Raw genomic sequence first — 72,089 nt, 5'->3', positions numbered from 1 at the left:
AATGGTAAGAACCCTCTACCAATAATGGATATTTGAGGGTTTAATACAATAAAGGGACATGATAATTGTAAACTAAACATATGTTTATTGTGTATATATCATATAAACAATGATTCATTTGCATCCAAAAACTAATCTATAACGCAAAATACATGAAAAGAAGTACCCTATTTGCTCGATTATAAGATGACCCCCAAAATCTGAATATTAATTTAGGAAAAAAATAAAAAGCCTGAATATAAGAAGACCCTATAGGAAAAAAAGTTTTACTAGTAAATGTTAATCTATGTATGTAATCTATTTTTTAAAAAATAAAAACCTATGATTGAGAAACATATTTTTTTGTTTATATTTCCTTTTATTTTCCAACCTGCCCCCCCCAGTTATGCACATCTGCCCCCAGGCTTGCCTTATACCCCCTATATGCCACTGTGTCCCATGATATGCCTTTTAACCCGCTAAATGCTACTGTGCCCCATGATATACCTTTTAACCGTCTATATGCCACTGTGCCCCATGATATGCCTTTTGAGCCCCTATGTGCATCTCTGCCTCCAGATATGCCTTATACCCCTATATGCCACTCTGGCATTTAGGGGGTTAAAAGGCATATTATGGGGCAGAGTGGCATATAGGAAGGTATAAGGCATTTCAGGAGGCAGAGTGGCGTATAGAAGGTTAAAAGGCATTTCTGGAGGCAGAGTGGCATAAGGGGGGCTAAAACGCATATCTGGAGGCAGAGTAGCATTAAGGGGGTTAAAAGGCATATCATAGAGCACTCTGCCTATAGAAATGCCTTATGCCATATATATATGGATATCTTTTTAATTATCTTTATGATAAAATAATTTATTTATTATGCATATATTTATTAAGTTATTTATTTATTATTATTTTTGTATTTTTTGAGTGTAAAATAATTACTTATTATTATATATGGCACATAGTAAGAAAATCCTAAATTATTATTATATTTTATACATGAAAAGATCCTTTGTATATGTAACACAATATTTTATACAATTGCACAATTGGCACTTTAACATGTATATTACAATAGTATCAATTTACTATAATCAGAGTAGTAAGTAGAACTATTTATAAGATGTGCACTTTAAACTGGTACTTTCACACATTAATATTAGAATAATTTAATATATTTATTTATTTATATCTGCTTGTTTATTCATTCAATGAAATTTTTTTTTTTTTTTTTTTTTTTTTTTTCCCCCCACAATTATGTGCACACTAATAGTAGTAATATTTATTACATATTTATTTATATGCTCGTACGTGCACTTTAAATTTGTATTTTTGCACGTTAATATTAGTATAATTTAATATATTTATTTATATATATGCATATTTGCTTGTTTATTTATTTAATGATTTTTTCTTTTTTTTAAATTTATTTATTATTATTTTTTTTTTTTTTTTTTTTTTTTTTTTTCATAAATACATGATTGTGATGCATCCATCTACCGGCACTTACGCTTGATTTAGCCCGATACATTAAATGGGGCAACAAACACATGAATTGTTTTCATGTGTAAACAGTATGAATGCAAATGTAATGTTTTTGATTGTTAGTGTATGTTTATGTCTTGACGGTAGACCAGATCTAGGGGGGGAGAAGGAGAGAGTAATTGTATTTAATATAAATGACACTTAAATTAGCATCTATTAATTGCCAAGGATTAAATTCTCCATATAAAAGGGGCTTTTTATATGATATGTTAACACGAGACCAAGTGGATATATGCTTAGTGCAAGAAACCCATTGGAAGAAGGGTGCTTCCCACTGTTGGAAATATAAGAGATTCCCTATTATTGCTCAAGCTAGTCTAAGTGGGACAAAAAAAAGGGGCGTCGCAATTTTGATTAATCAAAAAATTAAATTCGAACAGCTATATTTGGAAACCGATCATGAGGCAAGATATATTATTCTTCTCTGTAAATTGAATGATGTGTTATATACACTTGTTAATTTATACGCACCCAATGTATTTACAGTAAAATTTTTGGAAAAAATTTTTGATAGAGTTCAAAATATCTCAAAAGGCCTTCTATTGATAGGTGGAGATATGAACTGTATTTCGGACGTCAAATTAGATAAAAGTTTTTCTTTTGGCTCACATCCAAATACAAAATTGAAATCTTTGGCTAGATCTTTCTCTCTTTGTTTTGTTCGCAATAAACTATATGATATCTGGAGGACACAAAATCCATCTGCGAAGGAGTTTACCTATTATTCTGCTGTACATCACTCTTATTCTAGAATTGACATGTTTTTGTCTGATATTAAATCTATTGAATCTTGTGTATCGTCTAGTATAGGAAATTTGTCCTGGTCCGATCATGCTCCTATTTTCATAATAATTAAAAATAATGAGGAATTTAACATAAGATCTAACTGGAGGTTAAATGAATCTCTTTTGTTTTCTCAAGACTTTAAAGAACATCTTCGAAAGTTAGCCATAGACTTTATGGAGACGAATGATAACGGTATGGTTTCAGACGCGACTTTGTGGTGTGCCTTTAAAAGTAATATGAGGGGTCATCTTATAAAACGGGGTGCATATGTTAAGAAATTGAAAGGGGCTACTCTTACTGACCTTTATATTAAATTAGCAAAATTAGAGGCTACCAATAAATTAAACCCTTTAATTCAGACTTATGACGATATTAAAGAAATCCAACTTAAGATTAAAGAAAAATTAATGGAGAAGATAAATAGAAATGTGATATCTTTGAAACAAGGGTGGTACTATAGTAGTAACAGAGCTAGTAAACAATTAACGAATAAAATTAAAAACAAAAATGTTAAAAATAGAATAAATAAGATTGTGTTAAACGGCAAAACATATTTAACTCCAAAATTAATTAGTGAGGCCTTTAGAGAGTACTATAGTACACTTTACAATTTACCAGTAGTTGCGAAAGATAAAACGCAAACGATTGGTTTTCTTAATACTCTAAACCTACCGAAAATTTCTGAGACAAAATTACAAGAATTAAATCTTCCGATTAAACTATCTGAGATAAATACTACTATAAAGAACTTACCTTTGCATAAAGCTCCGGGTCCAGATGGATTTTCATCTCCCTTTTTTCAAATTTTAGAATCTATTGTTTCTCCCTTATTATTAAGATTATTTAATGGAATATCTTCCGGGAACAACTTTCCATCTGAGATGTTACAGACTATAATAACTCCTATTCCGAAAGGGGGGAAAGATCTAACTAAAGTCACAAATTACCGTCCGATATCACTGATAAATCTAGACATCAAAATATATTCTAAAATTTTAGCTGACAGACTTAGTTCTGTTATGGGTGAGTTAGTTCATCCAGATCAAACAGGATTTTTACTGGGTAGAAGCGGTGAGGACAATACACGCAAAATACTAAACTTAATTTACGAATTACATCTAAGTAAAACGCCAGCTATCTTTCTCGCGCTTGACGCCGAAAAGGCGTTTGACCGCGTGAGTTGGTCATTTTTAGAACAGACTTTAACTGCCTTCGGTTTGACGGGTCAATTTCTAACTCTTACTATGGCGTTATATAAGAATTTGCAAGCGAAAATTATAGGGCCTAATTTAAACTCTACTAGTTTCTTTATTAATAATGGAACAAGACAAGGGTGTCCTCTAGCTCCTCTATTATACGTTCTCTCAATTGAGCCTCTTGCGACATTAATACGCCGGTCGAATAAAATCATTGGCATAAGTACTGGTCCATATGAGCATAAGATCTCTTTATATGCTGACGATATTTTACTCACCTTGGCTTCCCCTGAAAACTCACTCTCAGAGGTTTTGGAATGTATTAATAAATATAAATTATATTCTAACTATAAATTAAATTTAGACAAATCACAAATTATTGATTTCAATATGGAACATTCCTGGTTTGAGTATATTAAAAATAAGTCTGCAATACATTGGAACCAAAAATATATCGATTATTTGGGAATTAAAATATATCAAAGTCTCACAGCCATTATAACCAACAACTATTCGATTCTTTTAGATTTTTTTAAAACTCAATTTATCCAATGGAAGAACTTGGAAATTTCTTGGATGGGCAGACTAAATACCTTAAAGTCATATGTTTTGCCAAAATTGATTTATTTATTCAGAACTATACCTTTATTAACTCCAGTGAAAATTCTAAATCAGTTTGAAAAAACCTTTTCCTCATATGTATGGATGGGTAAAAAATCTAGAATTTCACGTTCCACTCTTACTAGAAATCTCTCGAGATTGGGGCTTAATTTTCCCAGTTTGTGCACTCTACAACAAATTTGTCTATTTAATCACTTTCTAGCTTGGGACATAAAACGGAAATCGGAACTACCTTGGTACAACTATGAGCGGTGGAAATGCCAAAATTTAGACCCATTTCTTTTTTATTGGATTAATGTAAATGATATAAATAGATTAAATATTCTTAATCCAATTGTTTCTAACGTTTTAAGTAATATGATTACTTTTAAAAAAAAGTTCGGTAACACGGAACTTTGTTCATTATCTTCTCCATTGATAACAATACAATATACGATAAAAGATCTTGATTTAAAATCTTGGATTCTTCATGGTATAGATAAAATATCAGATATTTGTACTCTTTCTGACTTGTCTTCATTCAATGAAATTCAAACTAAGTATAATCTTCCAAGTAAAGAACTTTTTTCTTATTTAAGAATTAGAAACTATATTAATAGTAATCCACTAGTTTCTCCGTCCAATTTAGACAGGTTTATAAATAGTCATCATAAAAAAAATTTAATTACGCGATTAAGGAACATTTTGGATCAAGAGAATATGTTAGATAAACCAAATTCTATTCTGAAATGGGAAAGAGATTTGGGTGTTTCTTACCCTTTTGATATATGGTGTGAATCCTGGAATAAACTCAGAAAAGCGATACACTGCATAAATCTCCATGAACAGTACTACAAACTTCTTCATAGATGGTATTATGTCCCATCCTCATTGCACAAAATGTACAATACTACCTCCAACAAGTGCTGGAGATGTAAATTAGAACTGGGCTCAATGTTACACATTTGGTGGGAGTGTGATAAACTTTTAAATGTAAGATCTGAAATTATTATTTTATTTAAGAGTTTATTTGATATTGATATGGTATTGAACCCGCAATCCTTTCTTTTTCATATTGACTTGCCCTGGGAAAATAAATCGAAATCGTATTTGGCTATTAACATTTTAGCTGCCGCCAAAATATGCATAGCGCGATCTTGGAAAACGGAACAAGCTCCACTTTGGTCTCAAATTATAGCTCAAATAAATTATCAATATACAATGGAGAAATATTTTTACCGTCTTCATAATAATATAAAGAATTATGATGCAATTTGGTCTCCATGGCAAAGATGGTTCTCCGGGAATGGTTAAACATACCAAATATTATATAATCCTGGCAATTGCTAAGTTAAATTATTATTACTATAGAAATATTATCAATATCTCTCTCCTCTCCCCTCCCTAGTTGACTTGGGAAGTAATCTGGTCTTGATATCGTTTTGTATTTGAATGTCATAAATGTAATTTGTTAATGTTACTTTGTACATTCTAAGAATGAAAGGTTTTTTTGTAACTGTCTATTTTACAATATAATAAAAAAAATAATAAATAAAGAAATGCCTTATGCCCCCCATTTTACACAGCCCCCGCTGCTAACGGCACCTCCTTCCGGCTGCAGCGGAAGTTGCCTACGCAAATCACGTAGACGTCTACCCGCTGCCCTGACTACACACCAGGGAGTCAGAAGCACCAGCAGCTGAGGTTACCAGACAGGAGGATCCAGGTCCCCTGCAGCGCTGCGGGGAATCTGGATCTTAGTCTCATAGTCAGACCTCTATTTGAGGTCTGATTATAAGACGACCCCGATTATAAGACAGGGGTTATTTTTCAGAGCATTTGCGCTGAAAAAAACCTTGTCTTATAATCGAGCAAATACGATATAATGCTTGCCTGATCAGTGACACTCTAACTCTAAACTAACCCTAACATCTAAACATCCCTAACATTATAACTTTCCACTAACTGTACCCCGAAGCTACTCTTTACGCTATCCCCTAACCCTTAACCTAGCCGCTGGAAATAATGACTAAGCTAAGACACCAAAACTAAATTGCCCAAAACCCAGGGAAAGCAAAAATACAGTTAAAAAATTGTCCCCAAACTCTGGACAGGAACTCTAGCACAAACCATGCCATGTGCCATACCAAGACACGGAAATACTCAAACATGTAGCATTTCTCCTGAACTCAATATCCTATTCATGTTACATTTGTGATTGTGGCTATAATTGGGTAGTCTTTGAGGTTCACAAGCAAGTTGCTTTTAGAAATTTGGGGGGAATGCTGCCTCTAATTTTTAATAGTTGGTGTAACTACCAAAACTGTATTACAATTGTTTAATGAAATACAACTCTAAATGCAAACTATGAAGTTATTTATTTTGTTAAGATTTTATTCTATACTTTTACAGTTGAACTACTTTGTTTAGTTTGTTGTTCCACTGAATAAACGATCAATGAGTATATTTTATGTGTTACAGCAACAATAACACCCATAAATCCACAGGTTATTTGGAAATGGGAAAATCAAAACTCATTCAATTATTCTTAGCATTGCAGGTATGCAGCAATTGAATAACACACAAACCCATCTTTGCAGGTATAGATCAATTGAAAAATCACATGCAAACTCTGTACTTAATGTTTAGCTCAAATACATGATGCATGGAAACCCTAATTTGCAGGCATAGATTACAGGTTACACACCCGAAAGACCAGCCCTGGCACCCAGATTGCATCCATAGGACTTGCCTCAGCACCCAGATTGCACCAGCAGAGATTTGCCCCAGCACTCAGATTCTCCCTACCATGCCCCTTACTCTTTTAGATCTCCTCTTTTTCTTTGATTCTCCCTTAATTTTTTTTCTCCTTTTTCTCTTTACCCCTACCATTTTTCTTTATCGAATCTCTCACCCTATTTATGGCTCTAGTTTATCTTTATCTCTTCTTCTTCTCTCCCCTTTGTCCCTATCTCCCCCTTCTCATTATCTCTTTGGTATCTCTCCCCCCTTTTTCATTTCTCCTTGTCTCCCAAACTCTCCCTTTTCTCTCACCTCATTATTTATCACCTATATCTTTGTCCTTATCTCTCAATTTTCTTACTATCTCTCCCCTTTTCCCTCATTTCTTATCTTTCTGAAGTCCTGTGGTGGGAGCATGAGGTCTGCATGAACAGACCTCACGCTCCCTTTATTTTAGGCATTTCAGGCATGTAAGAGGGAGAGCCATTGTGAGGAAGCAGTGAAACAGGTCTGCATGAACAGACTTCGCACTCACTTTGTTTTGGGCTGGTTAGAGGGACATCCATTATCTCGACTGTCCGGACCTGCCTGTCCAGTGGTGGGCAGTCCAGTGGAGAAGCTGGCAGAGGAGGCACTGACACTGTGTGCATGGTCCACATTGTTATATGTATTTTGATGTTTTGATCTTGTGAGTGGCGGCAACGTCATTTACATGATGGCGCTTGTGGTTGCTCTTCAGAATAATCACAAGGCGATCCGGGTAGGGGGGTTGTGTTGCTACATGCCTCGATATCGAGGCATGTCAGCAACACCGATTATGCTTAGGAAGCGATTGCCGATTGCTTTCTAAGCTGTTTTAGCTGGCTGTTTTTTTTTTGTGGGGAGGGCTTTCTTCCCCCGGATCCACGGTCAGCCTCACTTGGCGATTGTGGCGATGCAGCTGTTTAACAGCATTGTACATGTACGGGCTTTGTCGTTAAGGGGTTAAAATAGGTGATGATATTTTGGGTAAAGTGAATGCGGATTTTTCAATAATTGATATCATACAACACTACATTTAAAACAAATACAGTTAAAGATTACATTTAAACAGCAAATACATGTATTTTCCACAACCACATGCAAATTGTCTTGTTTTTCTAACTTATGTTACCACACTTACAGTTGGTTAGATACACTATAGCTGTTGTGCAGCAATCAATTGATTATATGACCTCACATTTTTTTAAAAATTCCCACGTTGTTACTGAGCCAATTGATTGAAGGTAATGTAAGGCTTACAAAGGGGATTTTTTGTCAATCTATTTGCTGTCTTTATAACACATTATCCACCAAAATAAAGCACAGAAACAAAGCACTCTGCTACTCAAAAAGTATATTCATCCAAAAATAGAGGTTTTGTCAGGGTCCTACCTCAATCTCCCAGCGGCAGAAGAGGTCTCCGCCCGATGGCGGAGTCGCGGGATGTCCGGGACTTCGTCCGCGTACCGCGCGGCCCCGTTGTCCGCCGCATCCCCGGCGAATGCTGCACAGGAAGAACGCTACACGTGGAGTGATGGCGGGGAGGCGTGCCCTGCGCCTCCAATGATTAAAAGGTCCTGGCTAGGGGCGGGATGAGTAGTGATTGACAATCACTACTCCATTGGACATATTGAGGAGGGATGGGTCTCTGTTATTGGTGGGGAGGAGCTGGTTCCTAGAGGGCTATTTAAACCCACAGCACCTATGCCTCATTACTTGATTGTTCAAGTCCCTACATACCTGTTTGCTGATACCTGTTTGCTGATACCTGTTTGCTTGTTTATGGACTTTGATATACTTCTCCTACCCTTGACCTCCGGATTGCTACACAGTACTGTTTATGCCTTTTACTACTCAGTGGAATAAACCTTGCTGATATTCCTTATATTGCCGTTTTGCCTCTATTGCACATCTGGTGTCTCACTGCGCTACGCTTCAAACCCTGCATACCCTACAAAACAATCAAGTCAATATGGAGCCTGCAGGAGTCACTGACGCCATACTAACCCTCACACAACAGATAGTCGTCTTGGCCTATACTGTGCAAGGGATGCAAGAGAACCAACAGACGCTAAGGGCTCAAGTGCAAGCCTTACAAGCAGGACCACCCGCAGAAGTACCTGCACCCCTACCAGCTGTCGTCCCTCCTGTGGTAGAAGCCATGGCCGTACAAGCACCTGAACCCCAAGTACCTTTACCTGAACGCTTCTCAGGAGACCGCTCTAAGTATAGAACCTTCATCACGTCATGTGAGTTACTGTTTGTTCTCAAATCAAGAACATATGCTACTGACTTTATTAAAGTAAGGAATGTTATCTCCCTACTCACGGGAGCCCCTATGACCTGGGCTCATCAGCTCCTACAGGTGAATCACCCGTCTCTACATGATTGGAATGATTTTCGTCAGGCTTTGAATACGCTATATGATGATCCCCACAGAACCTCCACAGCAGAGACCACATTAAGGTCCCTAAGACAAGGAAGGAGACCAGTTGAGGACTATATATCTGATTTTCGAGGAGTAGCTTTAGAGACCCAGTGGAATGAACCCGCTCTCGTTAATCAGTTTCTTCTGGGTCCGTCAGAACACCTGAAGGACGAACTAGCGAGAGTAGGCGTACCAGAGACCATGGAAGACTTGATTACCCTGGTTACTCTGGTGGACCGGCGATTCCGTGAACAAAGCCTAGAACGCTCTAATACTACAGGTCCTTCACCTCGTTACAATCCATCTAGTACCTCCACCAATGCTCTGGTTCCTGATACCGCTGTGGAACCAATGCAGATCGGACTTGCCCATGGCCCCTTATCATCCGCTGAAAAAGAGAGAAGGAGGAGCGCTAACCTATGCCTCTATTGTGCTGGTCCGGGTCATACTGCTTACACCTGTCCCGTGCTTCCAGAAGTAAGCCAACTCCACCTCCGTCTCCTTGTCTATCTTACGTGTTCCTAGGAAACCTGACAACTCAACTGTCTCTCCCTGTTTTACAGTGGGGAGGAAAAAGGATTCATCATAATGCCTTCATAGACTCCGGAGCAAGTGAAAGCTTCATGGATCTCTCCCTGACTCAAGCCTTGAACATCCCTACGCAAACCAAGAAGCAACCTTTAACCATTCGCCTCATGGATGGAAGTCCCATCCAATCAGGACCAGTCACCAAAGAAACCAAACCCATCTCCACCATGGTCGGGACCGGACATCAAAAACACCTTTGTTTCAATCTGGTACAATCACCCATGTTCCCTATCATAGAAGTCCACAGACTCCTCCACCTCCTATCACCGTGCAGGGTTCTGAGGAATACGAGGTAGACAGCATCCTGGACTCTCATATAAGCTACGGAAAGCTGGAATACTTAGTGAGCTGGAAAGGATACAATCCTGAGGAACGTACCCGGGAACCTGCTACACATGTGCACGCCCCCTTCAAGGTGCGTGCGTTTCATATGACACACCCTAGCAAACCATCACCGGCCTGTCAGGGTTCTACCTCAATCCCCCGGCGGCAGAAGAGGTCTCCGTCCGATGGCGGAGTCGCGGGACGTCCGGGACTTCGTCCACGTACCACGCGGCTCCGTTGTACAGTAGGCCGCATCCCCCTCTCCCTCCCTTACACATTTTCTACTCTCTACCCCTCTTTCTATCTACCCCGACTGCCTCCCTTATCACTTTCTACTCCCTCTCCTTCCCCTACCCACTATCTACCCTGCGGTGGCAGCACAAGGCTTCATATTCCGGCGCTCAACATAAAATGCCGCACCGCGACGGAGGTAGAGGCCTCGTGGAGGAGACTGAGGGGCGCCACGTCAAAAAAAAAAGAGCATTTCTATTCACGTTACAGCCCAATTACAGCTAGACTACCCTATGGCCAGTCCGGGCCTGGCGCTTACTCTTAGGCAGTAAATCACCATACATACCATTGGTCTTTATATACCCTTTGAACATCTATCTCAGGACAGATTAACCCTAATGTGTATGACCAAACACCACAAAGGATAAAATATAACAAAAAAGGAGACCTAAAGGAGCTAAAGGAATATAGGAGAGTGTTAATGTGCAATGTTGTAAGCGTCCATAAAGAAGTGGGTCTTGAGGGATTTTTTGAAGGAATAAAGGCACGGAGAAAGATGGATAGGCCGGGCGAGAGCATTCCAGAAGATAGGGGCAGCCCTTGAGAAATCTTGTAAGCGTGCATGAGAGCTAGAAACCAAAGGATAGGATAGAAGGAGATCATTGGATGAGCGGAGAGACCTGTGTGGAGTGTATTTAGAGATGAGTGATGAGATGTAGGTAGGGGAACCGTTGTGGAGGACTTTGAAAGTAAGAATAAGGATTTTGAAATGAATCCTGAAATGCACAGGCAGCCAGTAAAGAGACTGACAGAGGGGACAGGTGTTAGTGAAGCGATGGGAGAGGAGGTCTGGCAGCAGCATCCATGGTGGATTGTAGAGGGGTGAGACGGTTAAGAGGGAGACCAGCTAAGACAGAATTACAATAATCAAGGCGGGAGATAATAAGGGCATGAACGAGAGCCTTAGTGGCATGCTGTGTTAGGAAGGGACGGATGTGGGCAATGTTTTAAAGATGGAGACAGCGTTTTTTAGAGACAGACACTTATTACCTCTTCCTTTTCCTGTCTACAAGATTTCACTTGTGCTGCCCCATACCTCTGAAACCTACTTCCACCAAACTTTCAGCTTTCACCCTCCCAACATTCAAGAAAAATCTCAAAACCCACTTCTTCAGAGAAGGACTTAGTTGCTAGAACTTCCCTGTCACTGAAACAACCACTACACTACCTCTCACCTTTCTTTGGTCTTTATGTTTGTCCTCACCCCATATACTCAAGATTGCAAGCTTGCAAGCAGGGCTCTCTCCTAATGTATCAGTTTGTCTTAGTCTGTCAATTTTAGTCGTGTCATACTCCTTGAATATATCTATTGTAAGAAGTGCTGCGCAAATTATTGGCGCTATATAAATAAAAGAAAATAATAATATAAAAATAAACATATACAAATATATATACAGGCCCGGACTGGCCATCGGGCACACCGGGCATTTGCCCGGTGGGCCGCGGCCGGGCCAGCCCAGGCCACGGCAGGGCCAGATTGATTTAGGGGCTAATGGAGCGGCAGCTCCAGGCCCCTACCTTAAAATAGGCCCAGTCAGGACAGGACTGACTGGGCCTATTCGGCCGTCCTTAATGCAGGGCAAAAGGGGCACCTGCCCCTTAAGCCCGCAGCAACTGCGACCGGGCCCACAACTCTAGCAGCGGGCCCACAACTTACCTGGCAGGCGCGCGAGCAGCGTCTCTTCTACCGCCAGGGGGACGCAGGACTCCAACAGAACCATGTGACGTACGCCACGTACGTCACATGACCCTGCTGCGCGCCTGCTTCCCCTGTGTAGATCTGCCGGCGTCTGCGAGCGGCGCGTACAGACAGTTCAGGTAAGGGGGTGAGGGAGGTTGTATGGAGTATGTGAGATTGAATGAAAGAATTAATTAATGAGTGTATGTGAAGGAGTGAGTGAATGAATGTTTGTGAATGAGTATATGCAAATGAGTATCTGAATGAGGGAATTAATGAGTATCTGAATGAGGGAATTAATGAGTATCAATGTATGAATGAATATCTGAATGAGTGAATGATTATCTTTGAATTAGTGAAAAAATATTTGTGAACGAGTGAATGAATATGTGTGTGTGATAGCATCAGGGCCGGCCCAAGACTTAATGCCGCCTGGGGCGAAGTTTAAAATGCCAAGATGGCATTTTAAACTTCGCCGACGCCATTATCTACCCTAACCCCCCCCCCCGGTACTTACCTTTTAACAGTCCTGCGGCGAGTCTCCCTGCTCTGCCACGGTGCCGGCTTGTAATGCTGAGCGCCGTAAATTGACGTCACTTCCGGCGCTCAGCATTACAAGCCAGCACCGTGGCAGAGCACGGAGACTCGCCACAGAGGAGAGAGGGGCGCCGAGCGGGTAAGCGAAAACCACTCGGCGCCCCTCTCTCTCCTCCGTTTAAAAAAAAAGCGCTTGGGGCGGCAAAGTGCCGCCCCTTCAAAAGTGCCGCCTGGGGCAATTGCCCCAGTCGGCTCCATTGTAGGGCCGGCCCTGGATAGCATGGATGTGTAAGGGGGGGCAAAGATGCAACAGGCAGGCTGTTTTGGTGGCAAAGATGCCACAGGCAGGCTGTTTTGGTGGCAAAGATGCCACGGGCAGGCGGAGGGTGCGGGTGTCAGCGTGGCAAAGCCTGTCCTGGTGTTTGTGATTGGGTGTCAGTGTGGCAAAGCCTGTCCTGGTGTTTGTGATTGGGTGTCAGTGTGGCAGAGCCTGTCCTGTTGTGTGTGTGTGTTTTTGGGTGTCGGTGTGGCAGAGCCTGTCCTGGTGTGTGTGTGTGTGTTTTTGGGTGTCGGTGTGGCAGAGCCTGTCCTGGTGTGTGTGTGTCGGTGTGGCAGAGCCTGTCCTGGTGTGTGTGTGGGTGTCAGTGTAGCAGATCCTGTCCTTGTGTGTGTTTGTGTATGGGTGTTGGTGTGACAGAGCCTGTCCTGGTGTGTGTGTTTGGGTGTCGGTGTGACAGAGCCTGTCCTGGTGTGTTTGGGTGTTGGTGTGCCTGTCCAGAGCCTGTCCTGGTGTGTGTGTCTGGGTGTCAGTGTGGCAGAGCATGTCCTGATGTGTGTGTGTGTTCAGGTGTCAGTGTGGCAGAGCCTGTCCTGGGGTGTGTGTTTGGGTGTTGGTGTGGCAGAGCCTGCCCTGGTGTGTGTAGGAACACAGAAAAGAACCCCAGCACTCCAATCAGCTTCCAATCCTTAGGTCACTTTTTTCAAAGAAAGCAAAAGAAAAAAGCAACGTTTCGGCCAAACGTTGCTATTTTTGTTATGCTTTCTGTTTTTGTTTTGCCCTTTTTTCCTGCTAGCTCCCAGCTTCCTGGGAGTTGAGTGCTGAACCATTTCTTCTTTTTTTAACTGTCCTGGTGTGTGTGTTTGGATGTCGGTGTGGCAGAGCCTGTCCTGGTGTGTGTTTTGATGTCGGTGTGGCAGAGCCTGTCCTGGTGTGTGATTGGGTGTCGGTGTGGCAGAGCCTGTCCTGGTGTGTGTGTGTCTGGGTGTCGGTGTGGAAAAGCCTGTCCTGGTGTGTGTGTTTGGTTATCTGTTTCCTTAATTTACAGTAGGAACTATTTCATTTTTACTTATCCAGAGATAAAATGCCCTCCTGAATTTGTAGTGACTTCAGGGGACAAAACATTCAAGGCCCTGAAATCATTTAGTGGAAAAGATAAGGTATTGTGTTATTTACTCTATAATATTTATTTAAAGGATTAGTTGTACTAAATTGTGGCTTCAGGCTTCCCATGTTGAATGACCAAGTATTATATATATGTATGTACATATATGTTTTTTCATTAAAATGGGCTGCCCGGGCCTATTTTTTGTCCCAGTCCGGGCCTGTATATATATATAGTATCTCACAAAAGTGAGTACACTCCTCACACTGCGGCCTGGTCTCCAAAAGATGGGGATCATGCTCTGCCTCAGTATGTCACAGTACATGTTGACATTCATGGTTCCCTAAATGAACTATAGCTCCCCAGTGCCAGCAGCACTCATGCATGCCTAGACTATGAAACTCCTACCACCATACTTGACTGTAGGCAAGACACACTTGTCTTTGTACTTCTCACCTGGTTGCCGCCACACACACTTGACACCATCTGAACCAAGTAAGTTTATCTTGGTCTCATGGGACAACAGGACATGGTTTGAGTAATCCATGTCCTTAGTCTGCTTGTCTTCAGCAAACTGCGGGCTTTTGTGTGCATCATCTTTAGAAGAGGCTTCCTTCTGGGACTACAGCCATGCAGACCAATTTGATGTAGCATGCGGCGTACGGTGTGAGCACTGACAGGCTGACCCCCCACCCCTTCAGCCTCTGCAGCAATTGTGGCAGCACTCATACATCAAGTTTCCAAAGATAACCTCTGGAAATGACGCTGAGCACGTGCACTCAACTTCTTTGGTCGACCATGGCGAGGCCTGTGCTGAGTGGAACCTGTCCTGTGAAACTGCTGTATGATCTTGCCCACCGTGCTGCAGCTCAGTTTCAGGGTCTTGGCAATCTTCTTATAGCTTAGGCCATCTTTATGTAGAGCAACAATTCTTTTTTTCAGATCCTCAGAGAGTTCATGAGGTGCCATGTTGAACTTCCAGTGACCAGTATGAGAGAGTGTGAGAGCGATAACACCAAATTTAACACACCTGCTCCCAATTCACACCTGAGACCTTGTAACACTGTAACATGTCACATGACACCGGGGAGGGAAAATGGCTAATTGGCAACAATTTGGACATTTCCACTAAGGGATGTACTCACTTTTGTTGCAAAGGTTTAGACATTAATAGCTGTGTGTTATTTTGAGAGAACAGCAAATTTACACTGTTATACAGGCTGAACACTCACTACTTTACATTGTAGTAGAGTGGCATTTCTTCAGTGCTGTCACATGAAAAGATATAATAAAATATTTACAAAAATGTGTGGGGTATACTCACTTTTGTGATTATTTTAATTAAATTATTGATTCTTTATTATTTAATTATAACAATTTGAATATTATATTTAATAAAAATGTATTATATCCCATTTAATTGTATATTGAATAACAATGTGTTATATCCTTTTCACTATTTAATCCTTGTGGCTGTCTAGTACCAAATTCAAATATCCAGAATGCTTCATGTTTATATTATTTTTTAATAAGATCAACACAACGGATTGAGTTAGCAATTTTTTCAATTGCCTGGAAATAACACTAACATCCAACTACACTGTCAGAAATGTTCGGATATTGGAAACTTAACTCAATTCCCTAAGATTTTCCCTAATTCCTTCCTTAAGAAATCCTATGTATTGTATGTGACACTTTTTGCATGAAATAAGATAACTACACAATTAATAAATTATTTAATAGGATAATTTTTACCAGTAATACTGGAAGTAAAGACTGGAAGACGGGAGGTAAATTATACCATTTACAGACTTTTCCACATGTGAACATTCCAGTAAGTGTTAACTTGGTTTGTTTATCCAATCTGAATACTAGTAGATGTCGCAGTAAGATATTGGTAATAATCTGGTAGTAGTATTCATTACTATAGAAAGTCACGAAAGTAGGTTTTCCCACTGTTTCGCTATGTTTTTTGACAGATAAGAAATCTCTGTACTCGCTTGTGGCAAAAAAGTAACTTTTTTTAATATCTTTATCCATATAACCTATTTCAGTTAGTTATGTTAATAGTTTTTTTAGCTTCTCTTTCAAATGTTATATCATCAGAACAGTTCTGCCGCAAACTTATATTTATTCACTCTTAGGAATATTGGCCAAAAACATGTCTTTGATGACTGCTATCAGCTTGCGAACAACTTTTAAAGCTAGAAGAGGGTATCTTAACCATATATTAACCATAAGAGGGTCTCCATATAATTCAAGGTCAACATATGTAATTTTGCTTTTAAATGCGTTATCATTATGATAATTGACAAATTGGTCAGCAAGATCATTACATCAATATCAGAGGACTTAAAATAATTATTATCTCCAAAGACGTGGGTATGCTCCCACCTTCTCATTAACAAATTAGCATAGGATTGTGCAAAGAACTCATAGCTGTCCCATGTCTCTGGAGATAAAAATATTCAATAAATAAAAAATAGCACATTGGTCTTCTTTTAATCAGCAGTAGGTTTCATGATTAATCGGAATATCCAGTGTATATATTTTCATTTTGTTAGGCTTTAATACCACTATTCCTTCCCACAATATTTTGTGAATATGGTTACACTGCCACCTAGTGTACAATTTTATTTTATTTTTAATTTTAATACAGTTTGAAACTTAAAAGTCCGTGTTAGTGTTTTTTCACTCTACTAAACACTCAGACAAAATGAAAGATACATTGCTTACTATTGATAAGCTCTGTCAGAGACTAATCAAAACATGGTTATAATTCTCTTATCCCTCTGGAAGCAGGTCATTGCCTTGTGTGCTCAAGGGACACATACAAGATGTTCTGTCAGGGTTAACGTAGGAGCATAGAAAAGGAGGTGTTATCTCTTGGCAGGCACTCCTATCAGGTGGTCTGCTGTAGTACCCTCTAGTCTAGATAGAGGCAAAAGCACAAGGGTGCAAAATAAGGGTTGAGCAACAGGCGTAATCATGAATGAAGTAGCGTCCAGTTTCGCCCCCCCCCTTCTAAATAAAACAAGAGACAATTCTTTATTTCAAAAACTTTATTGTCAACTATGGATTTTATTTGTCCGCGGTGCGGACCGCATATAACACAGCACCGCGACACTCAACCTTTATTAAATGTTTACATCATTGATAACTTTATAACCATTTATTAGCCAAACATATTTTGGCCCAGTATATAAACATTTTACAAAATAACAACCACAATGATAACCAATCATAACCATGAAGTAACCTGCTGGTATGGGCGTATCCACCTGTATCCCTGCTGGAACTGCCGGCGTTCCCCAGCACGGCAGTCACACGACCATACGATTCACAGGGGCACCTGCCCCTGGAGTGTCCTGCACTTATACCTCTGTGCACCACAAGTAACCAAACCTAGATGGTTAACTCCTGCACCGTACCAGCTTAAAAACCTCAGCCCCCGGCTAATGCAAAAAATCAGGGAGGGATGGGTGGGAAAATATTTTTTTAAATGCTGACCCTATACCATAACCCCCCCCCCTTTATATACCCTCTCAGGGAGGGCAATTACCCCCTCCCTTCTGGTCTTGCACGTGCCTCAAAAGCTTAACACCTTAGGTGCTAAAATTTCGCCTAGTCATGCCTTAACCCTTAACACTAGGCTTTCCACGGGGTACCTCGTCCGGCACTTCATTCATGGGGCCCCTCCGTCCAATTCTTTCCCTACGGGGCTGTTCTAGAATAGTCCAAATGGTCAGTGGCGGATCCTGTATTTGGCAACTCCCCATAAAAATGGAACATGTCTCTAAAAGGGAAACTGAATGGATTTTTAAACTAAAAACCTATAAAAAGGGGGGCTTAAATTTGGAAATAGATATATTATCTTTTATTTAGCAACATTTTTTTTTCTCTCCCTCCCCCTTGATCAAATTAATATACAGTAAATATACACATTACACATGCCAACCTTTCTTATTTACCTTTGTTCCACAGTGTTGGTATTTTTCATCCACAAGGTTATATATCCAATTAATTCTCCTTGGTTTTTGCCTTAGCTTTTTTGTGTTGCCCCTCCATATATCATTATTATATATATACCATTTTATCAATAGACTCTTCCCCTCTGAGAATATAGATATTCTTCCCTTTATCATAATATTGCCCTACCCTTAGAGCTAATCCATACAGATTTTTATCACTGATAATGCCCCTGCTATGTATTGATTTCTAATACAGAATAATACACACTACACACACTATATTATCAAGTATGGCGTTTTTTATTCATTGCTGATTTTTTTTTAATCATTTTCGGACACACGATCTCCCCTTTACGTAAAGGGTGATTGAGGATGACAGACCGAATAGCCACAAAATCCCTTCGTGTGCTGGAAAGGTAGACGGGCACTCCAGCTGCAACGTACGCACAACACACGAAGGCCAACGTGATGACGCTACACCATCGAGATCCGAAAAGACGCACGGAACTAAAGAAACGTGTACGTGATGCCTGAGGAAGCATATAAGAAAGCACTCCATAGACCTGAATTCACACCTCCTGAGGAAGCCACGAAGCACTGGCGAAACGCGTAGAGGACATTTTGCTTACAGCATACTTGACTTTTAACCATTTTTTTAACCATTTTTGAACTGATCTATTTATCTTTTTTAGTACATTTCGGATTTTTTTTGTACTGATGAGATACAACTTCAGATTTACTTTTTAAGGGCCGAGTCCCGGGAATAAATTATTTATTTGTTGATTTACTCCTCTTATTTGATCATGGCACACATAATTATATCCTGATGAATTTTGGACAAAATCATTAATTATATATATTTTTTAACCACACACACACCCTATCATTAATTATCATTTGATTCTCCTGAGCACTTGCACTTTAAAAACACTGTCATTGGAACACAGAGGAATTACCTGACCAGGACCCAAAGAAATTGAGGATCTACAAGATTCATATCCAGAACTTCACCAAAGACCATCACAACTCCAAGATATACATCTGATATGCGCGGTACATCCACCTAAATGTGAGTGCATCCAATTATTGCGTGTACACTGATCTAGAAAGATATCATTCTATGGTATATTTCTTTTTTCTCATGTCCATGGGATTGATGGATTGACACACACGTCAAAGAGTTGTTCTTGGAGGCTCAAAAGGTTCATACACATTGTGAGTGTAACCATTGAAGTTTTGTCCTGAAGTTCCAAAGTGTTTTTACTGTATTACCGTTACTCACCTGTCCTCGGTTCCCACGTTGCCGCAAAAGCCGCCGCGGAGGAGAGGGAGACCCCCCTCCAACGCACGATTACCTCCACAGCAGCCACCACGGAGGAGAGGGAGACCCCCCTCCAACGCACGGTCACCTCCACAGCAGCCGCCACGGAGGAGAGGGAGACCTCCCTCCAACGCACGGCCACCTCCGCAGCAACCACCACGGAGGAGAGGGAGACCCCCCTCCAATGCACGGCCACCTCCGCAGCAGCCCCCACGGAGGAGAGGGAGACCCCCCTCCACCGCAAGGCCGCTTCCGCTGCCTTCCTCTGAAGTGCCGCGCAGGAGAGGCAGACCTCCTGGTACACGGCGTGCTGCTGCTGCGCATGCGCGACCTCTAGTGGCGAACTCACATACTGGAGGAATTTATGAAGGGAGATTATGCCATCCACAAGATGGCCGCGAGTCACAGACACCGGAAGTGATGTCATGAGGGGCTGATGGGAGATTCAGACTTCCTCCGCGGTTCTCCATTTAAACCCCTCAGACCAGTTTCACCTTGCCTTCTGATGGTCGTCTATGCCTTGTGCTAGCACCCAGATAGCGTTTACCTGCCTGATTCCTGTGTTTGACCTCGGCTCGCCTGACTACGTTGTTTTCCTGTATCCTGACCTCGGCTTGTTTATCGTTTATCCTGATCTCCTGAATCCTGACTTCGGCTACGTTTATCGGCTATCCTGCTCTCCGGAATCCTGACCTCGGCTTGTCTGAACTTGTTCTGTCTTGGAGTCCTACCTGACTACGGTGTCTCCTATTTACTTGTACGTGACAGAATCAGAAGGCCATCATGAGACCCGCTTCGGTGGGACTTCAAGATCCGTGTGAGGCTCGGCTGGATGAGATGGATCATCGTCTGGAGCAGTTTACCCAGGCGTTCCAGATTCTCCTTCAGCGCACTGATCCTGGATTACCGGCACAGTCTCCAGCAGTAGCACCTCCGTCAGCCTCCCTCCCGGCTCCAGTCTCCAAGGTTCATGCTCCTACGAACCTTCCGCCGCCACAACGTTATGGAGGAGATCCTACTACTTGTCGTGGTTTCCTTAACCAATGCGAAATTCATTTCGAACTTTCTCCTTATGCCTTTGCTTCTGACCGCGCTAAGGTGGGATACGTAATTTCGCTCCTGACCGACAAGGCCCTGGCATGGGCTTCACCTCTGTGGGAGAGAGATATTTCGGTGGTTCGTTCCTACTCCGAATTTGTGTCTGCACTACGTTCTGTATTCGACGTTCCAGGCAGGAGTTCCACTGCTTCGTCCTCTTTTCAATATTCGCCAAGGGGAACGTTCTCTGATGGACTATGCTATAGAATGTCGCACCCTAATGGCTGAAGTGGATTGGACTAATGAAGCACTGATTGCAGCCTTTTTGCACAGGCTATCAGAGACTTTAAAAGACGAGATTGCTGCTCGAGATCTACCGTCTGACCTAGACTCTGTAATAGCTTACATCACACAGATTGATCTTCGACTCCGTGAGCGACAGGCACAGCGGGACGACTTGGAAGCACGTGACAGAGGAGTTCGTCATCTTGTGCGTGCTGTTCCCCAGTTCATACCACCACCTATGAATTCCTCTGCCTTTGAGGAATCCATGCAACTGGGGACTACCCATTTGTCAGAGCATGAGAGATCCAGGAGACACAGAGAGGGGCTCTGTTTGTACTGCGGCACGGCAGGGCATTGGGCAAGTTCTTGTCCTAAGAAGTCGGGAAACGCCAGCACCTAGAGTGGTTCAGAGGACCTGCTTTGGGTGTGCTGGGTATGTCCTCTGACTCAAGTAACACTCGAATGACTGTTCCGATTCGGGTGTCCTGGCCTGCGGGGTTTGTTTGCACAGAGGCCTTTCTGGATTCGGGTGCTGCTGGGAACTTTATCGATGCCGGTTTCTGTGACCAACAGCATATTCCCACAACACTTAAGGACATTCCTGTGAGACTCGAGGCCATTGATGGCAGACCTCTGCATCCTGCCCAGGTCACCCATATTACTACACCGGTGACAATCTCCGTGGGCATGATTCATAATGAGACGCTTCAGTTCCTGGTTATCTGCTCTCCCTCTACTCCAGTCATTCTGGGCTTTCCGTGGCTACAGACGCATAATCCCACCATCGATTGGACTACTAGAGAGATTACCTCTTGGGGTCGAACGTGTGAGGAGCATTGCATCAAACCAGTCAAACTGGCCAGTATGTCCTCTGACTTGGAGACCGTTACTACAGCTCTTCCCAGACAATACCAGGAGTTTGCGGATGTCTTTGACAAGAGGGAGGCAGAGAAGTTGCCCCCACACAGGCCGTATGATTGCCCGATTGATCTCCTTCCAGGTACTATGCCGCCCAGAGGCCGGGTCTATCCGCTATCCGTTCCTGAGACCAAGGCTATGGAGACCTACATCGAGGAGAATCTCAAGCGTGGCTTTATCCGTCGGTCTACATCTCCTGCTGGTGCCGGGTTCTTTTTTGTTAAGAAGAAGAATGGAGAGTTGAGACCGTGCATTGATTACAGAGGGTTGAATAAGATCACAAGACGTAACTCCTACCCGATTCCCCTCATCTCTGAACTATTCGACAGGTTACGAGGGGCTACGATCTTTACTAAACTGGATCTTCGTGGGGCCTATAACCTTGTCCGTATCCGTGCCGGTCATGAGTGGAGAACTGCGTTCAATACGCGTTCGGGACACTATGAGTATCTAGTCATGCCGTTCGGATTATGCAATGCCCCGGTGGTGTTTCAGGACTTTATCAATGACTGTCTCAGAGATTTCCTCCAGCAGTTTGTCGTGGTCTATTTAGACGACATCCTCATTTACTCTACAGACTTGCCTTCTCATCGCGAACAGGTCCGTCGTGTACTGTCCCATCTTCGGCAACACGGATTATTTGCTAAATTAGAGAAGTGCGTCTTCGAGACTCGCAAAGTGACGTTTTTGGGGTACGTTATCACTCCTGAGGGGTTCGACATGGATCCATCCAAAGTTCAAGCAATCAAGGACTGGCCGCAGCCCGGGAGCCTCAAGGCTCTTCAACGTTTCCTTGGATTTGCCAACTATTATCGGCGTTTTATTCGCAACTACTCCAAGATCGTTGCACCTCTAACGGACTTGACAAAGAAAGGTGCCAAAGTCGCGGAGTGGTCTTCGGAGGCAGTGTCTGCATTCACTATTCTCAAGGAGAGATTCACGTCTGCCCCGGTGCTACGGCATCCCAACCCGCATCTACCGTTTGTCCTGGAAGTAGATGCTTCGGAATCTGGGGTTGGTGCCGTTCTCTCTCAACGCGCATCATACAGCGGACCGCTGCACCCTTGTGGGTACTTCTCTCGGCACTTTTCTGCGGCTGAGAGGAACTATGACATCGGGAATAAGGAGTTATTGGCTGTCATCCTTGCTTTGGAGGAGTGGCGTCACCTGCTGGAGGGAGCCTCTGTACCTACCTTAATTTTGACAGATCACAAGAACCTCCAGTACATGGAATCTGCTTAATGCCTCAATCCACGCCAGGCTAGATGGGCCTTGTTTCTATCCCGATTTCCGTTTGTGTTGACGTATCGTCCAGGCTCTAAGAACACCAAGGCGGATGCATTGTCCCGTATGCATACGCGACCAGAGGAGGAGAATGGGGAACCCGAACCCATTATTCCCCCTGCCAAGGTCATCGCTGCCATTCATCTACGTGGGTATACTCCCCTGCTGGATCGTATTTCTCGCTTTCAAGGACAAGCTCCGCCCTCCTTACCTCCTGGGAAACTATTTGTGCCTCCTAGCTTACGCACCCTTGTGCTACGCACGCTTCATGGCGCTAGAACCTCGGGACATTCTGGAGTAGCGCGCACCAAGGACCTGATTTCTCGAGCTTTTTGGTGGCCCCACTGGGGGAGGGACACTACAGCCTTCGTCCACTCATGCACCAAATGCGCTGCCAATAAGTCCTGTCGTACACGTCCTGCTGGACTACTTCAGCCACTCCCTTGTCCCTCGGTTCCTTGGACTCATGTGGCCATGGACTTTATTGTCGAGCTGCCTCCTTCAAAGGGCCATACCGTGATTCTCGTGGTGGTTGACCGCTTTTCAAAGATGGCTCATTTTATCCCGCTTAGGAAGCTTCCCAACGCCTCTAATTTGGCGGATGTGTTCATCCGGGACATCGTTCGTCTGCACGGCGTACCGTCTGAGATTGTGTCGGACAGAGGGACCCAGTTTGTTGCTAGATTCTGGCGCGACTTTACTAAGTCCTTGGGAATCACCTTGGCTTTCTCCTCTGCGTATCACCCTCAGACGAACGGCCTGGTGGAGAGGACTAATCAGCACCTAGAACAGTACTTGCGCCTCTTTATTAATGACCACCAGGATGACTGGGCCGATCTACTGCCGTTCGCTGAATTTGCGAGGAACAACACACTCCAGGAGGCTACCAGGATCTCTCCGTTTTTCTGCCTTTATGGCCTCCACCCGCAGTCTCTCCCAGGGACTTTACCGGTTTCACCTGTTCCAGATCTGGAGGAGAGACTCGCTTCCATCCGTGCCACCTGGGCCTCTGTTCACTCCGCCCTGGAACGTGCTGCTCAGCTCCAGCAGAGACAGGCCAACAAGAAGCGATCTCCCAATCCCTCGTACCAACCCGGTGATAGGGTTTGGTTGTCCACGCGGTTCCTGAGACTCCGGGTTCCTTCTATGAAATTGGCTCCGCGTTTTATTGGGCCCTTTCCGGTTCTACGCCGGATTAATCCGGTGGCGTACGAACTCTCGCTCCCCAGAACGCTTCGTATTCCTCGGGTATTTTTCACGCCTCCTTGCTGAAACCTCTAGTCTGCAACCAGTATACCCGAGGGGCACAGTCTACTGCTGAGACTTCCAGGAGGGGTTTGGAGAGTCGTATCCCCCAGGCCATTCTTGATTCCCTGTGGCAACAAGGCAGTCTACAGTACCTCGTACAGTGGAGAGGACTCGGTCCAGAAGAACGTTCCTGGGTACCAGCGGCACGCCTTTCAGTACCACAATTGATACGTGCCTTCCACGCAAGACGCCCTTCTCGTCCTGGTGGTCGCCCTGAGGGCGCCCTTTTGAGAGGGGGTACTGTTACTCACCTGTCCTCGGTTCCCACGTTGCCGCAACAGCCGCCGCGGAGGAGAGGGAGACCCCCCTCCAACGCACGATTACCTCCACAGCAGCCACCACGGAGGAGAGGGAGACCCCCCTCCAACGCACGGTCACCTCCACAGCAGCCGCCACGGAGGAGAGGGAGACCTCCCTCCAACGCACGGCCACCTCCGCAGCAACCACCACGGAGGAGAGGGAGACCCCCCTCCAATGCACGGCCACCTCCGCAGCAGCCCCCACGGAGGAGAGGGAGACCCCCCTCCACCGCAAGGCCGCTTCCGCTGCCTTCCTCTGAAGTGCCGCGCAGGAGAGGCAGACCTCCTGGTACACGGCGTCCTGCTGCTGCGCATGCGCGACCTCTAGTGGCGAACTCACATACTGGAGGAATTTATGAAGGGAGATTACGCCATCCACAAGATGGCCGCGAGTCACAGACACCGGAAGTGATGTCATGAGGGGCTGATGGGAGATTCAGACTTCCTCCGCGGTTCTCCATTTAAACCCCTCAGACCAGTTTCACCTTGCCTTCTGATGGTCGTCTATGCCTTGTGCTAGCACCCAGATAGCGTTTAACTGCCTGATTCCTGTGTTTGACCTCGGCTCGCCTGACTACGTTGTTTTCCTGTATCCTGACCTCGGCTTGTTTATCGTTTATCCTGATCTCCTGAATCCTGACTTCGGCTACGTTTATCGGCTATCCTGCTCTCCGGAATCCTGACCTCGGCTTGTCTGAACTTGTTCTGTCTTGGAGTCCTACCTGACTACGGTGTCTCCTATTTACTTGTACGTGACAATTACACTATATTTTTTTCGTATCTGCTTCTCTATTTGAGCAATTGAGATCGTGAGTTACAAGCGCCCATAGACAGAAGTCTTGTTTGTTCCATATTTTCAACATTCCGTGGAGGATGTTTATAGAGTTGCTCCTGTAAAATCCGATCAAAGAAAAGGGAAGTATTTATCTTTCTGTTTTATTTTCTACTCATTCTACATTTTGACAGGCGGTTTCATCTTTTTACCTGTCTACACACTCTTGTAAACTCCACACGAAACCACAGTCAAAAAGGCTAAGCACATACACTTATTTCTCTAGATGGCTTATTCATTTAATTCCTTCTCCACATGGAGAGAGGAAAGAACCAAATAACTAGATAACATTTCTCACAGACACCAGTTTATCAAGAATCAAATAGTTTTCTGTTTATCAAACTAGAAAGATTAATGGAAAAAGAAATCAAAAGGTGGTGGGAAATCACTTTCTTAGATCAATATATAAAAACCAAAACCATACCCAGAAGGTTACGGATAAACAAGACCCAAGCTTTTGGTCTTGATGACCAAAGCTTTATGCAGGAATGGGACAATATACTAGACGAGTGTTCATTTAATTTAATGAAACTTATAGTGGCCCAACAAAAAGAACAACTGAGTAAAATTGAAGAAGAAATACAAGGCATAGAGGAAGAAATCAGTGTCCAAACAGATCCACAAATTATTAACTCTAAACACAAAGATATTGAAATTTAAATAAAAAGAATAGAGGGAGAAATTATTGAAAATAAAAAAAGGAAATTTTTCAGAGATAAAATGGAGATGGAAAAGGGAATACACAAAGTATCACAGACCCATACAAATTATGGCTATGGAAATTACCCAAATTCATTTAGACCAAGATATATTAACCATAGATCTAGATCCAACACTAGGAGATACACACAAAATAGGGAGTTCAGACCAAATCCCCAGAAATTTCCGTACCCGAAAAAAAATCAGAAATGGAGACTACAGAACACGCTCTCCGTCTTGGAAACAGAATGTTTCTTCACACAAGAATGAAACAAGAGAACCTCCTAAACCTATTAATACAGATCTCAATAAGGAAGATTTTTTAGACAGGGAGCTATCCCGAAAAGGGGGTACAAAAAGGAAAGAGACACCACCCAGGAAAGAAACACGGGAGTTAAGCTCATTCCTCTAGAACAGAACCCATGGAAAAGGGGAAGGTTCCAAAGACAACCAGGGGACAAAGAGGAGGAGGGAATAAGATAAACCAGACTAAAAACTTAACACCAGAAGAGGGGGGGGGGTCATCAATATCTCTACAGCAGAACTCACACAAGACAAAATCAGATTATTGAGAAAAGGCCTTAAATTTGCGCCCGCAAAAGGCCCTTACCATTTCGATCTTTTTATGGACACCCAAAGATATCTCAGAAAACTAATGGTAAAAAGGTTTTTCAATAAAAACGATAGCCAGAAACAAGGCGATATGTACGGGAAGGATTCCCCCCCCCCCCGAATCCTTTATACACACTCCACTTAAACCCAAATCGGAATTTTACCCCCAGAGTGAGAAAAGCGAACATCTTGAGGTATTCACGGATTTAGTCCTAAGGGACTTGGAGAACCTAAAGGGGAATAATAAATCCTCAAATGTGAATCAAAAAGAAAGACAAGCACTGAAAGCCTTAAAAAATAAACACGAATTAGTAGTGAAACAAGCGGACAAAGGGGGCGCAACGGTCATTATGGATCATACATACTACATAAAAGAGGCAAACAGAATTTTAGGGGATACGAACACCTACAAAAAGTTAAAAGGGGACCCTACTAAGGATTTCAGCATACAATTGTTAAAAATACTCAACAAGGGCTTAGTAGAAGGGGTCCTGACGAAACAAGAGTTTAACTATTTAAAGAAAGAACACCCTAAAATAGCAGTTTTTTATTCCCTAAGATTTTCCCTAATTCCTTCCTTAAGAAATCCTATGTATTGTATGTGACACTTTTTGCATGAAATAAGATAACTACACAATTAATAAATGATTTAAAAAATTAATGTTGGCAAAAATATTTCACAAATTTTTAAACTGTATGTCAACTGGAAAAAACTAGGAATCTGAAAAAACTTTTAACTTAATTAAATAAATTTAAATAAATGACATTTACTCAACAGATATGGTACAGCATAACTTCTATCACTGTATACTGAGTCAGACATTGATGGTGGTACAGTACTCCCATCAATATACCCCGAGCCAGACATTGGCAGTAGTGCAGCATAACCCTTATCACTATACGCTAAGCCAGATGTTGACAGGGCCTCTGCCTCTAAAACAGCCTGCCTGTGCCACTGCTGTCCTTGAAGCCGCCTGCCTGTGCCACCTCTACCCCAGAAGCAGCCTGTCTGTGCCAACTCTGCCCCTGAAACAGCCTGCCTGTGCCATCTCTTCCCCTTTAGCATCCTCTTTGTGCCACCTCTTCCCCTTTAGCATCCTGTTTGTGCCACCTCTTCCCCTTTAGCATCCTGTTTGTGCCACCTCTGCCTTCTCTAAACAGCCTGCCTGCCCCATTTCTACTCCTAAACACTCACCCACTTCATTAATTCATTCATTCCACAGCTTCGGCCTACTTCGCAATCTCTGACTATTCCAGGTAAGGGCCATTGGCACTTGACATATTCTTTGGAGCTCCGTTCCGTGTTTGCGGGGTAGCTGACAGCATCGGTCTATAGTAGGCCCCCCGTTATTGGGATCACTGCATCAAGGAGGCCCACACAACAAGCAAGCCGTGGTTCAGTGCCGTCACACCCCAAGAGGCATGACTAGAGGTCCATTGAGAACTTTGTTGCATGGTTATTGGACCTGGACCCCTGGCTTGTCTTTTGTTGCTGTTGATTGTCTCAAGCCCAGGCGAAAGTGCCGGCAGCAGCGGAGATTGTGTGTACGCATCCCGCAGCCGGTGAACATTTGCGAGATGCGCACAGACAACCTACACTGCTGCCAGCACTTCCGCCCAGCTTCTATGGCAGAGCACCAGCGTGACATCACCTTCCGGCGCTCAGTCATAGAAGCCCCGGCGGAAGTAGCGACCAGCAGCAGTGGAGGTTGTCTGCACGCATCCCACAAACCTCTACCGGCTGCCCCCCATTAGACACCAGGGATTCTGAAGCATGGGGAAAAGTCTAGGGATGCACTTGTAAGTCGGGGGGGTAAGAGTGGCATGGGGTATAATGGTTTTCTGGAGGCAGAGTGGCATATAGGGGGTTAAAAGAAATATCTGGGGGGCAGAGTGGCATGTAGGGGCGATAAGGCATATCTGGGGCAGAATGGCATATCAGGGAGCCAAAGTGACATATAGGGGTATAAGGCATTTCTGGGGGGCAGAGTGGCATATAAGGGGGTATAAGGCATATCATGAAGGGCGGATGTGCATAACTGAGGCAGAATGGCAAATAAAAGGAAATAAAACAAAAAAATCATTTTTTCTCAATCATAGTTTTTATTAAATATGGAAAAATAGTTTACATGTGAATTAATATTTACTGGTAAAACTTTTTTTTTCCTATAAGGTAGTCTTATATTCAGGTTTTTTCTTTTTTTCCTAAATTAATATTCAAATTTTGGGGGGTCTTCCTATAAACAGTGTTGTCTTATAATTGAGCAAATGCGGTATTTCCTGGGTCTTCTGGTGACCACCCCACTGTCCACAAACTCTTTGGGGAGAAGAGCTTTTAGGCCCATCACACAAATTTTACAAGAAAAGAACATCCAGTATAAATGGGACTTTCCAGTTATGCTACCAATGCAGGTGACTGGTGGCACAAAAATCATACAGTACTTCCGGTAATGGGGGACCTCCACACACACAACACTCAGTACCAGGACATAAAAATGTTAGTTGGCCTCTCACTGATATTAAGTGGTCGGTGGGGTATTGCATCTGATTTCTTTTAGATTTATGAACTGCTGCTAGAAGGGAATGGGCAATTCATTGTTGCTGTTATTCAGCATAAGGGAGAAGAAATGTCATGTAACCCACATAATTCTGCCAGGTCTACTAGGAAAATGAGCAATATCACCCTGTTCTATATTATGATTACATTTAAGATTTTTATAAACTAAGGAGTGTCACAGACGCCTTCGCTTTCAAAACAGTCTGGCATCGAAGCAATTCGTATTTTTCAACTTTATCACTGTTCTGTTGTGTCAATCTAGATAAGGAAACCCACAGTCTATTGTAAAAGACAAAATGTAATCTAATTCAAAGCAAGGATTACTCTGCATATTTGGTTTCCAATATCATCCTTAATTCTTGATAGAGGAAACTTCCTGTGGCAATGTCTTGTATGTACATATGATACTCTGCAAATAAATTGCTAACACCAATCATTGTTTAAAGTCCAGTATGTTCTTACACATATTAAAATATCAAAGTTTGTTGATTTGGTAAGATTTTAGCCATCTCTGACAGTTGCAAATAGTAACTGTAATCAACTACAACAGAGCAAAATACAAAAGTCTTGTGTGATTAAATGTGACTGGTACCAAACTTAATTTTTTTTCTTGGCCAAGCGAACATCCTTACTGTATCCTCAATGTTTATAAACATGTGTGTTTTTATGAACAATCTTATGTTTTGCACTTGATTTAGCATATGTTTGCCTGCCCGTGCACAGCCTTTAAAAACCTAGGCTCATGGGAAGGCGGTACGCCTATGATTAAGTCCTACCTGAATGAAACGAGTCAGGCCGCTCTCTGATGATCCTTATCTGCTCCAATGTTTTATTGTTTTGGAAGCGTTTTGCGTATTTTTGGTCATTAAGGGGTTAAAATAAATAATGACAAACGGCATATAAGCCAAAACAGGATTCAAAAACATAAATGTAGAACTAGCCGAGGTCAGGAACAGGAGATGACTCATATTTGGAAACTGGCAAGGATCAGGAGTCAGGAACAGTAACGTCAGCAGTCCGGTTCATACACAGGAATCAGGAGTGCACTGATCAGGTCTGAAACCACTGAAGGGCAATCAGCTACTGAAGCATCTCAGCATTTATAGACACAACCTAAAGTAAGACGAGGCGATAACAGCGTTCAGACGCATTAAGAGTGCGGCCTAGCAAACAGAAAACCATGAGGAAAACCATGCTGGTAGGCCAAAGCCCTGACACCTGATGGGAGAGGTGGAAACCCTAACAGTTATGTGGTAGCTACATCCCATACCCCTTATTAATTCGGATCAACAGTGAAGGAAAATGACAAAGACATGATCAGTCTATATTTTTAATGGTAGGTTTATTTGAACAGTGAGAGACAGAATAACAACAAAAAATCCAAAATAACGCATTTCAAATAAATTATGAATTGATTTGCAAATAAGGGAGTGCTCCTAATCTCAGCTTGATACCTGCATGAAAGATACCTGTCCACAGAAGCAATCAATCAACAGATTGCAAACTCTCCACCATGGCCAAGACCAAAGAGCAGTCCAAGGGTGTCAGGGACAAGATTGTAGACCTACACATTGCTGGAATGCGCTACAAGACCATTGCCAAGCAGCTTGGTGAAAAGGTGACAACAGCTGGTGCGATTATTCGCAAATGGAAGAAACACAAAATAATTGTCAATCTCTCTCGATCTGGACACAAGGAAGAACTGAGTGTTGGAGTAGACTCCTGGGCTCTTTGACTTGTCACTTCAATCACATAATATGTGAAGCTGTCTGGATTCAGGCACATGAGCACTCCTCTGAGGTGGTAAAAGGAGAGGAACGTTAATAATAGCCCTTTGACTTGGTTTATGACAAACTGCTACCAATATGCGATGCTTCCACCTGCAAAAGCACGGCGGTTTATGAACTCAAGTGGGTGTTGTCTGGAAAGCTTGGTATCAGCTCCACGTTTTCGCTCTCCATTATGAACAGTTGTCCTTGGACCTGCCCTGCCTTATTCAACCAGTAATAAGGTGCCTTTGGGGAAATCTCTTTACTGATTTAAGATGCTTTCTACAGGGCCATCCAAAGTGTTCTTGTAGCTGTAGCTTGTCGGGTTTGGCCCTTAATAATGTAAAGTTAGTCATTTAAAACTGCCACATCCCTCTCTTTTGACTAACCCCCTTTATGATGTCCATAATCGCCATGTCCAGAGACAGGTTTATAAACTGAGCTGAGACATAGTTTTGTTTTCTTTATTTGACAGCTATCAATTTCACCTTCTTCACAGTAGGCTCACAGAATAAAGTTGCAGATTTTAGTCAATTCTCCGTTTATTGTCATAGTGATGTTCAGAAACAGATGTATACAATACAAGTGTAACAAGATAAAGGAAGATGTTACAAGGCAATGACAGCAACACAAGTATTGGTAAACAATGAGCTAGAAATGTAACATAATTACAAGCCCAATGTGATACGTAGTAAGATGTGATATAATACAAGTTAAGTACATTCAGTATATTGCCAAAACACTGTATCGGAAGGTAGATAACAGAGATATTTGCTTCCATAAATAATATTAACCATCAAAACAAATGAAATATACAAACAAAATAACATACAACAGATATACAGTATACTATAGGTATAGGCCATGTGCTGAGCTGAGCCTTATGAATATGCATAAGGGTCAGAGAACAGGAAGTGACATCATGCCTCAGAAGAGTCAGAACTGCAGACACCCAGAGTAGAGTGCAAAGCAAGCACCTAATGTGACATGATACAGAACTGGAATAAATAAATGTTGACTTAGCAGAACCTTTGTGGATCATTCTTCATACCAAAAAGGGTGAACAACACAGGCCATGCCGTCGGACACATGTCAGTGCGTTAGTAAGTGTGTAACGTGTAGAATCTCAAATAGGCGGAACCTCGGCGGCACTGTAGTATATGGAAGTATAGCAATACAGAGCTCTATCGCCCTGATAAAGGCAGCATCGAGGCTTACCTCAATAACAAGGCAGGACTCATCGTGAGGTAAAACAGGAACTAATTTATTTGAACCAAACACAAGAACTATATATACAAGTAAGAAAGGGGCAAGACAAATGTCACAGGATCTAATTACCCTGTCAAGAAGGAAGTAATTGCAACACATTATCCGGGGGAAGGACAGAATTACATGAGACATAAATAATTACATTATTTGGGGAGGTAGACATAGAATGATGACAGACATATAATTGAATTGAAATAAACAATGGCTAGGACATAGAGCTAACAGGAGCTAACAGGATTTACAGCTACTGGCTGTGTATTCAGTTATTATATACACAGCAGTAGGGGGTACACAGTACTAACACCTAGCACCTAACACATTAATACATTTCTTTACAGCCCAGATAATCAGCCTTCTTCTTACACCAGGATGTCCATCTGGCATTTACAGTTCTGAGTCTCTGTGTGGGAAATGTGGGAAAACATACAATAGGGGAAATCAGTAGAAAGTGGTTCCTTGTACCCACTTCCCCAAGAACAGAACCCCTTCTAATGTCAGGGTCCATTGTCAGCAGGCAGGAGGCTAGCCATCAGTCCCCTCCAAAAGCCCCAGTGACGGAAGGTTCCGTCACAGAGCTTATATGAACACTCCTCTAGTCTACTAGATATGGACTCCTTATGTATTCCTAGAATTGCATTATCCCACTCCTGCGTGGAGGGAGAAATAGAGAGGTCCCTCTCCCATAGACCCAGGAAGAAGGGTATAGTTGTGGATACCGACTCCAGAAGCAATGCATATAAAGTAGAGAGACGATGAGGGGTTTCATTGTCTAAGGTACACAAAGTCTCAAAGTAGGAAATTGCCCTAACTAGAAGAGGGTCTCTAGAAATAAAAGAGGCAAAATGTTTCAATTGGAAGAAAAAAAACGTTCTGCTTGCGTAATAGAAGGTTTATTAAACAATGTTTCGGCCAAGAGAGTGGTGTCCCCAGCAAACATGTGGCAGTAGCGGAGAGGGAGCCATGCAAGAGACCTGTTGGGCAGAGGACGTATAAAGGATAAGCTTATGGGAAACCTCGGGTTGGGAATAAGAGGATATAGAGGGTTAGGGGCCGAGGTCAAAATCCCTTCCCTCATAATCCTAACTTTGAACGTGGGGAAAATCGTTGTAAATTTACCTAAACTCAGACATTTGCCCAACTCCGGTATCCACAGAACATGCAGCGGTTGACCCAGAAGGTCTCCTCAATAGCCAGCCATTGTTTTGGGGCCCTAACAGACCATTCCACAATCCTGCACCGGTGGGCGGATCTCCAATACAGTTCCAAGTCAGGAACCCCCATATCCCCCCAGATCTAGCGCGGATGAGGTGGGAATGAGATAGTCTGGGTGATTAAGCCGACCATATATAGGAGGTGAAAAGTCGACGATACTTTTTAAAGGACAAACGCGGTAAGAAGATTGGCAGAGATTGAAATAAGGAAAGAAACCTTGGGAGGATATTCATTTTTAGTACCGCGATTCTTCCAAACCAGGAGATGTGAGTGTACGCCCATCTGCGCAGATCCGCGGCAACACCGGCAAGGTGGGGGTAAAACTTAAGCGTAATCAATTGTGCTGGGTTTGCAGATAATTGAAGACCTAGCTGCAGTGGAAGTTGTCTATGCGAATTCGCGTAGAGCTCTACACGCTGCCCAGACTAAGCACCGGGGACTCAGATGCACCGGTAAGTTGGGGGGGGCATAACACAGGAGGACCCAGGTCCCCTGCATCGCTGAGGGGGATCTAGATCTTAGTCTCATAGTCAGACCTATTTGAAGTCTGACTATAAGACTACCCCGATTATAAGACGAGGGGTATTTTTCAGAGCATTTGCTCTGGAAAAAACCTTGTCTTATAATCGAGCAAATACGGTATGATTCATTCCATCACCCTATTACCGGTATATGTATCTGAAAACACACTCTCTACAAGTACTGCATATTAACTCCTTATGGTCTCTCCATTTGTACCATGTAATTTGACATACTTATTTTTTCATTGTTTATAGTCTTTTATATAAACATATCATGATCAGTTTATTTCCTCCAATAGTCCGTTTTATAATCTGCATTTTTTCATTATAAATCATCATGTCTACTCTCACTTTATTCAATCATAAACATTATCTGATTCTTACATATATCATTACATTGTAATTTTACCAATTTACTGTAAACATTAAGATTTCATACAGCAGTATTACTGTATTACAGTAGTATTACTAAAAATGTATCTCTCACTGGTACACAATGACACATATTAATGTTATAAAATAACACATTAAAACTAGGAGAAAAACTTTTTGCATACAATTGAATTGACAGCATATCACTCCATGATTCACTGTGGTTAATATTATTATTATTATTATTATACAAAATAACAAAACGTAATCTTCATTTTAGCATGAAGTTTGTGATTTAACTATTTTTCCTTAAAAAAAGGAGAAGAAAAAATAGAAAAAATCATCAGGTTCAACACAAACATATCTCACAAAAAATTAAATACATCAAAGTCTTTATTTACACCTAATGGTGTCAAAGTGTTTAATTTATAAAGCCATTTCATTTTGTTTTGTCCTATCTTTTTATTAGGTCTCCTCTATGTCACTATGGGTTTTGGGGGGGGGGGATACTCGCCATTAGTAATTCACACACTTGGTTGTTACGGCAGTTTCTCTTTGTTCTACACATTAGATTTTTTGGTATATTGCTCAACCATGGCCTATAATCGTCATTAGAGTAATGGATATAACTGTTGATATCTATAGGTTTAAAGTATGTTTTGGTTTTCAGCTTTCCATGTTCTATGTATATATTTAAAACATTCACACTAATTGAATTAGATATAGATCTGAGCTTTATGTTCCAGGTATTTTCATTCAGGCACACGAAAAAGTCCTCCAAACTTTATTTCGTTCCCTGCCAAATTATTGTCAATGTACCTTCTGTAGGCCACCAGGTTCATTCCCCAGTCATGTCCCATGACTTATCAAAATGACATTTTAATAATAATTTCACTAAGAACATTACTTTAATGATAAAGATACACAGTGAAATAGTTAAATCACTAACTCCATGCTAAAATCATTTTGTTATTTAAAAGAAGGGAGGCTATATTGGTCATTGATTTTTGTGAAAATATTACAAATGTTTATTTTCTCCTGAGAAAGCCAAAAGCTAACTTTTACTTTCTTAACTATTCAGGTTTAAGGTTTCTTAACATTCTGGATTGACGGACAGCGCTGTAGTTGTTCAATAATAAGATTAATATTTGTGCACACAGTGTATTGCTGTTCTTTAAAAGCATGTTTAAGTGTTATTTTGTAAGTTATTTTGGAATTTGAACTAGTTTGATGTAAGGTATTTTTGTCAGCGTACAAACCTCCAACATTTAAATACCAGATAGATGAAGGTGTAATGCAGGTGTATAGTCATTATGGATTAAAGGGTTCTAGAGTAAATGTAGATACAACTCTATGGAGTTTTAAATTAATTAAAAATAATTTATAGTTACTTTTATCTATGTGGTTATTTGTACTTTAAGCAAACCTGTCGTTTAGAAGAATTTCCGGGAACGGTTAGGACATTCAATAGTAGTAGTAAAAATAATGTTCATTAAAGTAGGTGGAACAAATGCACAATTGTTTTTTTCCTAATGAAATATGACTAGATTCCAACAGTGTTTTGTACTCTTTCTCTGTTTGCAGGAGAGATTTTCAAGTTGTAAGAGGAGCTTGTCTCCAATGGACACACTGATAAAGGACCTCTTATAAACATGCCCTATTAACGAACATTTTGAATAAGGATCATGTATCATCCCTTCCTCTTAAATTAAATCATGATCTAAACTATTTAAGGGGAATTAGAACTTAGGAAAGCAGAGAGGACACAGCTTGACACACCTCAGGTGCTTAGAGCCGAGAAAGATGAGAATCCTTTTAGTCATTCTTGTTTCCTGCTTTTTCATCCACACAGGTATCTTGCTGAAATTCTGGGAGGGAAGCCTGGCTTTATGTGTGCACAGTGTTTAGGAGGGTATTTTAAATGAATACTTGAAGTAAATAATTAATATACTAAAATATTTAAAAAAAAAAAAAAACAGATTTAACATTGTTGTTCAAAATGAAAATGCTATCTAGTAATTGGAGTGAGAATGAGAAGGTTGAGACCCAGGGGAAAATATATACATAGTATGGCATTGCAATAGTAATTTAAATCTCTCAGGAAGTTTACATATATATACATAAACACCAAATTTTATAATAAAACATATGCATATTCCTTTACATACACACAGCAGATAGATTGCATTTACAAATTATAATAATTATTAATTGTTTTATATAGTGCCATCAAAGGGTAGACTGGACATCATATGTAGTAAATAACATAACAATTTGACTTACAGAAACAACAGAGGAGGGGGGCTGCTTACAATCTTGAAATGTACTATTTATCAAGAATCCTATCTATTTTTCTTACACGCAAGTAATTGCTTTGTGTTGCAGTCTTATTTTGGTAAATGTAGCTTTTTTAACACAAAAAGGACAACTACTAGTAAATATTTAAAAAAGACATTATCTTTATTTTGAAAGGGCTACCAGAGCACTGAACTATAATTCTCTAAACCATGTTCACAGTATCAGTCTTTAGATGTACTCAGCAAACGGTGGTGCAAAAAAACAAAAAAATAAAATGTACGATTTGGAAAGAGTAACATATCCGTTATAAATGTTTCAAATGTAATTTTTTTTTTTTTTTTTGCAGGATTTTCCGGATGCTCAAGTAAGATTTGCAAAAAAATAATAATGGGTTCTTTTACTCACATTTTACTCACAATTTCTTAATAAAAATGTATTTAATAGTCTGCTATTTTATAGTATGTATGTAATATGTATGTAATAAACCTACTTTTCTTTGTTGCCACCAACTTGCTTCTGCCAAATGTTGCAACATATAGTAAGTATTTTCTGGTGCACTGTATGTATAGAATTTCTAAAGTAAAACAAATAGCCATGGTGGCAAAATCACGAAAACAAGTCAGATCAGTTTATCCTTTTCCATTGTTTTACTGTAGAAGGGGGTGCCGGTAACAACACCTGATGTCATGTATGCTTGTGTGGCACTTGGAGTTAATATTTATTTTTTTATTTTCAGAACCACAGGGTAAGTTCCATTTTGGCAGTGGTCATGACTCTTGACTGGAAAATGTGCACTGCTTTACCCTGTGAACCAGAAATTGATGAATGCTGATTACTAAGGAAGTATTCCTAAAGTTCTCTGAATTTAAACGTAATTTTAAAATGAGAATAGAATGTTATAGACCATAACCTATGTTAATTGGCTGGCATATTAAATATTAAAACATACATTGTACATACAAGTATTTTTTCTTGTAGGCGGTTGAATAGTTAGTTTTATATATTTATTTATATTTATATTTATTTATTTATATTTTTTCCCTCTCACACAGATACTCTCTGCTCCTCATGCCTGACCAAGCAGTGTACAGGAGACAGATGCTACTGTACAGAGGGTTTTGGAAGTGGAGCCGAACCTTGCATAGATGATGATTCTTGTTTGATCCCTAAATCACACTGCTGTCCTGCAGATCTTGTGTTTGACAATGTGACAAAGTGCTGCCATGGTGAGATTACCAAATTGACCTTATTTATAAATAATGAACTCAGTCCACTTCATCATTTTTTAGGTAATTACCGTAAATGTGCAAGCTTAGCCACTTGAACTTTGTTGTAACCTTACTATAGGTCATTGATTAGACTCTCAATGACTTATAGTACCAGAAATAAAGCAAAACTCATAGTCAAGGAATAGCCAGAGCTAAACACAAACGGACAGGATTAAGGGCAACATTCCCATATCACCCACCACTTTCATTTGAAGAGCTTCCCAACCTCAAATAATGGATGGTAAGGAGCACCCTTCACAGACAAATAGTAAATTGTACCTCTGTCTGCCAACAAAAGAGATGTGAGACCTGTGCATTCACACACAAGCACATATAAAATACTAATACCAGGCTCCAACTTGCACCACAAAATCAATGGCTGCTTTACATGCAAATCATCCAATGTTGTGTACCCCATTATGTGTGTGAAATGCCCAACAGCAATGAACTCTTTGTGGGAGAAACAGGCCAAGCACTACACAAACACTCTCCACATTGTATCATTTTAGCTATACCTTTTCTCCCCAGTTAACATGGTACAAACCTTTTGACCAAAGCAAAATGAGAAACTTAAATAGTATGCCTTGTTAGAGGTCACTAGACAGCTGGGCAAAGAATCAGGAAATGCATTCTAAATGACACATGTACATGTATGACACATAAGGACTCTAACACTCAGGAGATGAAGACTTACCAACCGTGGAAAGTGACATAGATCAAGCACGAGTAGCTGTGCCACGATCCCCATAGGAGGTGAACAAGACATGTGTAAGGAGTAAATACATGAAAGGCAGAGCCTTAAAAAGACATTCCAGTCATCATATGAACTTAACTGCATATGATAGCTGAGAGACCCCTTTAAATTTATGTGGTGTGCTCTTTCCAAATGAATTGGGAGATTCTGTAGAATCATTCCATGTGCTTTTTTCCACCCTCGGTTTATATTCCTTGTAGAAAATGTGTTTGGCCGAACAAATTTTCAAAGAAATTATATAGGTGTCAGCCCAAGGCAGAGTGCTTGGGGGCTAAAACTGTAGGGGGTTTTTTTCACCACATTTGCACTTATTTTGGTACTTTGCGTGTTTCAACTTTTTTTTACACTAAGAAGCTCCAAAAGACCTGAGTCCCCCGGATGTGACTTTACGGCGGGGTAGGTGCAATAAAAAGTCTGTACTAACAGGTAAATAGAAGTAAACAGGTAAACTGACACATTCCTGTTTATTCCCAGCCTTAATTCTTATGGCTGTATACCATTTTCCCCCCGCTTTCATAGCTCTGCCGCTTGTCAAATTGCCATAGCCTAACTTTACATTTCAAGGTTATACAAAAATGTGAGTTACATTAGTAGCCTGTTAAAACATCTACTCCAGGAGAGTTGATACTTTCTTCATTAACTGACAAAAGCATTGCAAAGCAATTACGCAGGGAAGGCCTTCATGGAATCCATCCTAGATGGGAAAAATGCATCTAAAAACTAAAAATCAGCTGTCAACATGAATAATTTAGACAGGTTTAAAACTAGATTTTCATCAACAATATGATGGTAGAGCCGTGATAAATTATACTTACATTTTTCTTACTTATAGAGCAAACCTAATATGTTTTATGCACATGGCACAGGCAATTGGCAATATGTGAAAATGCTCTTTTTTAGCTTAAAAAATATTTTTAAACTTGATTTTAGTTTTCTGGTTCTTTTTTCTGGTTATATAGGTTTTAACATATCACAGGTCTAATCAGAATTTAAACTGCAGCCATTTGTTGCAACTGCTGGTGTCTTTGAAAATGATATATTATCATTTTAGTACATAATAGTCATTCTTTAGTCATTCTGCGTTCTTTACAGCTCCTGTATTGAAAAACTCTTCTCCAATCAATGCCAGCAATGCAGGTAACATTTAGCAAAACACAAATGCCTCCAAGCTAAATGTACCTTACGGTAATGCGTGAATAACAGTTTTTACTTATATATATACTAATGAATAATACTTTTGTAAGTAAAAGACCTATCTTCATATGGAAAGATATAGAATCACAAATTTAAAAACTAGAGGTCATAAGTGATCTTTTCTTAAAATTAGGCTAATATACAGCTAAAATTTGAGAGTTAATAATAGATATTCATTGGCATTTCTGCCCATACTCTCATATGCCTGGATGTCAAAATGATCTGTTCTGCGTTTTAACCTTGTGTTTCTACCAGCTCTAAATATCTGGTACACTACTACATACCTCCAACACAATAAAAATCACAGTAAAAAGTGTATACAATTATTTTTTGCAACGAAAACAGCATTTGTTTGTAAATAGTTTGCAAGGTGGGTTAATAGCTACCAATACTGTAAATATTCTCAACACTTTATATAGCCCTAAAATCCTCTAAAGCAAAGGTTTTAAAATGCTGATAGGTATAAAATGTGTTTTGATTTGCTACCTGCAAATATATTTCTGCATTAGTAAACACCATAATTTAACTAGCTATGCACTCTGTCTTATTTTCTTACATTATTGTTACAATAGAACATTCCATAATACTAAGGGTCTCAATTCTGATCTCTTCTTAAATAACTATTAAAAACATTACTGTGCATTTTGGGGGAAACATGTGGAGGCAGTTGCAATGCCCTTTACGGTGCTACATGAGAGGGTTGGTTTGCGCAAACTGGGAAAATGCATAACTGGCCCATACTAGCAATCTGAAAGAATCTAGTCTCTCTTGGAGTCTGTAGAAGTTTGAGTACTGTGGTTTTTGTAATATTGAGTGATTTTAAGTCATTTGTGAGTCCATGAATTGCCTGATAATCAATTAATATTTCTAACATTGTTCAGAAAGTATGCAATGTGTAATCAGAGTAATAGTGCTTCTTTTTATAGAAAAAAACTAAAGCAGAATAAAAAAATGTCTGTATAATGCAGGCTAATCAACCAGAAACTAGGTTAAGTACATGTAGTATACATTGATGTTGAATGACATCGCTTACAGTCAAATGATGTAGATTCTGACCTTTAACACAGATGACAGTTATGGGCAACATGTTAGAAAACATAATATGCACAATTTGTATAGTCTTACATTGTCATCTTATTTCTTCACAGCATTACTTGGCATCTTCCTTCTACTGAGTCTGATGTGAAAAGTCAATTAAAGGATCTGCCTGCATTTCATTTTCCATCTTTCGTCTTATTTGCTTCACATCTTACAGCTATTATTCATTACCAGAAACAACGTTTTTCAGTCCTAGTTTAGAAAATCACATTGTGTTATTCTTACTAAAGGGAAAATTGCCGGGAGAGTTCACGAGAGGGTCTTCCCTGGTCTCCTCATTCATTGTTGCTGGATAAACTTTTCCTTCATAATATACTGTATAGTAAAGTCATGAAGTTAATAGGTGTCCCAATACTTTTGTCCATATTGTATATATTTCATTGAAGGAGGCTATGACAGTATTGAAAAATAGAATTCTAAGTAGAACAAACCACCATGTTAGGTTGTTACAGCCCTTCTATTTAATTAATTGAAAAGGGAGTGCTTTCTGCACATGCCCATAATTCTCTTGTTAGATCTCCGCATGGAGCATTCACTGACCCATCATTACAGCTCACTAGCAGTAAGTATATTGAGATTTGTTTGGCCAAACAAATTTCGTGCACATAAACAGAAGAATCTCCCATGGGGACACCATGTCATTTTAAAGGAACCTCTCAGCTATCAGATCCAATCATCTGCATAACAGAAATATCGGTTTTAAGCATGATATTAGGCAAACATTTGATGGAACCTACTGGTTCAAATCATCAAAACTGATAGGGAAAAATAGTTAGTACTGAACCATTTTTTGTCACCAAAAACAAAACAATAACAAAAAAAAAAAAAAGAATAAAAAATAAAAAAAAATAATAAATTAAACTTGTCAGATGGATAATAAATATATGTGGAGTTGGCAATTTATTGGTAAAGAGTGGATCATGGAATGTCAATGTGTGGAAAAATCTTGCCTAATCTTTCATTTGGGACAATTCACCAAAAGCCAAGCGATGATACTAGCACTAGTACATGGCTGGTTTGAGGATTTACTTTGCATTCCTGCACTGACATCCATTGAATTTATGCAATGTATTGTATGTTATAACCCTACATATTAACAACTAATAATATTTAGAAACACCTAAAACACTTCTCCAATCACTACCAAAGGGAATCATAGCTCTGTGTTCCTCTAGAAGTCTACGCTCAAGTATACCTTTTTTTTTTCTTGAGTCTATTCCATCTATGTCCACCACTTCCATAATTTTAGAGCAGAGTCTATTTATGTATACAATCATGGCCAAAAGTTTTCCACAAAGTTTGCTGCTTCAGTGTTCTTTGATATTTTGTCAGCTGTTACTATGGTATACTGAAGTATAAATACAAACATTTCATAAGTGTCAAAGGCTTTGATTGACAATTACATTAAATGTATGCAAAAAGTCAATATTTCCAGTGTTGACCCTTCTTTTTCATGTTCTCAATTGGATTAAGGCCTGGGGAGTTTCCTGGCCATGGACCCAAAATGTTGATGTTTTGTTCCCCAAGCCACTTAGTTATTACTTGTGCCTTATGTCAAGGTGCTCCATCATGCTGGAAAGGGGATTGTTCGTCACCAAGCTGTTCTTGGATGATTGGGAGAAGTTGCTCTTGAAGGATGTGTTGGTACCATTGTGAGTGAGCCCACTCCCTTGGCTGAGAAGCAACCCCACACATGAATGGTCTCAGCATGCTTTACTGTTGGCATGACACAGGACTGATGTTAGCGCTTACCTTGTTTTCTCTGGATGCCCCAAACAATACGAAAGGGGATTCATCAGAGAAAATGATTTTACCTTAGCCCTTAGCAGTCCAATCCCTGTACCCTTTGCAGAACATCAGTCTATATACCAGAATATTTGTGAAAATTAATATTTGTGGCATTCTTGAAACTTTTGGCCACAACTGTACATCATTCCTGCCAATGATATAGTTTCTCTATTTTAGAGAAATACACATAGCTTAGATTTATTTTCACATGATGCTCTTCTCATAATCTGTCTATACCAAGAGGTACTACCTACCAATAAACCATTTCATGTGCATACATTCCCATTTCTTTCATCAGCTATAGTTGTCACATGAAAATAAGAACAGTACTTGCTTAGTAAGGAAGCAACTAATCAGTACTGAAAAAAAATCTATCTTCATATTCTTCACTGCTCTTCTTTGTATAAGCAATAGGTCAGTATTATTTGTAATTATCTACATTGAAACAGTTAATCTAACGAGTGTAAAATCAATCGGTACCCACCTGACTGCAAGGTTCTGTGACCATTGTTTCTTCACTAATAAATACATTTTAAAAAACCTTGCTGTCTCAGGAACACAACACTTTTGTTTTATTTGTATTATAAATTTCTGTCTTATAATCAAAAGATACATTAGTTTATGATTACTGTTTATGATTAAGGTTCGTCGGCTATATGCGAATAACCTTTAGGACTTTTCCCCTGATACATTGGCTGTGTCAATAAATGCCCATGTTCAACTGTATTTATTCAAACCAAAAAAAAGTTTCCCTAGCAAAGGCCTACGACCTCCTCGTGTAGCTTTAAGGCATATGCCAGTTACGGGTTCATTGCCCATTGTACGTTATTACCCGATTATCTGCATGTTTATATATATATATATATATATATATTTATATACATGTGTATATATATATGTATGCATATATATATATATATGTATGCATATATATATGTATGTATATATATATATATATATATGTATATATATATATATATATGTATGCGTATTTATATATGTATTTATATATATATATACATGCATATACATATATATACATATATATATGTATGTATATGTGTGTGTGTGTGTGTGTGTGTGTGTGTGTGTGTGTGTGTGTGTGTGTGTGTATAAATATATATGTATGTATATATAATATATTATTATAAAGTCTAGGCGGGAGCGTTAAAATGGCAATAGGCAGTTCCATACACCAATTGGAACAAGAATCAGGCTGCTCGTGGACGGTTGTCGCTAAACAACTCCGTTGCATACTATTGGCTGTTAATATTCCGGGCGGGCATTGGGAAAGCAAGCTGAATAGCCAATCACAACCCGGCATTATTCTTGTTCTTCCAATAGAAAACAAAAAGTTAGTCAGTTTGCTCTTTTAATTAACGGAAGCCAATTGACTCTAGAAACGAGTGGTTATGTGTTCTGATTGACAGCGTAGGAGCCCAATGTTAACTTTCGCTTTGCAGTTGGCGGGCGGTACATTTGAGCTGACGGTTTTTCAGTTGCTGTAGCGCAGTGAAGGGTGAGTTCGGTTGTGGTCGCTGGAATTGCTTGTGGTGGTGTGTGAAAGCTTAGTATGTTTTTATATGCATTGTGTTGAAAACTTCGAGATGTCCCCTCACGTATGTGACGGTGGTAGCTATTTCAGATGTGTTAATGCTTACGTGACCCATAGTCTCTTAGTGATTTGATCTGCCCTTTAAATTAGCGTAGCAATAGTCATTAAAAATGAACTTGTAAATGTGACTAAGAAGCGATCTGCTCTTAAGTTTTTGAATAGTCTTTCTGAAGTGAAGATACTAAATTAATTTACTGAAACTGGCTATAGCATGTGCTTGTTTTCCAATCCGCGTAGTTTGTGTTGAGTAATGTTTGATTTTAAAACAAAGGTCTTGCATTTAGAATTTACCTCACGGAAGCCAATTCTTTCATCATGCAGCTTAGTAAGATAAATTTAAGTGTTCTGAAAAACCTTAATTGTAGAACATCTGTAATAATTAAAAATACTTATTCTCAAACCACTACCAGAGGGTCAGCAGGCCTCTTGATGAATAGTTCAACATTGCCTGTCATGTTATAACCACCTTTTTGTTTAATTTTCCCCAGAATCTCTTGTATGATCATTGACTACGCACTCTTTCTTTAATGGCATCTATAGAAAGATTCAAAGATATGGGATATCAAAGAACTGTGAGGACCGGTGGGTATAAGAGAATATATCCGATTTCTTCTTATAAAAAAAAAAAAAATCACCCAATTTATAATGTATACTGATTTGCTACATTTGTGTTTAGCTGACATAATGTGGTCTATGAGTACCAGCAACACTTGTTTAGTTAGCTGATACACTGATTACTTTTCCATACGTACCAAAGCGTGCAGTCAAACCTGTCTTTTTTTATTTATTTTTTTGCCTAATGCAGACTCCTCACACACAGATTGGCAAACCCCCCTTGTTTCTGGGAAGTCTGTTAGTCGCTTTGCAGGAGCCCCTGGAATTAAAGCAATCTCTCATGTCCCTGTTGGGCATCCATGCCCTAAAAATACGGAGGGTGAGTCTTTAAATTTGTAATGATGTCTGGAACACCATATGGGCGCTCTTATATGGGAAAACCGTTATTCTATAGCAATGCTGTCCAGCTTTATTGGTTTGGAGGGCCAAGTTTTGTCGGACTAACAAGATGGGGAGCCAGATTAAAGAATAGTAGCACCGATGTTTGTACGCTATATGGACACCCCTTAAGTAATGGGTGGGAGATGCATGCAAAATTATCATTGTTGCATTGTAAACTCACAAAAATCGATAAAATATAAGCAACATTATGAAATATAAACATTAAAATCTAAAAAAAATAATGAAGACATCATAGTTCAATCAGGTGTACATGAATGCATTTATAACTGGACAGTAGGGCTGCAACTAACGATTGTTTTCATAATCGATTAGTATGCGCATTTTTCATTTATTTAAAGTAAAAACTTATAATTTACATTAAGATGTGCCATTAATACTTTTATCTCTATCACAATGGCATTTCACTATTTGCCTTCTTATTTTACTGACATAATAATTAAAGCTATATTTTAACAAGAACCCCAAAAATACCAAAAAAAGCTTTACTAGTAAATATTCATGTAAACTATTTTTGCCCAGTTATGTACATCTCACCCCCAGCTTGCCTCTCTGCCCTAGAAATGCCTTATACCCTCCTATATGTAAGAGATGCCCCTTATAGCCCCTGATATGCCTTATACCCATGATATGCCACTGTGCCCCCCCGATATGCCTTATAGCCCCCTAAATGCCTTTTACCCTTGATATGCCACTATGCCCCTGATATGCCTTTTACCCCTATATGCCACTGTGCCCCCTGATATGCCTTATAGCCCCTTTATGCGACTGTGCACCCTGATGTCTTATGCCCCTCCTGATAAAAGAAAAACTGACATAGCTAAAATAGGTTAAAAAATATATGCAAAAAAATACACAATACAATATAAATATATGGACAATAAATCAAATATTAAAGCAATCAAAAAATAAAAAACACAAATTAAAGAATGCACATAATTAATAGATCCCAAAAAAATTCTACCTGCCCCACCAGGGGTTGATATATCAACAGAAGAAGCACGGGGCAAATGAGCATAAAAATAAAGATAATACTACAGGCTTACCTTACCCAATGGTGCTTACTTGCTCCGTTTTTCTTCTGTTGATATATTAACCCCTGGTGGGGCACGTAGAAGCGAATGGAAGCAGCGGAGGTTGCGCACAACGCGCACTAAAATTCAAATCCCCTGCAGCGCTACAGGGGACCTGGATCCTCTCTGGCAGCCAGTAGGGGTCTGTGCGATGCAGGCAGACAGCCGATTCTCCCCTCCACTTCTGTTGGGGCGTTCACTAATAGAAGCCCCAGTGGAAGTGGAGGGGAGAAGCGAAGGATGTCTGCGCGTTTTGCACAGACCCTCACTGGGTGGCAGAGAGGATCCAGGTCTCCTGCAGCTCTGCGGGGGATCTGGATTCTAGAGTTATAGAAGGAGGGGAGTTTTTCAGAGCATTTGCTCTGAAAAAAACTCATTTTATAATTGATTATCGATTCGTTGTTGCAGCCCTACGGGACAGTAATATGCTTGTTTTGGGTCCCACTATACAACTAAAACAAATAAGTAAAAACTGTACTTGCACCCAGTGCAGTCTGCGAAATAGGAAGGTAAACTTCCCAACGACTGTTTAAAGCATGCTTGTGGCTGCCTTATCTGCAGTGTACATGTTGAATCTTCCTCTTTGTTGTACACTCAGCCATCCCACAGAAATCAAAGTGCTTCATCACTTCAGGCATGAGCTTTAATTTCAGCCCAGTGTCTCATGGGAGGACTATGTGACTGTATGATTGTGCCTTGGGGGAGTACTTGCCTGATCTCCTTTTCATGGGTAGGCTCATCTAGGTAATCATTTGTACAAAACGGCCATGTTTATATAGACGTCCAAATTTCTTACTGATGCAGAATGTTTTCTGCAGCTCAGCCTTTGCTAGAAACATATCTATTTAATTGTTCTTAAGCCCTTTATTTATTTTTTGTTGGCACTTCGTATCTGTGGTTTGTGGCTGCAGATTTCTTCAGCATGTTTTTGGTCTTGTTAAAAGGCAGTTTAAGTGCTTCTTGGGAGTGCCATCCAGATCCAAATGCCAACTAACTTTAACCAGTGTGTTTCTGTTATCAAAAAATGGATGTATACCTGAAGCACTGACCCTTGCATTCATGCATGGTCTTTGCAGTTTCATAGTGTTTTTAGCGACACATATTGTGCCAGTAGTCCTCATGGTGCTACTCTTTTGTCTGCTTTTTATGCATAACAAGTTATGCCAAGTGTTTTGTCTTCTCCTCTCCTCTTTGTCACTTATTCTCTGTAGAGTTCTGCAGTGCAAATGGCAGTACTTCCTTCCAGCCAATCAGGAGTCAGGTTACCATCCCCACAGCACATGTTATGCCTTCAACCTTAGGGATGTCTTCTACTAATACATATGATCATGTCGGGGCTCAAAACTCAACAGATCCTGCTGTATGTGGCATCCCCGTTCTGCCTTCAGCAGATGAGCCTAGAAAGTTTGAGACTCCCAATATTGAGCCCACTTTAAACCAATCTGGTCTTTTGCACGCCTTCTACAACGATCCAAGGCCTAGTGCCTCAGCAGGGGGAATCCGCACAGAGACTGAACCATATCGAACTCTGCCTGAGAGCAAAGTAGGTAATAGTGGGGATCACATACGCAGTGTTGGTGACCATTCGCATAGCCAAGGATGGAGGCCGGAAACCTATATTCATCCTGCAGCTGAACTTTGTGCATGGAGACAGCAACAGACGGAAAACATGAGGCTAAGGATGGAGCAACTACAGGTAATGACAAGAATAATGGTAAAATCCAGCTCTCTCATAGGATGAACATTGTACAAATATTGGAAACAAAATGCATCCATACGAAATGCTATAGACTATTAAACTGCAAAAATTGTTGCGTGTCACTGTGGATTGCTTCAATGTCCATTGTACTCTTTCATTTATCAGCTAGGAAGAGGATGTCCAACCCTTCCTGTATATCCAGATAACAGCGAGTTGGGAAGGGTCCTGAAGGCAAGTGAAGGTGTATTGCTGGAAAAGGAATACCTGGTGGAGAGGTGGGAGCATACAGAACCTGGGATACTTATCTGCCAGGATCTAAATATATTGACTAATCTGTACTGAGAATATCTTTTATTCTATTCTTGATTGTTTGATAGGCAGAGGCAGCATATATCCCAACTGGAGCAGAAACTAAGGGAGAGTGAGGTACAAGTACACAGCACCTTACTAAATCAACCTAATCCTTACAGCGACATGTATATGATCAGACTGCAGGTAAGACGAGGAAATTCTGTTATGATTTTGTGTTTTTACCTAAAAACATAAATGTAATCAATTTGTATCTCACCAGGAACTTCAGAGGGAGGTAACTTTTCTGCGAGCACAGTTTGCTGAGAAGAATGATTCATCTAACCGGGAGAAAGCAGATTTAGAAAGAAAACTAGCGGCCTGTGAAGCAGAGTGTAAAAGCTTCCAAGAGCAAACCAAGCAGACTGCCCATAAGCATGCTGAGGAGTTAAAGAAGCAGGAGGAGCGGGTGAGGACAGACTATGGCATGTGATAAGATACTGTCTGTTCTTTTGGTAGAAGCTATTAGCCTCCTCACAAGCCAATGTAAATGTCCTAATTTAAAAAGAGTAGCTCTTTGGTGGCTGCTGGTCCTCATGTTTTCTGTCTGTTAAACTGGAAAATATTAATACCGTATTTGCCCGAATATAGGCCGCAGAGTGACGGCATATCTATAAGTAAGGTGCATTAAAATGGCTATTGGTTTTCTGTTGACTTACTGCATAATAGATACCAAAAATGTTACTGTTACTATTCCACTAATGTGTATTTTTTCTTGGGGTGCAGCCTATAATCGAGCCAATACAGTATCTGTTCACTGTATCGCAGCTTGCTTACATTATCATCAACTTATCTGTCTATTTTGTTATTTTCCTATGTTAGAAAATTTTGATTGAGATAAGAAAAACCAAAACTTGGATGCTTATATTTGTGCCTCTTCTAGATTAAAGGAAGAGATAGGCACATTAATTCTCTAAAGAAGAAATGTCAGAAAGAGGCAGAGCAGAACAAAGAAAAACAACAAAGGATTGAGACATTAGAAAGATATTTGGCAGATCTTCCTACTGTGAAGGACCACCAGAAACAAACACATGAGGTAAACTCCTTTACGGTCTACATTGCAATGATAACTGGCAAATGTTTGTCCATGTGCTGCCAGTGGACAGTACAAACAATATGCATCAGGCAGCATATGCAATGAAACTGCAGTTATTTAATACAAAAAAAGTATAATTGTTTGGTTTTTTTTTTTAGTATTTTGCTGTATAAACTGCTTGACTATTTGATTCTTTAAACAATTTGCCAACGGTGATCCCTTTTTTTGGATTGAGCAGGAACACTGTAAAATTATCAGTAGTCACCAAACATTGATTTACATGTCACAAAAAAGTAGGCACATTGAAACTATTTAAATACAGTTGCACCTCCCCAGGCTTTTTGTTTACTGCCCGTTTTCTCATGAATAACTTAAGACAACTAAGACATACCTCAAGTCATATTTGGTCTTGCATTCAGGATAGTTGTATGCCTACACAATGTATGATTAAATTCCTTCAGTATGTGAGCTTCTACCACTTCTGCAGGAAGACTGTTCCTCTTCTCTACTACCATTATATAGTTTGACTGACTTTTTGTCTCAACTTCACCTTTGCAATATACAACTTTCTTGTCAGATGTCTCAATTTCTGTCCTCATATTTAAATCTACAAGGTTTTCTTTTATTGCTCTAGTTTGTTTTTGTTGTCTCCTAGTGTGCTTTATAAAGCTCCAGTCATTCACTGATTTAACCATGCATTATGAAAGTTCAGCCCTGTTGACTTTAGGAGAAGCTTACTAGGCTGCCTTGTCATATTGTCAGTTGGACTATTCAAGGCCTACCCATAATTTGTAGAGCACACACATGCACACCTGTCTTCATGGGGTAGATGATTAAAGTTGCTGACATGCTTTATTTGATGCCCTATTAGAGTTTGAGCTGCAGAATAAAAATATATATATTTTTATTTATTTATTTATTTTCTCCCCAAGCTCAACAATCTCAAGGAGAAAAGCTGCCTTCTGCAAGATCAAGTGAAGGAGCTAGAGACCAAGCTTCGAGAAACCAGGTCATTGTGTCGCGAAAGGGAATCCCAGCTTGTAGCAGAGGAACAAAAAGGACAAGAACTTTTAAGTACCATAGACAGGTATCCAGTAGTACAAGAGGCAGTACACAGTGAAATTGTGTTTGTACAATAAGGGAACATTTAAACGTATGCTTGGTCGCTGCTTAAACCTGCTGTCCCTCAGTTTACAGAAAGAAGTGGAACGTTTTAATGGGACCGGACAGAGAGATGAAGAGAAGCGTCTGACCCAGATGGTGGAAGTTCTACAACAGGAGGTGTTGACTCTCCAGAAGGAAAGGGAATGCCTCAAAAATGTAAGGTTTAGCAACAGAAAATGTTCTTGTCTACATTTTTTGCATATAGCTAATGATTTCTTTGTATTTTAGGTAGTAGGAAGTCAAACTAAGAAAACTGAGCAGTTGTGCAGTAGATTAAAGGTAAGGGGAAGTGGGAAAATTGGAAACAGTCTTGTTTCCTAAATTTTCCCAACAAATGTTACATCTACTTCAGGCTTTTTTTTTTTTTTTTTTTTTTTTTTTTTTTTTTTTTTTTTTTTGTGCTGAGCAGGAGCTTGAAGAGCAAGTTACACAGGAAGAAGGAACAGGACAGGCCCTAAAAGAAGAAACGCAAAGGAAAGAAAATGCTCTACAGCAACTAAAGGAAGCTGTGAAAGAGGTCTGAAATTGCTATCGGTTTACTGGAAATGGACATACTACTTTAAAGCCGTAATGGTTTTCTTTGTACTATGTGAAGTATCAAGGAAAGAGCCATGCGTGAGATTCAAACATGCATATTTATTTATTTTTCCGTTCTTTCAGTTGGCAGTACAGAACCAGGACTTGATGGAGCGTAATGTCTATCTTCAAGAACAGCTTCATCATGCAGGAGTGAGTGAAAAGCTTTCATCAGATGACAGTACCTTCATTATCACCCTACACAAAGAACTGAATATTTGCCTGAAGGACCTGAAATCCATATGTTGCTTGCTGAACCAGAGAATGCAGGGGATGGATCCCAATCTGTCTATGCTGCTGGGGATCAACTGTGAGTCCTATACCTGAACGGGCTGTCGTACTGGGTTGGTACTTTTATTTTCTTGGCATCAATTTAATAAATATTCACTTTACATTTATAGCTGCTCCAGTTTCTGAGGATCATGACATACTGAATTCAACTTCACTTGAAAGGCATCTTAATGGAGTAAGACAGTTAAAGCAAGATATTGATGATCTGCGCACCACCATTAGTGACCGTTATGCACAAGACATGGGCGACAACTGTGTTACACAATGATCTATTCGTAGAGGACATTTGTCCAATCAGTGACTGTTGTAGTGGATATAATCATACAGCTGCATTCATGCATCAAAACATTAAATCTGTTACTTAAGAAATGAATAGTTTGCTATGGGTCCTCGATGGTTACCTTGAGCAGGGTAACTTGTCACTGACACAGCATTCTCTTATTCAACACTATATAGAAGATACCAAGCTCAGGTGTTTGACCAAATGTTTATCTGTTGTCTTTGTTTTTTTTTTTTGTTTCAATTTATGTGTGTGTGTTTTAACTTTGATACAATAAACCACTTAAATTATCCTGTCTGCTGCACTATAAAATATACTTTGTTTGGTCTGGATTGCTATTCATGTATGCTATGAAATATTTTGTAGGAGATGTATTTTCAGGTTTTTTTTTTTTTTTTGGGCACAAGAGACTAAATTACTAGTCCTTCCCCTTATGTGTGGATTATTCTAACCAGCCTCCTCTTTCATCTGCTGCTCCATTGGCTCCCTATACCCTTCAGGATTAAATTTAAACTCTTGATGCTGACTTAGAGCCCTTAACACTGCATCTCTAAATGGCCAAAATGCTTTATTTTTTTTTATCACCCCTCCCCTTTTCCTATGACTTGTATCTCAACTGTTCCCCTTGCATATGCAGAATTTTACCTATGCATTTTACGACTGAGTGCTGGAAAATTACTTGTCCCAGAACTAAGTCAACAGAAAAAAGGTCACTGACCCTCTACATAAAGAGTGGGGTTAAGACCGCTAACCTCTCTTTATTCTAAATCGAATACAATAAGATGCTATAGAGTAGTAATGGAAGTCAGCTCATCCCTAGTATGAGCAAACACTAAATTGTGAAAAGGGATTCACTACCCTAATTAAACTAGTACGACTGGGACACTAACTCCCTAAGATACATAACGGGTACGTATGTTGTCAAGATCCGAATTATCCCCTCGACGGGACGAAAGAAAAAGTGAAATTATAAAATCAACCAATGTGTAACTCAGTTAGGTAACACCCTGTGGCACCCGTTCAACCAAAACAGTATCCATCGTAACATTGTACCGTAACCGTTTCTATCCAAATTGTGATACAATATGTTAAATTGCTGTGGTTGGTAATATAGCGGTATCCCTCCTATCTGAGAGAAAATCACATGGTGTCAAATTTTATTAAAAAATAAAGCCAAAATGGAGAAGTACTGTATTTGCTCAAATATAGGACAAGGTTTTTTTCAGAGCAGAGTGGCATATCAGGGAGGCAGAGCATTTTAATGTGTGTGTGTGTGTCACCTTGTGTATCTGTAACAAAGCCAAACGTTTAAGTGTATGTAAACTTTTGATCCAGGCCATTTGGGTGATATCTGTTATCGTTATTTAAAAAAAAAAAAAAAAGAGCCAAACAACAATGTGACATTAAATGACTTCATATGATCACTAGCCTTAAATAAGTTATTTTGCATGGTTGGTAATATTTTCAAAATCAATGCTAACATTTCAAAATTCCTGCAAAGGTATTTAAACTTTTGATCACAACTGTATATTGTGCGATTTGTATAAATACACACGTGGTCTGGTTTTAATGCCGAAAAGCATTGAACTCTTAAAGTAAATGAACTAGTGTTCTAGGACTCTGGGTATATGTATATATGTGCATGTTTGTGTCACAAATCTATACACATTCTTTAGATATTAAAGTATCTTTTTTTTTCCCCAAAGAAAAGTAAGGGAAAAGCTTGTAAAACTTTAAAACATCACCAAGCTACCTAATGTTTAGAATAAAAGTCTAAACTGTGACAAAATGGGTTTTTCAAAATTGTATACATTCTAATTTAGTGGCACATAATTTATGGTGTATACAGTGAGAGAAAAACCCAAAAGTCTAGAGCGCATTTTTTGTACCAAGATATTTGTGTAGGTACCTGCATACCACGAACCAAAGAAAATCATAAGTTGGGCAGAGCTGGTGGCAGGTGTGTATGAAAAAGTAGCCTGGAATACCAGTCCCAAGCAGGCTGAAGCCTTCATTTTGAGAGATACCACAAGCTGCATACAGCAGCGGCAATACTGTCAATCTTGTTCTAGTGCTGTTAAAATCTTGTCCACCATGCAAACCAAAGTAAAGTAATATTTTAGTTACTGCCAAGTACATACAGAGGGGTCATGTGCTGGTTGGTTTCTGGGTGAAGATTGCTTGTAAGCTATTCTATTGCGAAGCATGGAATAAAACCAATGCCACCACAAACACAGCTGGTGCTACCACTACCTCAAGCAGTGCAAGCATTCCCCAGAGCAAAGATAGACAGACCTGTTGGATAATAGCAGCAGATATATTTTTGGTCCAGAAGATAGTGAAGGATGAAGAGGGAAGGTCTTCTTTTTCAGCAGGAGTGGACCTTACTCTGCCTTGTGCAAATACGGCCAGAGGCGTATCTAGGGTATGGCACCTATGGCTCATGCCATAGGCGCCATTTGAAAGGGGCGCCAGTGAGCGGCTTTCAAACGCCGTCTTTAGGGGGGGGAGGGTATATATTCCTTCAGTGCTGAGATCACAAGTGAATTTCAATTGATCTGGGTTTGTGTGTTGATCTATACCTGCTATCGGCAGCAGGGACTAATATATATTTCAGTGCTTGCCATAGGCGCTATTTTCAGTAGATACGCCTCTGAATACAGCATGTATAATACAGTAGTGTAAGAACATAAAATAGGTATATGCTAATTTTGTAATGTCTGATTTTGGCACTTCATATTTTTTGTCTCCACCAATGGCCTACAGCAATGAAAGCAAATGTTAAATGGTCCATCAGAGAAGATAGCTGACGATAACTTGATCACTGGAATCTTCCTGTGGGCTGTAGAAAATATACTGTAGGAATAAAGTTTCAGTGACATCCATGTAAGATGTAAGGGAGCTCCCCAAAGAGAGCAGTGCAAAAAATAATAATTTTGCCCTAGTTCTACCTTTACTACCTACTCTAATTTGAGTGGGTACATCAAACATGGAAAAGGTGTATCTTGATTAAACCAACATATGGTAAAATGGCAAAATAGGATCTTTAGGGTACTGAAAACTATCGGTCTGAAGGGATTGTTTAATAAATTGGACTAAGCTAAGAGTGCTACAACACATTTAAAGGGACCTCTCAGTTATCGTGTGCATGACGGCTAGTGTCTTTTTATTGTAGAATCACTACTTCCATGCACAATGCATTTATATACAAGTTATCTATTCAAATTAGCTATCTTTTCACTTTATCGTGTTTCACTTTGTACAACTTTATTTATTTGCATTTGAAGGCTACCAGTAACGTAAATGGACTAGGTGGCCCCGGGCCAAAACTGTTCGCAAAGCGCCTCGTTTTTCTGGAATGGAGCAGTACAGGTTGTCACCTTTGTGAACAACTTTGGAAAGCGGGAAAGCAGTGAGAGATTATGTGTAAGCAGGAGTGGGTGTCAAAATGTGTGTGTGTACGAGTAAGCATAAGTGTGTGTGTGTTAGCGTAAGTGTGTAAATGTGTCTAAATGTGTGTATGTAAATATGTGTGCCAGTACGTATGTTAGTTAACAAGGGTAAATAGTAGACAGCTCACTAGTTTACACACTGACTTTCTAAGTGAAACTGTAGTTCCAAAAGTGCCCCAAAGAATATCTTTAAAGAATACGCTCAATATAAATTGATGCTGTATTATACTGCAGAGTAATTCTTAGTAGTTTTTCTTATTTAAGCCCTATTTTTGTGAAATACATGCCTTCTGCTGCTGCTAATTAAAGGTAGAGAAAAACGTATTTCTCCTGCATACATATAACGGAATATCGCCCGTAAGAAAAATGGCCGTGAAGCATAGCATACGGAGATCTGTAGAGCGTTGTCAATACAATCAGTACCTTACATTGCATTGTAATTGGACAAACCCCTGTCACATGATGGGAGAGGCCGGAAATAGCTTTCACGCACCAGAATCTTGGAGTCCAGGATGGTGGTGAAGGTGTACATCACTTCGGTGACCGGGTCCAGGGAGGTGAGCTACATTTAGGATGCATTTGTGTAAATGCAGACATGTGTGCCTAAATATATCTTTAACGAGAACTAAAAAAAGAAAAAGGGCGCATAATGGCTGGCATTTGCAAGTAACTGCGCGTTACTACTGGGATGTTGTAGTTGATGCAGAGCAGTGTCACATTGAAGATGTGTCTTCAGATTGTCCCTCTTTAGTCATACACAGTGCTTATGGCGGGGAGGGGGGTGTTGGTATGATCATCATTGACATATTCTATTATTTACATCAATTATTCGTATTCTTTCCCTTTTCTGAAGATGAATTAATATACTTGCTACCTGGCTTTATTGGTTCGAATCATGTGTGTTTGTTTTATTTCAAAGGTTGTATAGACATCCTGGTAAAGCTATGCTTTTCTGTATGTTCAAACATTTTTGTGCGTGCGTGGAAAGATTTACACAGTCACACACACAACACACACACCATAGGTAAATACAGAGGGCATTTTTTTATATAAATGGCATGCCTGGATTGCAGTTTTATATGTCTGTATATATATTTCCTGTCTGAACCTTTCCTGTGCACAGTTTTATTTTAAATGTTGGAACTATGCCCTTTTCTGTGGGTGTTTCCTAGCTGTGTGCCAACTATTGTGAAATAACTTGGGTTTATTCAGAGAGGTGAGCTGCGCACACCTCCAACTCCCCCTAACGTCTTCTGTAATTTTTGTCAGGTTTTCTCATTTATTTCTAAAATCATGTACTAACTTGCTTTTGATTTCCTTCTCCTAACATTTACTGATATATATAGGTGGTTAAAGGGACACGCTAGCTATCATATGGATGTTAAAGCATATATGATAGCTGTGGGGTCCCTTTAAATATTTGTGATGTTGCCCTTGCAAATGTATGAGGGTATCCCTCCATATGAATTTGGCCATTTGCCCACCCCTAGCTATTTTCCGTACAGGATATGTGTCTGGCTGAGCGTATCTTGTTACACGTGATATACTTAATGACACTCAGCTCCACCTCTGGCTTGGCAATTATCACAGGGGACTTGGATGCTCTCACATTCAGTGGGATTTTAATGCTCAAACTTTGCATTCTCTTTCTGTTGATGTCATCACGCATGTCACTGAGGGAATCCCCTCACTCAAAGGGCCTCCTAGTAGGATCCCCTGCTGTGATCAGGAGATCAGGGCTACGCAAATCCTAAAGTCATATCCCTTAGGGAAATTATTTTTACAGCCAGCTGCATTAGGGTTGTTTCAATAACCCTTCCCTTTGGAGCCATCGTTCTTGTTTCTGGGTCTAGCAAATTAGGAATAGGAAAAAGGTATGTGATGCATAAGTAAGAACCCCACTTGTGTTTGCATTAATGTAACTTTCATGTATATAATGTATTTACAAGCAAACACTATGGTACGGTATCTTTTTGAACCGTTTTGAAATCTAATTACCGTATTTGCTCTTATAATCAGACCTCAAATAGGTCTGACTAAGATCCAGATCCCCTGCAGCGCTGCAGGGGTCCTGGATCCTCCTGTCCCCCCACCTGGTGCGGGGAACTCTGCTGTCTGACAGTCGGAGGGTGTATGCACGATGGACGCAGGCAACCCCCCTGCTAACCACACCTCCTTCCGGCTCCAGCGGAAGTTGCCTACGCGAATCGCGTAGATGTCTACCTGCTGCCCGGGAGTCAGAAGCACCGGTAAGTTTTTTTTTTGTTTATTTTTTTTGGGGGGGGTGTTAAATGGGGGCCATATGGCATTTCTGTAGGCAGAGTGCTCTATGAAATGCCTTTTAACCCCCTTAATGACACTCTGCCTCCAGAAATGCTTTTTAACCCTCTATATGCCACTCTGCCTCCAGAAATGCCTTATACCTCCCTATGTGCCACTCTGCCTCATAATATGCCTTTTAACCCCCTAAATACCAGAGTGGCATATAGGGGTATAAGGCATTTCTGGAGGCAGAGTGGCACATAGGAGGTCAAAAGGCATATCATGGGGCACAGTGGCATATAGAGGGTCAAAAGGCATATCATGGGGCACAGTGGCATATAGGGGATATAAGGCATTTCTGGGGCAGAGTGGCAAGTCTGGGGGCAGATGTGCATAACAGGGGGGGCAGGTTGGAAAATAAAAGGAAATAAAAACAAAATATTTTTCATAGCTTTTATTGAAAAAAATAGTTTACATGAATTAACATTTACCGGTAAAACTTTTTTCCTATAGAGTCGTCTTATATCTTTTTTCTTTTTTCCTAAATTAATATTCAGATTTTGGGGGGTCGTCTTATAATCGAGCAAATACGGTAACTAGTTTTCAGAAATGTGGAGATAGAAGAGGCCTCAATGCAGGGTTTTTTAATGACTTCTAGGAGCATTTTTTGGACAGATGTTTGCTACACTCCATTAATTTTTGTTGAGGACATTAGTAATATATTTTTGCAGTTTCATATATTGTTCCCAGGAGTCAACATCTTCTGAGTAGGGACAAAGCCAGTTTTTGAGGGAAGCATTTCCCAGCTGTTCCTGTTGGTGCTTACCACGTGTAAATTGATGCCCTGTAGTTTTGGATACATGTGAGTAAAAGTGCCCCTTCACCAGGACGGGCTCTGCCACACTGACACATACACACACCAGGGTAGGCTTTGCCACACCGACAATCAAACACACACACACACCAGGACAGGTACTGCCACACTTACCACCCAAACACACACACACCAGGACAGGCACTGCCACACCTACCACCCAAACACACAAGGACAGGCACTGCCACACCTACCACCCAAACACACACACACCAGGACAGGCTCTGCCACACCGACACCCAAACACACACCAGGACAGGCTCTGCCACACCCGCCACCCAAACACACACACACACACACCAGGACAGGCTCTGCCACACCTGCCACCCAAACACACACACCAGGACAGGCACTGCCACACCTACCACCCAAACACACACACCAGGACAGGCACTGCCACCTACCACCCAAACACACACACCAGGACAGGCTCTGCCACACCTACCACCCAAACACACGCCAGGACAGGCTCTGCCACAGCGACACCCAAACACACGCCAGGACAGGCTCTGCCACAGCGACACCCAAACACACACACACACCAGGACAGGCTGTGCCACAGTGACACACAAACACACACACACCAGGACAGGCTCTGCCACAGCGACACACAAACACACACGCACACCAGGACAGGCTCTGCCACACCCACCACCCAAACACACACACACCAGGACAGGCTCTGCCACACAAACACACACACCAGCACAGGCTCTGCCACACCCGCCACCCAAATACGCACACACACCAGGACAGGCTCTGCCACACCGACACCCAAACACACACACCAGGACAGGCTTTGTCACACCCGCCACCCAAACACGCACACACGCCAGGACAGGTCTGCCACACCCAAACACTGCACTTTAAAGCGTCCCCATCAGCCCGAATCGATCCCACGGTGGCACAGTCCAGCCCTGAATGCGACCATTCCCCTAAGATAAACACGTTCATAGTGCTCACTTTGTTATCCTTATCTTACTTATTCTCCACTGACTAACCCCCGCCGCACTAACTATGCAATATATACTTAAAAGTATTTTAAAAATGAATTACTTAGGGTCTTTTTTAAAACCTTGGTTTAAAACACTTTTCTACTATTCTGTCTCTCTCTATAGTTCACATTTAGAATGAGAGAGGCAGAGAACAGTGACATTTTTAAGTAAAATTAATATCAGTATTAACAAAATGTATATTCGCTTTGACAAAGTTTGAAATAATGAAGCTGATTCTTTCATTGCTTACAGTGCTTACTGTCCAGCAGTGCTCTGGCTCTTCTCCTCTTGCAAATAAGGCATGAGCAGAGCACACTCACAGGTGTCCATACAAGTAGAACTTTCTAAGGGTGATCTGAGCGTTGGAGCACTTTCCTATTATGATGTAGCTCCCACTCCTTCCCTATTGCCAAGCAGGGAAAAGTAATCTGTATTGGGCATTATATTCACACTATAATGTGAAAATATGTCACTGGTCTTTTCAGACAGCCGGTTCCCCATTTATTATGTGAGCAAGTGCATATCACTTGCTCACAGCATGGGCTGCATTTACCAGGAGTGCGGTTAAACCCTAATGCCACAGCTTTATGCTATGGTTGGCATCTGTTATCCAGTCTGCAGATTCAGAGTTTGTGGTTTCAAAACCTCCATAAAACTAGGCATAATTAAATCTACTTTCTATAGCACTTTCTATATAGGTGTCTCGCGTGCTGTCATGTCTTAGCCTGCTATTGGTATGCAACCCAGACTTTGCTATTTTGATGTTGCTATAAACAGTAGGTCCAATGAGGAACATCTTTCTAAAGATGCATTGTAGTGTAGTTAGAAAGGCCACTGTGGAAAAGTCCTAATGCAGTCAACACAATCACTTCCACTGGTATCTGACAGTTCTTGCAAATTTAAATATGGCACTTGTTGTCTGCATCACCTCTCAACTCATTTGAACAAGATAAGATGTAGGAGAAGCAGGCATGTCAATAATTAAAATTTGAAATATATTAAAAAAACAATGTCTTATTGACTTTAATGTGTTTTCTTCCATTGATGTAAAATACGACTATCCATCCTTACCTTATTTCTTGGAGTAACTATTTACAGAGCTACTTCAGGCATATCCAGTCTGTATAATAGACTAGCAAGTGGCGGCAAAATGGGTACATAATCATAGATTCCTTACTACTTGAGGTAGTATGCACCAAGAAAATTTAATTGTTCAAAAACTAGGCAAAATAGTTTGCTTTATGGATTCCTGAAAAGAATTGGCATAGCTATGGGGGTTTAATGCAAGATTCTGATACATTTGTGACACCTCTATTTCAAGTAACTTCCTCCAATGCTACTTTCAAATCTTAGATAAAATCCCAGCAGTGTGAGGTGATGAGGATCTTGGACAGTAAGAGCATTGTATACGAGACAGTGGATATCTCCGTGGACAACAAGTTACGCGAAGAAATGCGGGACAAGGCTGGGGACCCCAAAGCATGTCCACCTCAGATTTTCAATGGGGATGAGTACTGTGGGGTAAGCAAGTTTGTAAAATAAAACTGTTGTATCTGTTGTTCAAGAAAAAAAAGGTATGTTCCCCCCAATAATAGAGAAGTTAAGGAATGTTTAGCTACCCCTCCACCATTCAGCTTCAGTCTGGAGTCTATTACACAGAGAGAGATTATCGCAATTGGTTGTCTTTAACATCTTGAACCTAGGGGTCCATTATTCGCAACCAGTCACAGATGAATGCAGAAATTTAAATATTGCCTCCTATTTTGTATGGCCTTACCTTGTATTCGTTGCAACAGCTTATGTTTTGTTCTTACTGAGTGTATAAATGTAAATTGAGTTTGCAGCAGCAAGTTAACTGTTTTCAGTCAAATGTTTTTGTCCTCATTAACGATAACTCATATTTTACAAAAATTTCATACATATTGTGCTATATTTTCCATTGTCTCTCACCCTTCCTACCCCTTTCCTCCAGGGCTATGAACTGCTTGCAGCTGCTGCAGAAGAGGAGATCGTGGACCAGTTCCTGAAACTTAAGGCTTAGAATCATGTACGCGTTCACTGACCCAGCTTTGACACTTCCGTCGCCATTCATTCCTTCATAAAGACATAGACTTCTTACTGTTTCTTTACCAGAACATACTTTTTCTTCTTAATTTGCTTGTAGCATTCCATAATTTATCATCCATTCCAGAAATCGCATTCCTAGAAATTGTATTGCTTTTCATTTATTCCTGGGATACTGGAAGCAAGGAAAACCTTTTATTATGATGTTATACATTTCCTTCTCTGTTGGAAATCAAGGGATTTTCAACCAACATTTTCTTTATATATCTGTGAATTTATTCCATGTGTTTTTTGCCAAAGAGGAAGTAAGAAGTCTTCCAAAGTGATCAATAAATCTGCTTTTCACATGGGCTCCGCCCCAAACCTTGTGAGTTAAATAGAATGGCAGCAGTAAGAAAAGTAGGAATGAATTGACGAGGAACTGCATGGTGGTTAATAGGGTCATTTTTAAGCAGGTGATGTCAAGAGGTGCTGAAAATGAGGCTATGAGAAATCCAGTGTTGCAGAGTGGTGTTGGTAGGGCCACTACTGAACAGACTGAAAAGCTAATTTGTGTCACCCATTTGGTTGAGTTTCAACAAAGACGGGCATTCCAAATATTAAATGAGATATGTCCTTTGTGGAATGTATCATTCTAGTAGTGCTTACAGATCATTGTGTGTTTTTATATATATATATATATATATACACATACATACATACTTTATTTTCTGTAAGTAAAACCCATTTTATGTTTACCCGAGAGAGCTTTTTCCTGAACGCAGAAAATACATGATTAATCATCTCCATAAGTTATGGCCCCCTTTTCATTTTTAGTGTACTGGGGAGGGAAACTCAGGGGAGCATAATTATTTTTTTAAATCAACTATTGTCTGCATTAAGGTTTGGTGCCAGAGCCTGCTCTTACAAGGAACCTGGTTGGTCCATGGGACCTAGGGCAGGCAAGGTGTCTGTACACTGACGCAATTTGTGACGTCAGCCACCCACTGGGAGCTCTCTCCAAAGGCAGGTTGAATTGCTCATCGCTGGAGCAGCAGGGACGGTTAGATCATGGATCTCCCTCTAACTACCCTTTTCCCCCCAAAAAAAGGTCTGTTTATATATGATGTCATATCCTGGCACTCAGCACTGAAACTGCTTGCACTGGGATGGAGCACTAAAACTGGTCTGTAGTAACAAACATCACAGAGTTCCACATAGGAAATAAGAATGGTAAGAGATGGGGAAGGGAAGAAATAAAGAAAGAGAGAGGAAGAGATAAAGAAAAGGGGGGAGAGATGAGTTTATTCACGTTTCCCAAAGAGCATGTTTGATTCACGTTTTCAATTTTTATTACCCATTTTTTTTAATATTTTCAATAAACGTTAGAATTAAAAATTATTTTGCAGTAGTGCGTTCACCACACTTAATAATAAAGTAAATAGACCCACATATAATGAAATTTATTACAATTAAAAGTAAATATTAATCATTTACTTTTTTCATAAATAACATTTATGGTGAGGAAACTGTTAATCAGACTGTTTGATTTAATTTATTTGCGTGACTTTGAGTGAGGAAGATGCATTTTATCCTTGAATCCAGGCAGCACAGTGTCTTGGGCTGGCGCTGGATGGCGCACCAATGTCATGCATGGGCAGCTCTCACTGCCTTCGTTTACGTCAAAGAAAATGTGCGCGTGAATTGTAGGTCGATAGCACAGAGATACAGTGGATATAAAAAGTCTATCCACCTCTGTTAAAATGCCAGGTTCTTGTGATTTTAAAGAATGAGACAAAGATAAATCATGTCAGAACTTTTCCCACCTTTAATGTGACCCATAAGGTAAACACTTCAATTGCAAAACAAACTGAAATTTTTGAGGGGAAAAGAAAAAACTCGCAGTAACCTGGTTGCATAAATGTGCATACCCTCTTATAACGGGCCGTGGCTGTGTTAAACAATCGCATTCAAACTCATGCTACATAGAAGTCATTACACACCTGCCATCATTTAAAGTGCCTGATTAATCACAAATGAAGTTGTTCTAGTATAATTTACCTGACATTTGCTTAGTTTCATCTCAAAGCAAAAGCCATGTTCTGCAGAGAGCTTCCAAAGCATCAGAGGGATCTCATTGTTGAAAGATATCAGTCAGGAAAAGAATTTCCAAAGCATTAGATACACCATACAACACAGTGAAGACAGTTATCAAGTGGTGAAAATATGGCACAGCAGAGACGTTACCAAGAACTGGACGTCCCTCCAAAATTGATGAAAAGACGAGAAAAAAAAAATGGTCAGGGAGGCTTACAAGAGGCCTACTGCCACATTAAAGGAACTGCAGGAATTTCTGGCTGTGAGTACGGGCTGTGAGCTACATGTGACAACAATATCCTGTATTCTTCATATGAATGGGCTATGGGGTAGGGTGGCAAGACGGCTGAAGTATGCAAAAAAACACGTAGGAAAATGTGTTATGGTCTGATGAAACCAAGGTTGAACTTTTTGGCCATAATTCCAAAAGGTACGTTTGGTGCAAAAACAACACTGCACATCACACAAAAAACACCATACCCACAGTGAAGCATGGTGGTGGCAGAATTATGCTTTGGGGCCTTAGGGTAGAGGGAATTATGAACAGTTCCAAATACCAGGCAATTTTGGTGCAAAACCTTCAGACGTCCGCTAGAAGGCTAAAGACAAGGTTCACATTTCAGCACGACAACGACCCAAAGCACACATCCAAATCCACAAAAGCAGGGCTTCACCAGAAGAAGATTAGCGTTTTGGAATGGCCCAGCCACCGCCAAGACCTGAATCCAATTGAACATCTGTGGGGTGATCTGAAGAGGGCTGTGCACAGGAGATGTCCTTGCAAGCCGATAGATTTGGAGCGCTTTTGCAAAGAGTGGGCAAATATTGCCATGTCAATATGTCCCATGCTAATATTATTATTACTTATTGTTTTATATAGCGCCATGAAATTCCATAGCGCTGTACAATGGGTAGACAGGACATAACAAGTAGTATGTAACATAATAAATTGACTAAAGAGACAACAGGTAAGGAGGGCCCTGCTCAAACGAGCTTACAGACTCCTACCCAAAAAGATGGATTGCTGTAATAAAATCAAAAGGTGCTTCAACAAAGTTTTAGTTTAAGGGTGTGCACACCTATGCAACCAGGTTATTGGTTATTAATTATTAATTTTTTCCCCTCAAAGATTTCAGTTTGTTTTGCAATTGAATTGTTCACATTAAAGGTGGAAAAAGTTATGACATCACAAGAACCTGGCATTTTAACAGGGGTGTGTAAACTTCCACTGTACATATGCTTATTATAAAATGAATGCGAAAATAATCTGCATTATGTTCAACATTTCTTTTCTCATACCTTAAGGAAGAAAAGGGCAGCAAGTCATGGGTTCCATCTTAGAAGCAACATTGCACAAATCATTGCACAAATCCTGTTTAAATATGCAATGTGCATACATATTTAGATTGTTTAGGTAAAACATGATGCAGATTAATCTTCACATTGCTTCATGTATATATCTTTCTCTCTACACATATTTCTTGCCAAAATAAATACCTGCCAAGCTGAATGATGTAAGTGTGTATGAGTGAAAGAGTATTTGCTTGTGTGTGCACGCATGTTGTTTTTCTACACATTCATTTTCTACACAGCGCCCAGGCATAAAAACATTTGCCATCACACACATTATATATACATATATATATATACATATATATATATACATATATATATATACATATATATATATACACATATATATACACATATATATATATATATACACACACACACATCAAGCCACAATTATAAGGGTGACACAAGTTCTAGATCTCAAAAGCAGGTTCCCCAGGTGGAAAATGGTGGGCATACACATAATACACGTACAGTTGCAATCAAAATTATTCAACCCCGATTGTAAATCAGGTTTATTGTCAAAATTTACAGACTTTCAGCTGTTTGCAATGAACAAATCGAACAAAAGTGATTGAAATAGCACAACCCAATGAATGCTTCGAGTGGTTTTCCCAAATTCAGCTGAAAATGCAACTTATAATGCCTCCCCCAGTCTCAAAACTATTCAACCCCCTGAACAGAATCTCTCACAACATCACAAATATGCAAACCAGATGTCTCAAGCACACCTGATGCAACTAATCAAGGGCTTCATTAGTTGCACCACTTGTGTTTTGAGCTGGAACATATGAAATACCCGAACTGCCAAGGGGTTTGTTAGTGTCAAATTGAATTGCATGTCAGAAAATTGGCAAAATAATGGTCCAAAAAGTTAAGAGATCATCACCTTTCACAAACAAGGAACAGGATAGCGAAGGCACTGAATGTTCTCAGAGACAACGTTGGAAGCACAGTTCAAAGTAGGGATGCACCGATACCATTTTTTGAGACCGAGTACAAGTACCTATACTTTTGTCAAGTACTCACCAATACCAGTTACTTGCGTCGTCAATCATAGCATGGGAGCAGAACCAGGAGGAGGGCAAAACGGAGACAGGCCCTATCACTCCCTTCTGCCCTATGTCAATCCCTTCTGCCCTATCTACCCCTCCTCACTCCCTTCTCCCCTATCTAACCCTCCTCACTATCTACCCTCTCCCCCCCCCTTTGAAGTTCACTTACCTTGTAGAAGTCCTGTGGTGGGATCACAAGGCCTCTATCTCCCTGCTCTGCTGCGGTGCGTGCTGCATCACTGCTAAGCGCCAGAATAGGACGTCATATTCCGGCGCTCAGCATGAAATGCCGGTACCACGACCGAGCCAGAAGCCTTGCAGAGGAGAGTGAGAGGTGCCGAACGGTTGCTGAAAACGTATTCCTGAGCGCCTCTCTTTCTCTCCTCCGGCTGCGCTAAAAAAAAAAAAATTGTGATTGGGAAAAAATTTGGGAGGGCACAGTATGATGTGTGGGGGTGGGCATGGCCACCAAGGCTTAATTGCAGAAGAAGTCCCGGAAGATTCTACGGTGGCCATCACAGTCGCCTGACTTGAACCGCATAAGCACGCAAACCCAAGAATATTACTGAACTGGAAGCTTATGAGGAATGGGCTAAGATTTCTCAGGAACATTGCCAAAAGCTGGTGTCTGTTCAAAAACCGCTCAAACATTAAACCATTATTTGTAAAAGATTTGAAATTATCCTAGGTATACAAAAAATGATTAAAATTACAAAAGCATTAACTTCTAGAGAAAGCATTTTATTCTAAAATGAAAGTGATTCCTTCTTGATGATAGCCTGATACCGTTAAGCTTGGGTGTATGCATTTGTTGATTTAGTTTCTTGTGCTCCAGGTGCTACAAAACTTCTTGCTCTCAGCAGCAGAAATGCATTGGGGACAAGTCCAAGTTCTTGTAGGGTACAAGAGTTGTCTGTGTAAACACAGTGCGGAAAACGTCTGATAACGTCATAGGAGGAAGTCTGGGAAGTCCTGCAAAAGGAGTGAGAGAACAAGTGGTTATCTCAGTGATTGACCATCGATTCACATTCTGTAGTCGTTAATAAACACAGTAATGAAGATTCTTAAAGGAAAATAAAATTGTTAAAGCTACTCTACTTCCACCTCTCCACCCTACAGGCATGAGGGTATATAATTGGTTTTAACAGCTTTTGATAGATTTATTATCTAGCATTTGTATCATATTTGTAGAAACATTTTCTTCTACTTTTGTATTTTTTAATATTCAAAGATGATTAACCAACCTGCAGTGAGATAAGTAGGTGCGCAGATCTCCAAGAGTCTCTGAAGGTAGCATTCGCACTACATATGTGTGTTCTCCATTTTCAGATTTGATCCTCAGTGTACAGACTGCCAAAGGACTTCCCTTGCACCTGTTAAAAATAATTTAAAAAAAAACCCCAAACCTTTGAAGACTCTGTATTACAAATAATTTTATTACAGAAACAATTTTGTTTATGATTATGGTTTTTCAATGGTAGGGAATCAAGTAAAAGTTTTTTTTACACTGGGGAAAAAAAGGTTGTTTGGACACTATCAAGAAGAATATGTGGTTTATGCTTTCGGATCGGAGTTCCGTTTACAGTTTATTACTGGAATAGTTGGACAATGCTCCAACTAGAAGCTGCATCAGTTTGCATTTATTTAAAAGCTACCTGTGCTTTTTTAACCAAAGTAAAGCAAAAGCCACCATTATTTAGAAGTCTGTATTCTAAATACACAAAACATCTTCATACAATGCTATGTTAAAAATAACGGGAATAGGCTGTCCCAAAAATAAAGTGTTGTGAGACTTACCCTTTCTCCTCTGCTCCCACAAGGGGGGAATCTAACATGATTTCTTTTAACTTATTTCTTGTTCCTGATGTCTGTAAAAGCACAGAACATGCAAGCATTAGAAGTATAATACATCAGAGGTGTAACTACAATTGAAAATCCGTAACCAGTGTTTATTACAAACCTGCAAGAGTTCTTCAATTGGACCACGGATATCCAAAACCTGACCCTCGCGTACCACAGCTTTGGGAAGTTTGCTCAAGAACCGATCCAAAGAAAGCTGTTGGCCTAAATACAGACAGTTACAAAATTGTGCCAGTGGAACCCAACTGTGGAACACTCTGATTCTCATCTATAGCAGCAACTACCTTCACCAGCAGACATGCTCTTACCTGGTAACTTATTGGTCTCCTGTACACCAGAATTTTTACTCCCAACTATCTGACCAGGTTCAGAAAATTCATCCCAAAAACTGCGCTCCCGGAACACTACATTGCGTTTGTCTGTAACCTGCAAAAGGATAGCATTTTAGAACAATTTATCAGTTTAGGCATAATTCAAAAGCAGGGCTGCAAAATATATCAACCAATGATAGACAAAAAACAACCCTGGTGTTTGTAAGTGGAAAACTTACCTGAAAGGGGACTCCATCTGGAAAGCGTTGTTGTAGCTCAGATGGAAAATATCCATCCATTATATCCTTAAGGCATTGCTGGAATACAGACCAGATTATGAATACCCTGTTGCATTACTGGACCACACCAGTTCACCAAGTCCTTTCTTTTTCCCTTCACCCTTTACCTGTGTGGTGGTCTCACGATAGGATCGAAAGGGTCCTTTGAACATAATAATTCCATTCTTATACAGTGTAAGTGGAACTGGTTCTGGGGATCTCAGACGAGCTCCTCCTTCCCTGTACTCAATATGACATTCTCCCTCACCCCCAAGAATGTTCAAGTCCCTCAGGTTCTGAATGATCAGGTCAAAATCTGGTTCATAGGTAGCTAAAGCGTGCCCTAAAAACAAATTACAAAAGGCGTATGGGTATGCTTCTAGTTATCACAAATTAGGATTCTCTAAAATATTTGTACATAGCACTACATAACACATTTATTCATTGTAAGTGTTAAATTAAAATACACAAGATAAGCAAAAGGGAAGGTCACTTGCTAAAAATCATCCGCAAAAATATACTGTGAGTTATGTTACCCAATCCCTTATTATGTATACATGATGTTTATCCCTTTCATTTCCCAAGCTGATAAACTTATCAATGAGGAAGATAAAAAAAACGCCATCATCCATATTACATCTCCTTTTCACTCTTTTTTTTTTTTTTTTTTTTATCACCGCACCACCCATGCACTAGCATTTATTTTTATAGATGTCTTTTAGTTAGGTATGCAATTATTTTAAAGGATAATATAAAAAGGCACATATATAATTATCCTCATCTTAATGCCTTAAGTTTTTAATCCATTCAATGTTATCTTTTTGAGAGAAAGCCTTTATATGCTGAATTTTGCATGTTTAATGCAATGATATACAGTAGTGATAACAAAAGGTAGTCATTTAGGTCCAGAAACAAAAAAGACATGCAGGATGACACATGAAACAATGTTCATTGTTGGAGTATATTGTAAAACCTTGGCAGAGCAGAGGCATTTATTGGACATTCCAAACTGCTGTTGAATGGGAAATTGAGTATTGTAGTCACCTGGGTTCCATGTCTTGGTGGTCTGCACAGATCTATTAGGGGAATCATCATCTCCAATCCAAACAAGGCCATAATCACCAAGAAATCGCTTTGGAGAGAAAAATAAAACAAATGAACATCCCTTTTGTATCGTGAGCATTTATGTCACACTTGCTAAATCGTACTGACCTCCATCTCATACACCCTTTTCTGCAGCTTTTGGCATTTCATTTCTAGCTCTTGTGTAAGCTGTGTAGGGCTTTCTGCAGGAAAAAAGGGATCACGATTGATTGTGTTTTTGCCTTCAGGTGATGGCGCCACATACATTTTCATCATGTCTCACCTGTCCTGTGTCTTTGCAGTCTCTTGATCTTCTGTTCTAAGTTGGCAATATGCTGATCCTGTGGTAATTGGAAGTAATGTATTAATGAAGTTCTTCAATGAGATGACGGAGTAGAAGAAAAAAGCAACATCCTCAATATTAGGGTTTACCTTCTGCTGTATATCCTTCTCTTGTGCCCGCATGCACCTCTCCAGCTCACTGACCCTCTTCATTGTTGTTCTTAGCAAATCAAAATCACTGGGGACCGAATCTGCAAAAATAAGACACTAATGAACATAATACTATTTATTGAAAGAATATGATGTTACGGGGCTTTAATAAGATAACCACCATCACCATAAAGCATTTTTACTACAGCAAGTATATAAGGTGATATGGTTACCGTGAACACTTCTTTTGACCATTGCAGAGCTTCCATTGTCTTGATGTTTCATGGGATGGTTTGGCAATATTCCCAGCAAGAGCAACTCTTCTTCTGGTGACCAACATGAAAAAGAAACGTAAGGAAAATAATTCCTTCTGTGACAATATTTGTAAATCTGCAATAGCCAGAAATAGCACACTGGAAATGGCAAATAACCAAATGTGAGTTATATTTAGTTTCCGTTATAATAATGAGAGTATTTATTATTTCCATTCTTTGTTCTAAGATATGGTAGCAGAGAACCCCAAAATGCTGGTTTAGAATATATATATATATATATATATATATATACACACACACCGTATGTGTATATATATATATATATATATATATATATATATATATATATATATATATATATATATATATATATATATATATATATATACATACGGTGTGTGTATGTATGTGTGTATATGTATATATATATATACAGAAAATCACCAATAAACTTCATTACTGTATCACACACTGTATTTAGTGGTATTTGTCCTTATGGAATGTTCTCATTGACTGACACTATGCTACAATATATTCCTTTTTATTTAAATTGTGAAATTAAGTATCGTTATATAATCAAGTTGGAAATAAATATGGTTAATTGAACGTAGGTAGAGGTTTCAGATGCCATAATCTACAGAAAATATGAAGTTCTAGCTTCTTCTAGAGATTTTTCAGCAGTGCTGCTCACTGTAACTAATGGATACAGAAACTTAAGCTTACTTGAACAGGGAATCCCCGAACAGGGATTCTTCATAAGACAGGTTACTTAAGTTAAATCAATTTTCTGCTAAACCTGTCCCGGAATAAACTATGGCACACAAATGAAAAAGTAATTGCGTGTTATCTTCCTGGCTCACTGGGCATTTGCCATGCATGGCAAATGCTTACATCAGTCCTATGCGTGAGGTACATGTAACACATCAGGAAAACAATGGTGACCTGACACTCACCTGTGTAACCTACTGGCTCTTTAAACGGTGCTGCTCTCCTTCTGAAAGGAAAATAAGGTGGTTACTAACAAGCTGCGTTCAAATAAACTTGCAAATTATTAGGATCTTCTTCAGAAGTGTTCTTTGAAATGGTGAGATTAAAAAAAAACTTACCCTATTCTGGGCACGTCATTAGCAGGAATCTTCTGCCCGTTAGATTTTTCACTGTCCGACATTTCATCACGTTGTCCCCCCGGATCCGGTAACGGGGCCCTTAACGACGTTTCACTCTCCGGTTCGCGTTGCCTACTGTAAACTGGGGACAATCCCGCCCTCCGGGGTCGCCCCAAAGTAACCAAAGGCCCGCTCATGCTATAGTAAATGCGCCGCCATATTGTTTGATTCGGTAACCAGGCAACAGCCACTTCCTGCTTTCGATGTAACTGCAAACGGGCAAAAGAAAACAACACGTACGTTGTGTCCCACACCACATATGACAAACTACCATTTTAACAAAATTGTTCTCGAAGCAGTCTGCTCTGCAGAGCGTTTCTATTTGAATCAATATGCAGGACAACTAAGAGCACTTTTCCCTTTCAATGCCATGACATGTCAGTCCGTCTTACAGGCCAGTATGACGGGGCTAGGGGTAGACTGAATGTGAGTTTAATAAAAATGATGTTCCCAGTGAGCTTTTTTGTTAAATCTCACTATATGTGCACGCTTGGTAGAAATATTAGGCAAATATCCCAAAAGGTTTAAGTAGTTGCTATCGATCCAACCAGTGTGTAGTTGCCAAGGCATCTTTTGGTTGAATAAATTTTCTTTGGATGGTTAGCAGTCTTAGTTACTCACAACGCCCCTAATAATGTATTATGTTCTCTGATATTAGAGTGAGAAAAAGTGGGTTGAGAGAGAGGGAAA

General features: G+C 40.3%; 3 protein-coding genes across 5 annotated transcripts; 2 read left to right on the top strand and 1 right to left on the bottom strand.

Moving 5' to 3' along the window:
- The first annotated feature begins 44,227 nt into the window (after nucleotides 1–44,227).
- CEP85 (centrosomal protein 85) lies at nucleotides 44,228–52,153 on the top strand. 2 transcript variants are annotated; one of them, XM_053454502.1, is made up of 14 exons: nucleotides 44,228–44,286; nucleotides 44,871–44,964; nucleotides 45,188–45,316; nucleotides 47,681–48,165; nucleotides 48,334–48,443; nucleotides 48,546–48,663; nucleotides 48,740–48,925; nucleotides 49,400–49,552; nucleotides 50,485–50,639; nucleotides 50,743–50,872; nucleotides 50,945–50,995; nucleotides 51,126–51,233; nucleotides 51,377–51,602; nucleotides 51,694–52,153. In XM_053454502.1, the coding sequence occupies exons 2-14, from the start codon at nucleotides 44,910–44,912 to the stop codon at nucleotides 51,849–51,851; spliced, it is 2,064 nt and encodes a 687-aa protein (XP_053310477.1). In that variant the 5' UTR covers nucleotides 44,228–44,286; nucleotides 44,871–44,909; the 3' UTR covers nucleotides 51,852–52,153. The 2 variants fall into 2 exon arrangements, with proteins under 2 accessions (XP_053310477.1, XP_053310479.1); XM_053454504.1 differs by lacking the exon at nucleotides 44,228–44,286 and having other exon boundaries at nucleotides 44,797–44,964.
- Nucleotides 52,154–55,769: 3,616 nt separating this feature from the next.
- SH3BGRL3 (SH3 domain binding glutamate rich protein like 3) lies at nucleotides 55,770–61,860 on the top strand. The gene is made up of 3 exons (XM_053454535.1): nucleotides 55,770–55,872; nucleotides 60,800–60,967; nucleotides 61,419–61,860. Exons 1-3 carry the CDS (start codon nucleotides 55,828–55,830, stop codon nucleotides 61,485–61,487), a joined length of 282 nt encoding a protein of 93 aa, XP_053310510.1. The 5' UTR covers nucleotides 55,770–55,827; the 3' UTR covers nucleotides 61,488–61,860.
- A 4,859-nt stretch (nucleotides 61,861–66,719) lies between these two features.
- Nucleotides 66,720–71,559, bottom strand: UBXN11 (UBX domain protein 11). Of its 2 annotated transcripts, none has more exons than XM_053457143.1 (14): nucleotides 71,340–71,559; nucleotides 71,187–71,227; nucleotides 70,192–70,348; nucleotides 69,959–70,059; nucleotides 69,810–69,867; nucleotides 69,656–69,729; nucleotides 69,488–69,575; nucleotides 68,572–68,786; nucleotides 68,405–68,482; nucleotides 68,163–68,280; nucleotides 67,955–68,058; nucleotides 67,792–67,862; nucleotides 67,239–67,367; nucleotides 66,720–66,966 (listed from the first exon to the last, which is right to left on the bottom strand). In XM_053457143.1, exons 3-14 carry the CDS (start codon nucleotides 70,241–70,243, stop codon nucleotides 66,783–66,785), a joined length of 1,272 nt encoding a protein of 423 aa, XP_053313118.1. In that variant the 5' UTR covers nucleotides 70,244–70,348; nucleotides 71,187–71,227; nucleotides 71,340–71,559; the 3' UTR covers nucleotides 66,720–66,782. The 2 variants fall into 2 exon arrangements, with proteins under 2 accessions (XP_053313118.1, XP_053313117.1); XM_053457142.1 differs by having other exon boundaries at nucleotides 70,192–70,284.
- Nucleotides 71,560–72,089: the final 530 nt, after the last annotated feature.

The sequence above is a fragment of the Spea bombifrons genome, chromosome 2, assembly GCF_027358695.1.
Source record: "Spea bombifrons isolate aSpeBom1 chromosome 2, aSpeBom1.2.pri, whole genome shotgun sequence".
Lineage (NCBI taxonomy): Eukaryota > Metazoa > Chordata > Amphibia > Anura > Pelobatidae > Spea > Spea bombifrons.
This window is presented reverse-complemented; position numbering and strand designations above follow the sequence as displayed.

Bases quoted from the DNA above. Each gene is read 5' to 3' on its own strand.
- SH3BGRL3 (XM_053454535.1), top strand. From the start codon at position 55,828: ATGGTGGTGAAGGTGTACATCACTTCGGTGACCGGGTCCAGGGAG. The intron at 55,873-60,799 runs GTGAGCTACATT...TTCAAATCTTAG, and splicing joins CGGTGACCGGGTCCAGGGAG to ATAAAATCCCAGCAGTGTGA. The intron at 60,968-61,418 runs GTAAGCAAGTTT...CCTTTCCTCCAG, and splicing joins ATGGGGATGAGTACTGTGGG to GGCTATGAACTGCTTGCAGC.
- CEP85 (XM_053454502.1), top strand. From the start codon at position 44,910: ATGGCATCTATAGAAAGATTCAAAGATATGGGATATCAAAGAACTGTG. The intron at 48,166-48,333 runs GTAATGACAAGA...TTCATTTATCAG, and splicing joins TAAGGATGGAGCAACTACAG to CTAGGAAGAGGATGTCCAAC. The intron at 48,664-48,739 runs GTAAGACGAGGA...GTATCTCACCAG, and splicing joins TGTATATGATCAGACTGCAG to GAACTTCAGAGGGAGGTAAC.
- UBXN11 (XM_053457142.1), bottom strand. From the start codon at position 71,536: ATGAGCGGGCCTTTGGTTACTTTGGGGCGACCCCGGAGGGCGGGATTG. The intron at 71,228-71,339 runs GTAAGTTTTTTT...TTTTCCTTTCAG, and splicing joins AATGACGTGCCCAGAATAGG to AAGGAGAGCAGCACCGTTTA. The intron at 70,285-71,186 runs GTGAGTGTCAGG...GTTGGTCACCAG, and splicing joins AGAGCCAGTAGGTTACACAG to AAGAAGAGTTGCTCTTGCTG.